General features: G+C 47.1%; 4 protein-coding genes and 1 pseudogene across 4 annotated transcripts; 3 read left to right on the top strand and 2 right to left on the bottom strand.

The window, feature by feature from the left end:
- The first annotated feature begins 8,763 nt into the window (after positions 1–8,763).
- Positions 8,764–9,567, top strand: LOC124707992 (phytosulfokine receptor 2-like). The gene is made up of 2 exons (XM_047239680.1): positions 8,764–9,093; positions 9,193–9,567. Exons 1-2 carry the CDS (start codon positions 8,764–8,766, stop codon positions 9,565–9,567), a joined length of 705 nt encoding a protein of 234 aa, XP_047095636.1.
- Positions 9,568–17,396: 7,829 nt separating this feature from the next.
- On the top strand, positions 17,397–18,518 carry LOC124707991 (phytosulfokine receptor 2-like). Its single transcript, XM_047239679.1, has one exon. The coding sequence runs from the start codon at positions 17,397–17,399 to the stop codon at positions 18,516–18,518; it is 1,122 nt and encodes a 373-aa protein (XP_047095635.1).
- Positions 18,519–39,626: 21,108 nt separating this feature from the next.
- Positions 39,627–44,185, top strand: LOC124649252 (tRNA pseudouridine synthase B-like). Its single transcript, XM_047188902.1, has 9 exons — positions 39,627–40,220; positions 40,816–40,871; positions 40,948–41,030; positions 41,244–41,322; positions 42,219–42,329; positions 42,888–42,997; positions 43,107–43,190; positions 43,689–43,726; positions 43,834–44,185. The coding sequence occupies exons 1-9, from the start codon at positions 39,686–39,688 to the stop codon at positions 43,902–43,904; spliced, it is 1,167 nt and encodes a 388-aa protein (XP_047044858.1). The 5' UTR covers positions 39,627–39,685; the 3' UTR covers positions 43,905–44,185.
- A 280-nt stretch (positions 44,186–44,465) lies between these two features.
- On the bottom strand, positions 44,466–46,195 carry LOC124707176 (annotated as a pseudogene).
- Positions 46,196–55,548: 9,353 nt separating this feature from the next.
- LOC124649168 (transcription initiation factor IIA subunit 2) lies at positions 55,549–59,167 on the bottom strand. The gene is made up of 4 exons (XM_047188834.1): positions 58,949–59,167; positions 58,191–58,329; positions 58,018–58,068; positions 55,549–55,985 (listed from the first exon to the last, which is right to left on the bottom strand). Exons 2-4 carry the CDS (start codon positions 58,317–58,319, stop codon positions 55,845–55,847), a joined length of 321 nt encoding a protein of 106 aa, XP_047044790.1. The 5' UTR covers positions 58,320–58,329; positions 58,949–59,167; the 3' UTR covers positions 55,549–55,844.
- Between the last annotated feature and the right edge of the window lie 10,046 nt (positions 59,168–69,213).

Below are 69,213 nucleotides of genomic sequence, written 5' to 3'. Positions count from 1 at the left end.
TTGTGTTACTACTGCTGCAATACTACCACCATCAACTACACGCCGACAAGCTATTTTTCGGCACCGTTGCTACTTGCTCATATATATTCATACCACTTGTATTTCACTATCTCTTCGCCGAACTAGTGCACCTATTTGGTGTGTTGGGGACACAAGAGACTTCTTGCTTTGTGGTTGCGGGGTTGCATGAGAGGGATATCTTTGACCTCTTCCTCCCTGAGTTCGATAAACCTTGGGTGATCCACTTAAGGGAAACTTGCTGCTGTTCTACAAACCTCTGCACTTGGAGGCCCAACACTGTCTACAGGAAAGGAGGGGGAACGTAGACATCAATCCTCCATCGAGGGGACCCGAAGCTGGGTACGTCGTGTGCTTAATCTCGTTCCCGGAATCTCCATCGTCGCTCTCTCTCGAAACCCTAATATACAATACGTAGGCATTGGCGAGGTGTTCCCTCGTCATATAGTGGCAAGCATAGGAAGACAAAACAAGTGTAGCTTCAAAAATTTCAGCACATAGAGAGGTGTTTTAGTAACATGAAAATTTCTACAACCATATTTTCCTCTCTCATAATAACTTTCAGTAGCATCATGAGCAAACTCAACAATATAACTATCACATAAAGCATTCTTATCATGAGTCTCATGCATATAATTATTACTCTCCACATAAACATAATCTATTTTATTAGTTGTAGCGGGAGCAAATTCAACAAAGTAGCTATCATTATTATTCTCATCATCAAATATAGGAGGCATATTGTAATCATAATCAAATTTATCCTCCATAACAGGTGGTACTAAAAGACTACTATCATTATAATCATCATAAATGGGAGGCATATCATAATCAACATAAACTTTCTCCTCAATACCCGGAGGGCTAAAGAGATCATTTTCATCAAAACCGACCTCCCCAAGCTTAGAATTTTCCATAGCATTAGCAACAATGGTGTTCAAAGCATTCATATTAATAACATTCCCATTAGCATGCATATAAAGTTCCATGGGTTTTTTAATTATCTCTTCAAACACATCATGTCCTAATTCAAGATAAAGTTCATAAAGATCTCTCATATTTTTGTTGTTTTCCATTATGCCTAACTAGTGTAAACAAGAAACCAAAAGATGCAATTGCAGGATCTAAAGGAAATAGCTTCGAGTACTTACAACGGCGCCAGAAAATAGCTTGATGTCTACGGGTGCTTCTGTTCTTGTAGACAGTGTTGGGCCTCCAAGAGCAGAGGTTTGTAGAACAGCAGCAAGTTTTCCCTTAAGTGGATCACCCAAGGTTTATCGAACTCGGGGAGGAAGAGGTCAAAGATATCCCTCTCAAGCAACCCTGCAATCACAAAGCAAGAAGTCTCTTGTGTCCCCAACACACCAAATACACTTGTCAGATGTATAGGTGCACTAGTTCGGCGAAGAGATAGTAAAACACAGGTGGTATAGATGGTGGTAATATTGCAGAAAGTAAAGATGCAGTAAAACAGTAAACAAGCGGCGCCAGAAAATAGCTTGCTAGCGTAGGAAGCAATTCTTTGTGGTGGAAACAAGGCCTAGGGATCATACTTTCACTAGTGGACACTCTCAACATTGATCACATAATAAATAAGTTCTCTTCCTTTGTGCTACATATACTCTTGTTGGATGATGAACACCACTAATTGTGTAGGATTACACGAACCCTCAATGCCGGAGTTAACAAGCGCCACAACATTCGATATTCATGTTTAAGTAACCTTAGAGTATAATAGATCTTTGCAAAATAGACCAAGTACTAACATAGCATGCACACTGTCACCATCACACTACGAAGGAGGCATAGATCACATCAATACTATCATAGCGATAATCAACTCCATAACCTACAAGAGATTATGATCATAATCTACGACAAGAACTACACGATGCACACACTATCACCATTACACCATGCAGGAGGAATAGACTACTTTAATAACATCACATGAGTAGCACATAGATAAACAGTGATACAAAACACATTGCAATCATAAAGGGATATAAATAAGCACTTCACTACGCCATTCATAACAGTGAATAAGTATTCTGTGAAATATAGCCTAAGAGACCCACACGGTGCACACACTGTCACCTTTACACACGTGGGACAAGGAGTCTCCGGAGATCACATAAGTAAAACCCACTTGACTAGCATAATGACATCTAGATTACAAGCATCATCATATGAATCTCAATCATGTAAGGCAGCTCATGAGATTATTGTATTGAAGTACATAGGAGAGAGATGAACCACATAGCTACCGGTACAGCCCCGAGCCTCGATGGAGAACTACTCCCTCCTCATGGGAGACGACGGCGGTGATGAAGATGGCGGTGGAGATGGCAGCGGTGTCGATGGAGGAGCCTTCCGGGGCACTTCCCCGTCCCGACGGCGTGCCGGAACGAGAGACTCCTGTCCCCAGATCTTGGCTTCGCGATGGCGGCGGCTCTGGAAGGTTTCGCGTACCGTGGCTTATTCGTCTCGGGGTTTTAGGTCAGGGACCTTATATAGGCGAAAGGGCAAGGTCAGAGGGGGTCTGGGGCCACCAGACACTAGGGCGGCGCGCCCCCCTCCTGGGCCGCGCCGCCACCATGTGTGGGCCCCCTGTGGCCCCTCTGACGGTTCTCGGGTGTTCTGGAAGCTCCCGGGGATTCTAAGATCTTCGGTGTTGATTTCGTCCGATTCCGAGAATATTTCCTTACTAGGATTTCTGAAACCAAAAACAGCAGAAAACAGGAACTGGCACTTCGGCATCTCGTCAATAGGTTAGTTCCGGAAAACGCATAAATATGACATAAAGTATGCATAAAACATGTAGATATCATCAATAAAGTAGCATGGAACATAAGAAATTATAGATACGTTGGAGACGTATCACCCTTCCGCCTACTTAAAGTCTTCGTCGCGAAACCCTCTGTACCGAGAGCCACGATACGGAAAACCTTCCAGAGATGCCGCCACCGCCAATCCCATCTCGGGGGATTCAGGAGATCGCATCCGGCACCCTGCCGGAGAGGGGAATCATCTCCCGGAGGACTCTTCATCGCCATGATCGCCTCCGGAGTGATGAGTGAGTAGTTCACCCCTGGACTATGGGTCCATAGCAGTAGCTAGATGGTCGTCTTCTCCTTATGTGCTTCATTGTTGGATCTTGTGAGCTGCCTAACATGATCAAAATCATCTATCTGTAATACTATATGTTGTGTTTGTCGGGATCCGATGGATAGAGAATACTATGTTATGGTGATTATCAATCTATTACTTATGTGTTGTTTATGATCTTGCATGCTCTCAGTTATTAGTAGAGGCTCTGGCCAAGTTTTTGCTCTTAACTCCAAGAGGGAGTATTTATGCTCGATAGTGGGTTCATGCCTCCACTAAATCTGGGACAGTGACAGAAAGTTCTAAGGTTGTGGATGTGCTGTTGCCACTAGGGATAAAACATTGATTCTATGTCTAAGGATGTAGTTGTTGATTACATTACGCACCATACTTAATGCAATTGTCTGTTGCTTGCAACTTAATACTGGAAGGGGTTCGGATGATAACCTGAAGGTGGACTTTTTAGGCATAGATGCATGCTGGATAGCGGTCTATGTACTTTGTCGTAATGCCCAATTAAATCTCACTATATTTATCATATCATGTATATGCATTGTTATGCCCTTTTCTATTTGTCAATTGCCCGACTGTAATTTGTTCACCCAACATGCTTTTATCTTATGGGAGAGACACCTCTAGTGAACTGTGGACCCCGGTCCTATTCTTTACATCGCATACAATCTATCGCAATACTTGTTTTACTGTTTTCTTCGCAAACAATCATCTTCCACACAATACGGTTAATCCTTTGTTACAGCAAGCCGGTGAGATTGACAACCTCACTGTTTCATTGGGGCAAAGTACTTTGGTTGTGTTGTGCAGGTTCCACGTTGGCGCCGGAATCCCTGGTGTTGCGCCGCATCACATTTCGCCACCATCAACCTTCAACGTGCTTCTTGACTCCTACTGGTCCGATTAAACCTTGGTTTCTTACTGAGGGAAACTTGCCACTGTGCGCATCATACCTTCCTCTTGGGGTTCCCAACGGACGTGTACATCTACGCGCATCAGTGCTACCTACCTTTCTGCCAATCCTATATTTCATGCCAGAACTAAACATATTGAAATAGATTTTCATTTTGTAAGAGAAAGCGTAGCAAACAAACATCTAGAGATTAGATTGATTCCATCTAGAGACCAGGTGGCAGATGGCTTCACCAAAGCATTACCAACTCGGCAGTTTGAACAATTCAAGTACAATCTCAACCTGAAGAGAGTTGTGATTGAGGAGGGGTGTTAGAGTTCAGTCTATCACGCAGAAATTTAGATGAACCTAGATAGAAGTTTAGTTAGAAGTAGATGGTAGTTCAGATATATTTGTTGTAGATCTGATCGAACTATAAGATCAAGATCTTCCGTGTTTATCTCTTTCTGTTGTAACCTACCATGTACTTATCTCTGCCGTGTTGGGCATATATAATGAACACGAAACCGATGGAAGTCCCCATCGTTCCCAAAACCTCTATCGGTCATAGTCCCAAGTGGTGACGTTTTTCCTAAACTAACAACCGGTGCCGCCTTTCTGTCGCCCAAATTTAACCTCCTCTCCAAGTATGGGGAAAAGGCAAAGTATTTTAACAGTAGGAAAAATAAACTGCGTGAAGAAACTGCCGACTAAGTAGGTAGGCTGCGGAACACTCACATGCATGCAAAAGAGACCATTGTTCAAGCAAACCGGCAAGACCCAGACAAATGAACCCAGAAAAAGAAGAACCATCATACATCAATAATAAATTGCGAATGACTTCACTGGCATGGCAGGAGCAACGATCAACGGCAACCACGCAAGCATGAACGCCATAACTGAAACTCTGAAACAAAATAAATGAGTACTAAACCATATTTGTAAATTATGGTGAGGGAAGCCATATCTTTCATATTGATGGATTTAAGAAGCGGCCCAATGCCAATGGAACAACACCTAAATTAGGAAAATAAAACCACCTTCTGCAGTGGTAAAGAATCTCACTTTATCAAGGTCAGCCCATGCTTTCCATTTCGCTTCATAAAAAAGTTGGGACATTCAATTCATGCACGAAATTTTTTCATAGCGCGAAAATAATAATATATCCTCACACATAGCGAGAAACAACTACAACATGTAACTTCAATACGTACCAAGTCTCTTGAGTCTTCACAAAGCTAATCCATTTTCCAGCATGTCTACTTGCCAAATTTAGTAGCCACCGTTGGTTCCGACAATGTGTTTTAGACCTGCCAGACATGTTGTAGTGTCAATGCAAGAGTAACAGATGGACATAGGCGTCGAAGCTTTGACAAATTGCGCATATGGGCACTCTTCTTAGCTCTAATTTTCCTTTTGATCCTTCACATGCTAGCAAAAATGGGCTATCATTTTAAAATGATACTGCAAATACATCTGTCTGATATAGCAAGAAGTGGGTTAGCAACATAATTGACCTAAATCAATTAGTAATAAAAAGAAGGTAATCACTTGCGTACATATGAGTTTAGAATACACTGAAGCGACACATGAAAGCTGGTTATTTGATATGTCCCAGAGTTTCACCTGCGATTATAGACGTGCTAGTGCAATGCAAAGTTCGCGCCATTTTATCAGTTCCACTTGTTGAAATAAAGTGCAGAAAAAGTAGAACATCATTAAAAAACAACGATGTCACTTACTAGAAAGCAGTGTTCATTGTGTGAATCACATGCTAAGCTTTCAACCTCTGCTTTTGATAGAGAATTTATGATAAGTTCGTCCATTATCTCTTACATCACTCTTCAACAGGAATTTCAAATTAGCACCGATCTGCATCTCAAAATATTTACAGGAATACAACAAATTAGCACTGAACTGCTATAGTAACGCAATCCGGAGATGACAAAATTAACATTGAACCAGATCTTGACCGCACAAGAAGAGAAACCAAGGCTCTCAATACGAACTCCCAGAACCAAAGGAGAAGGTAATAAGCAAGTTCGCACATAATTTGTATGATCACCTTTAATTAATGGCTACACAAAGCGGATGCGACTTGATACTTCACTTCAACAATGAATCGATTGGTTTCCCCATAGTGGCATCATGAGTGGCGATGTTTATAATATTCACTACACCTGAAATACGAAAATAAACTCTATATGAAATCACAATACATCAAAATCAGGGAAGTAGAATTGAAGAGGAATCATAAGATAGGCCCCAGATTTTGCTTCTTTGGTGTCTACAAGTAGTACAACATCACCTAGGTGCATGCTGCCGAACACTAACCTGATGGTCGTTTAATTGTAGGATTAGCACCTGATACATCAGTAAGTAATACAATGATTTTCTCAAGTACGAACAAAATAGAAAGTGTCATAATTATGAACATAATATTGAATTAGGCAAAAAATTCATAGAATCCAAGAAGTCCAAACAGATACTTCTAATTTTCAGATAAAATTTCTGGAGAGAACATGCATATTTTGAGCAGTACGAGTACTTGTGTTCAAAATTTGCACATATATATGCTTGCACTCACGTCGTATATATGGAGGCCTCACACCGTTGCTTTGTTTGTCACAGCAAACTAGCCCCTTCTAAAGCCAACTTAGTTTTTGCAAAGAAAAAAAAAGCCAACTTAGTTAAGACCCCTCAACGAAAAAGTAAATAACAACAATGGCCAAAACAATTACACAAAGGATCTCTAAAGTACAAGAGAAAAAGGCGATCAACTCCCCTAAAATATATATACTACCTTTATCATAAAGCTTAAGGTTTATATTTTTTGAAAAGTTAAACCAAATAAAATTTGTTGGAACAAACACACCCTTAGTTTTCCGACACATAGCCTATACCTTATCTAGTGACTAGTAGGTACACCTCATGCACTTCACCTCGACAGCTCACGGGAGCCTTTTTTTTCTAGATAGTACCGACATGTAGTGAACATTAGCTATTAGCTTGTAGGTTGACAAGACGTCTTCCCACATGGATTCCTGATGTGCTTGGTATTTTGGTCCCGCGAGAGAGATTCTTCAGTTTGCGGCACGGATCAAGTATCTGCTCTTTCTTGCCGACATGTAGAAATCAACAGGATTGGTTATCAAGTACAGTAGAGTTTCTGTCTTAGGCTGTCGTAGACAGTATAGTACTGGGGCGGGCAGATAGTGCATTTCATTTCTACGATAATTGCTACAGGTTGTGGGAGTGCATAAAATAGAACACGAGAGGAGCCCAATAAGAGCTGAATATCCTGTCTCAATCCTATTACTATGTCTAGGCATGGGCGACACGACCCGTCTCTCTGCCGCATACGGCCGACCGGCAGTCTCTTCTCACGGGAGGGATTTCTGAATTCACAGCAGCTTGAATGCATGCATGCCACCCACGAATTTCTGTCTATTGATGATAACAAAATCCAAATTTGAGTCACGGACTAGTACTGCCTAGGGCATCTCCAACGGGGAGAATTGTGCGGTCGAAAAATGCGTCTTACACTTAGCTCCAGCGGACCGGGTTGTTCATAAAGATGCAATTGCGGTCCAAATATGTGTTTCGGATGCGTCTCTCCGGGTGATGTGTGGTCGCGCCGAGTGTACTCGTAATCTAACCTGGTCCCATAGGTCAGAGACAGCGAAATCGACCGCGCGAATTTCCTTTCTGTTTCTCTTCTTTGCTGCTCTAGTGCGACGGCGCCACCCCAACCCCACACTGCTGCACAACCGTTGTACACGCCATTTGTTCGGACCTCGCCGCGCCAGAGAACAGGATCGGAGTCGGGTAGGTTATTGGCCGCATCTGTCGGCTCTTTGGGAGCCAAACATCTGCTGGTTGTGCCGGCCACCCTCGCCACGCATACCTGTTCGCTCAATTGCGATGGTAGGTTTCTAATTTATTTTTTGGGCATTATTATGGGCGACCATTGATCCGCAGTTGCTACCCACGTAGATGGACATGTGGAAGTTACTTGAAAAGTTTCATTGTGAGGTCGTTGGCTGGCCATGAAGACATCGCGTGGTCATCAATATCATCTCATTTTCATGCATGCTTTCAAAAAATAAATATAATAACTAAGTACTTTGAATTTTTTATTTTGCTGTTTAAACATCCAAATTCATCCGCATGCCAAATGCGTCGAACGGAGTCGAAAGCCTTCCTAATATCAAGCTTGAAAAGCAAAGCCGCGGTATTTATTTTGTGGAATCTTGTGGCTAGGTTCTTGACATGTAGGAAATTGTCGTGAATACTCCTTTTCTTGATGAATGCACTTTGCGCATTGGAGACAAGCTCATCCATGAGTGGTAATAACTAAGTACTTTGAATTTGTTTATTTTGTTGTTTAAACATCCAAATTCATCCGCATGCCAAATGCATCGGCCCGTTGGAGGCACCCCAAACGTAAACGGACGCATGGTTCAAAACGATAAATTTTGTGTCCGTAATTTAACGTAAACGAACACGTTCGATTATTTTATACGTCCGAAATGCATCGCCTTGTTGAAGATGCCCTTGCAAACACACGCAATAGTGTGAGCCAGAGTACTGCACCACGGATTCTCTAGTACTCGGCCACTATAAGATAGGACGCACCACCCATGCAGTTTTCATCAACAACACTTGCATTTCAGAACAACAGGGCTGTTGCTGAGCTGTAGCATACCACAGCTAGCTGAATCCATCGATCCATGGCCACGTACTGTTGCCTGCCGCTGCTCTTCCTGGCGTTCTTCTTGCCGGCTGCGAGCAGCGAGACGACGCCGTGCCACCCCGACGACCTCCACGCGCTGCGGGCCTTCGCTGGGAACCTCACCGGCGGTGGCGCCCCCCTCCGCGCCGCGTGGTCCGGCGCCTCGTGCTGCGGCTGGGAAGGTGTGGGCTGCGACGCCGCGAGCGGCCGCGTCACGGCACTGCGGCTCCCCGGCCGCGGCCTTGCGGGGCTCATCCCAGGAGCATCCTTGGCGGAGCTCGACCACCTTTCCTTCCTAGATCTCTCCGGTAACTCGTTGGCTGGCGAGGTACCCAAGAGTCTGCAGACGCGACTCATCAAGGGCCTCGCCACCGCCGCTCCCTCACTCGGTACGCCTTTCACTGACATGCCATTGTTTGTGGGGGAGCGTAACCGCAGAACCCTCGACGAAGAACCAAACACAATAACCGGCACCAACAACACCGTCGTATCCGGAAACACCAACGTTCTCTCCGGGAACGACAACGTTGTCATGTGCGGGAGCAACAACACCGTGTCCGGAAGCAACAACACCGTCGTAAGAGGGTGCGACAATGTTGTGGCCGGGAGCAACCAAATCGTACGTGGGAGCAACCATGTCGTGTCCGAGAACAACAATATCGTCTCCGGGGACGACAACAATGTGTCCGGGAGCTTCTGTACCGTGTCCGGGAACCACAATACGGTATCTGGGAGCAACAATACCGTCTCTGGGAGCTACCATACCGTATCTGGGAGCAACAAGGTCGTCACAGGGGGTTAATCGTCTGTAAGTGTATTGTTCCCATCGGAGCTCAGCTCATCCGGCCCCCTTGTCCTAGTTAATTCGGTGAACCTCACAAGCACTAGGTGGGGTCAATATTCTGTGTCCTCTCTATGAGGTTAATGGTCTAGTATAAGTGTATTATCGTTCCTTCTTCTGTAACGGAGCTTAGCTCCTTGTCTAAGTTTAGTGTAGCCCACAATCGCTAGCTTGGTGGGGTCAATCGATCGTGTTATGTAACCTCATGGATGTAGCATCCTAGCTTTTCCTACTCTGAACTAATAAAATTTCCCTTCAGTATCTTACATACACATGTCGATCGTCCTGAAAATGTCTACCACGGTTTGCAGATGATGTAGACCAAGTGTGCTTGCTTTTGTAGAAATCTGAATCGTGAATGTATGTCTACTTTGGTGATTAGTTCATGTCTTCTATTCTCTGTCATGTGTGATCGATGCTTAACTTATTGTGCTGATTGGGCTATGTTCACATGGTGAATTATAGCTTCTTAATGTCAGCTAGCTAAATGGTTGCAGAAAGTTTGGTTGATGTCACCGCTGTCGTTGAAGAGACCCTTTGTCCAATGGTGGCTGATGATAGCTAAGTTGCAAAGACTAGATAGCTCTCACAATATTGGTAGGAGGGAATATATTCATCGATATATGCGTGCATGGACTCAGGTCGTATGGAGGGCTCACAGCATGGTCGTTTTGTTTGTTTGTTACTAGGGAACTGATGATGCCCTTTCAGGGAGTGCACTGGGACGTTTCAAACGAGAAGCTACCACTAGCTCTTTCCTGCACAGCTCATAGATTATCTCACTTCTCTCACACCCAACTTCCCTTGTCTAGTGACTAATACACCTCGTGTACTTTATCTCCACAGCTCACAAGAAAAACTGCAGCTTCCATCCTTCTAACTTGTATATGTAAGAGTAAAGTTTGAAAAAAACCTTGAAGTTGTAGACGATGTTGGAATCAAACCTTGAACTACTAATCCTGGAAATCAGCACCCCATACTTAGAAATCTCAGTCATTTCATACCCTGAACCAGTTAGGACCATAGGGGGCGTCAGCAGTTGGGCTTCTCGCTAATACATGGCGAGATAAATAGACAACTCGGGGAGCACATCTCCGGTGAGGTGGGATGAGAGCCAAGTGCCGGTGTAGTCCTAGATTTGAGGTTGGGTATGGAATAGTAGAGATGGAAGATCGAAATGATGAATCTGACGTGTTGACCAGGGACATTAGTGAGAGGACTGAGTGACTCCCACCGGGATCGCTTGCTTCCTGATGCACCAGACGGGTGCAAGGTTTAGATTGACCAGGATCAGTATATTCAGGGTGCTCATTTGCAGGATTTGGAGTTCGAGGTTTGATTCCAACACCGTCTACAACTTCGAGGTTTTTTTCCAGACTTTATGTAAATGCTAACTAGTAGTTATGTCAACAATAAATTTAAATATTTTCATGGTGACAAAAACCCTGAAATTAGTTTTACATACTGTACTGCTAAAGTTATGCTACCAATAATTAAGCTTCTACCTATTCTATGTTGACAATAATAACACTAAAAGTATGCCCAAAAACGCCAAAAGTATGTACAACATGTTTTACCTCCCAAAAACATATGCTCCCGGAGTCCCGCGATGAACTGTAAAATCATAAAACATGCTTAAACGAAGGAAAATATGATTTTTTTCACAAAATACATGTTTGTGTCGAGCATGTGCACGTACTTCATGAATAGGCATGTTGCCTGCATGACGTTGCCGCATAGTGTGTGGCCATCATGACACACTCACAAGCGCTTTGATTTGTGGCACAAATTGGTGTAATAGGGTACGTGTTTTTAGTGTCATTGTCCGTGACGATACTCCAGTCCTTCTCAAGCTGTCGAGCCTTCTCCATCTTCTCAAGCTTCTCACCCAGAGCGATGTGGACGACCGACTGAAGAATAAAAATGATTTCATTGTCCTCTTGTTAAAGCGTAAGAAATAGTTTCAATTGAAAATGATTCAATAATATCCCACATATTATAGTAATCAGATGATTTTAGAGCTCATGCATATCTAACCGCTCCATATTGTTAATGATAAAGGGCTGAATTGCATTCTACAATTATCATAATGATCGATAGGGTCCTAAAGATTCTACTCGCAGAACAGCTAACTTGAAAAAGTTAACAAATATAGTTTTTATTAATTAGATATATAAAAAATCGTGTATTTTCCCATGATTGCGGCCTATTTCCATCATGGGACATGCCTTAGTTTCGGGGTGAAGTCAAACACAAAGAATATCACGAAAGTGGGGAGTTGAAGACTAGCAATAGATGTTTGAGTCCTAGGAGTGTAGCCGTGTAGGGATTCTGACTTGGTGATTTGTGACTTCGAGCAGCAGAATTGGTAAGTGGGAGCGACAACATAGGAGGCTCAATATCTAAACCTGCAGGGTGAAAATCCAAGGTCTGACCTTAATTGATTGGAAATGCTCTTGTTGAAAGAATTGTTTTGTGAGTGCGTACTTTCTTCGGGGTGAAAACAATACACCTCTTTGATTAGGGTGATGATGGTGCTTGTGCATTGTTCCCTTGAGGGAGGCATCGTTTTTGGAGTTGATAGATTTATGGTGTTGTTTTGGTGGTGTTTGGTCCGCTCTTAGAAGGAACTGGTCATTGTAGCGAGAAATTTCTTTTATGTAATTTTTATTTCTTTTTTTGGATGTGTGTATTTGTATTGTCATTAGGGCACTACGTTGTTGCAGAGACTATGTATAATTGGTATCATCATGATATTATTATTCCCTTTATAAAAAAAACTTCCCATGATTGCACCTACAAACCTTGGAAACTATAACATAGAAATGGTTTGTAGCAATGGACGAAAGAAACATATCATGAATGGTGTAGAGAAAATTGACAGTTGCGCACTCTCGGTGATCAAGGAAGTAATCTAGACTTGTTGGTAGAACTTTTTTTCGAGAATACACTATAGGAAGTGTATCAATCATATAGAAGAAAGGCTAAGATGACGGATACAATTCCAAGAAGGCTACAACTCCACACTCGCCACGATATAAGGTCAAGGAGGCTACCACTCCGTACCAACACCACGATACATTGCCGAGCGGCAAACAACACACCTCTACAAACTCAATGGTAAATGACCCGCTTTGCCCAACATCCAGCCACAAGTGGTGAGGAGAAGAAGCACATTGTTTCCGGGCCGCATCACGAACCAAGCAAGACACCACCGAAGCCTGACCTCCACTCCAAGGCCAACAGCACCAACGTACCTCCCTCCATGCGCTTGTGACATCCTGGCCCAGGACTCAATAGGGTTGATAGGATACTCATATCAACAAGTTGCAACTTCTTTTTCAGAAGCTCATCAACAAAGAACTCTGAGGTTAAGCGTGCTTGGCCCGGAGTAATTTTAGGATGGGTGACCGACCGGGAAGTAGTTTCCGGGTGCGCACGAGTGAGAACAAACTGCGTAGGAAAGATATGTGTTGTTTTGTGGAGCTAGTCTAGAGGTCCTAGTGAGCTGTCGGGTAACAGGCCCAGCCGAGGGGTAGTCGGGGTGTTACATTTGGTATCAGAGCCGACCTTCACGGTTACAAGGGCGTGTGCGGCTCAGGGGTTTGGGCATGTGGCGCATGGCTGGTGTGGCCCGTAGTGGCACACGACATGGCACATGTGCTGGTACTGGACGCACAGACGTGTGCCAAGAGGGGATGTTCCTCGCCTGGTGCTGATCGACGAGGGCGTCGATCTTCTAAGGAGGGATGAGTGTGACATCCTGGCCCAGGGCTCAATAGGATTGATAGGATACTCATATCAACAATTTGCAACTTCTTTTCCTCAAGCTCATCAGCAAAGAACTCCGAGGTTAAGTGTGCTTGGCCCGGAGTAATTTTCAGGATGGGTGACCGACCGGGAAGTAGTTCCCGGGTGCACACGAGTGAGGACAAAGTGCGCAGGAAAGACATGTGTTGGTTTGTGGGGCTAGTCTAGAGGTCCTAGTGAGTTGTCAGGAGTAAGAAGACAGAGAGAAGAAGGCAGGGTCTCGACGCAAGCCTCAGGCAGTGGCCAGCGTCGGTAGCACAACACGTCGCCTCGAGACTCCAAATGTTGCATCGTCCTCCCTCAAGATGGCCAAGACGACATCTTCAAGAAGATAACGACACCATGGCGCCGCCGCCTAGTCTGGAGAACCGGACCTAGGGTTTCTCCCGACATCCGAGGGGAGCGAAGGCATGGTGAGGGCCATGAGCACGCCTCCAAGAAGGTAACAGCGCTTGCAGGCGTCACCGTGGTTAGCATCGGTCGCCACCGAGCAGGGTTTTCACTCCAGCCAAACACAGTGATCCCAATTTGTCAGAGCTGGACTGGAGAAGGGGAACATGGCCGAAAGCCTTCGTGTTGAGCCACCACCATCGAGAAGAGAGGAACATTGATGAAGGAGAGGGGTGTCAGCCACCACCAGCTTCGCCACGGCCACGTGAGACCATCGATCCACCATCACCGGTCGGACTGGAAGGTGGAGGTCTAGGTCGTCGTCGCCGCTTGGACGGTCACCTGCACCACTGTTAGGGCAATATGCTTGTTGTATTACAGGGGGCCAAAGGCCACAATATATAGTACATGTACAGGTGGAAATATGCAGGAAACTCCCTAACATATGGGGAAACTACAATATACAGATAGATACATCTAACACCCCCCCTCAAACTCATGGTGGATCCACAACACTGAGTTTGGATAGTAAGAAATCATGCTGCGCTCGAGTCTGCGCCTTCGTAAAGAAATCCGCCAACTGCAAATCTGAAGGCACATAATGAACCGCAACAACATCATCCCGCACCCGAGCACGTGTGTAAAAAGCATCAACACCAATATGCTTGGTCAGCTCATGCTTGACCGGATCACGTGCAATACCGATAGCACCTGTACTCGTCGGACAAAAGTGGAGTGGGTGTAGTAACAGAGACCCCAAAATCTGCAAGCAACCACCGTAACCAAGTCACCTCAGCAATCAACAAAGCCATAGCCCGCAACTCAGCCTCAACACTCGAACGGGAAACTGCGACCTGTTTCTTCGTCTTCCAAGCAACAAGCGAACCACCAAGAAACACACAGTAAGCAGAAAGTGAACGACGATCCGTAGGATCACTCGCCCACGTAGCATCCGAATAGCACTGGAGCTGGAGAGAGCTGGAACGGGGAAAGAAAAGGCGACGAGTGATCGTGCCACGAAGGTAACGGAGAACACGGAGGAGATGACTATAGTGAACAGTGGTAGGAGCTGAGACAAACTGACTCAGAATATGAATGATACGTCTCCAACGTATCGATAATTTCTTATGTTCCATGCTACTTTATTGATGATACCTACATGTTTTATGCACATTATATGTCATATTTATGCATTTTCTGGAACTAACCTATTAACAAGATGCCGAAGAGCCAGTTGTTGTTTTCTGCTGTTTTTGGTTTCAGAAATCCTAGTAAGAAAATATTCTCGGAATTGGACGAAATCACCGCCCAGGGTCCTATTTTTGCACGAAGCTTCCAGAAGACCGAAGGGATAACGAAGTGGGGCGACGAGGCGCCGCCACCATAGGGCCGCGCGTCCAGAGGGGGGCCCGCGCCGCCCTATGGTGTGGGCCCCTCGTCAGCCCCCCTGACCTACCCTTACGCATACTTAAAGTCTCCGTCGCGAAAACCCCAGTACCGAGAGCCACGATACGGAAAACCTTCCAGAGACGCCGCCGCCGCGAATCCCATCTCGGGGGATTCAGGAGATCGCCTCCGGCACCCTGCCGGAGAGGGGATTCATCTCCCGGAGGACTCTTCATCGCCATGATCGCCTACGGAGTGATGAGTGAGTAGTTCACCCCTGGACCATGGGTCCATAGAAGTAGCTAGATGGTCGTCTTCTCCTAATTGTGCTTCATTGTTGGATCTTATGAGCTGCCTAACATGATCAAGATCATCTATCTGTAATACTATATGTTGTGTTTGTCGGGATCCGATGGATAGAGAATACTATGTTATGGTGATTATCAATCTATTGTTTATGTGTTGTTTATAATCCTGCATGCTCTCCGTTATTAGTAGAGGCTCTGGCCAAGTTTGTACTCTTAACTCCAAGAGGGAGTATTTATGCTCGATAGTGGGTTCATGCCTTCATTGACACCTGGGACGGTGACGTAAAGTTCTAAGGTTGTGATGTGCTGTTGCCACTAGGGATAAAACATTGATTCTATGTCTAAGGATGTAGTTGTCGATTACATTACGCACCATACTTAATGCAATTGTCCGTTGCTTAGCAACTTAATACCGAATGGGGTTCGGATGATAACCTGAAGGTGGACTTTTTAGGCATAGATGCAGTTGGATGGCGGTCTATGTACTTTGTCGTAATGCCCAATTAAATCTGACTATATTTATCATATCATGTACATGCATTGTTATGCCTTTCTCTATTTGTCAATTGCCCGACTGTAATTTGTTCACCCAACATGCTTTTATCTTATGGGAGAGACACCTCTAGTGAACTGTGGACCCCGGTCCTATTCTTTACATGGCATACAATCTACTGCAATTGTGTTTTACTATTTTCTTGCAAACAATCATCTTCCACTCGATACGTTTAATCCTTTGTTACAGCAAGCCGGTGAGATTGACAACCTCACTGTTTCGTTGGGACAAAGTACTTTGGTTTTGTTGTGCAGATTCCACGTTGGTGCCGGAATCCCTGTTGTTGCGCCGCATCACATTTCGCCACCATCAACCTTCAACGTGCTTCTTGGCTCCTACTGGTTCGATTAAACCTTGGTTTCTTTCTGAGGGAAAACTTGCTACTGTGCGCATCATACCTTCCTCTTGGGGTTCCCAACGAACGTGTGAGTTACACGCCATCAATGAATAGGATAAGAAATATCAGGACGAGTGACAGCAAGATAAACAAGCTCCCAACAAGATGGCGATAACGGGTGGGATCAGGAAGAGGATCACCATCAGTAGGACGAAGCTTAACATTAAGCTCCATAGGAGTATCGACCGTGCGCTCATCCCCAAGAGCAGCACGAGCAAGAAGATCCTGAATGTACTTTTCCTGAGAGATAGAAAAGCCATCAGAAGTGGAGGAAACCTCAATGCCAAGAAAATAGCGAAGAGGACCAAGATCAGTCATAAGAAACTGATCACGAAGACGAGCCTTGACGAAGGCAATATACTCAGGATCATCACCAGTAATGATCATATCATCAACATAAAGAAGAAGAAGAGTACGTCCACGAGGAGAAGTGTGAACGAAAAGTGCTGGATCATGAAGACTAGGAGAGAAACCAGCAGCAGTCACCACAGAGGCGAAGCGCTCAAACCAGGTACGAGGGGCCTGTTTGAGACCATAGAGAGAACGTCGAAGACGACAAACCATCCCATCGGGAACAGAATACCCAGGAGGAGGCTGCATGTAAAACTCCTCACTCAACTCGCCATTAAGAAAAGCATTCTGAACATCAAGCTGGGAGACAGACCAGCGGCGAACAGAAGCAACAGCAAGAAGGGTACGCACAGTAGTCATATAAGCCACAGGGGCAAAAGTTTCATCATAGTCACGCCCGTGCTCCTGCTGAAAGCCACGAGCCACAAGACGCGCTTTATAGCGCTCAAGAGATCCATCAGAGCTCTAGTACTCGGCCACTATAAGATCGGATGCACCACCCATGCAGTTTTCAACAACACTTGCGAGTTGCGAACTACTTGCATTCCAAAACAAAAGGGCTCTTGCTGAGCTGTAGCGTACCACAGCTGCATCCATGGCGAAGTGCTGCCTGCTGCTGCTCTTCCTGGCGTTCCTCCTGCCGGCGGCGAGCAGCGAGACACCGTGCCACCCCGATGACCTCGACGCGCTGCGGGCCTTCGTCGGGAACCTCAGCGACGGGGGCGTCCTCCTCCGCGCCGCGTGGTCCGGCGCCTCGTGCTGCCGCTGGGAAGGAGTAGGCTGCGACGCCGCAAGCGGCCGCGTCACGGCGCTGTGGCTCCCCGAGCGCGGCCTTGCGGGGCTCATCCCAGGAGCATCCTTGGCGGAACTCGCGCAGCTCGAGGAGCTCTTCCTCGACTCCAACTCTTTCGTGGGAGCTGTCCCCAACGCACTCTTCGGCCTCGCGAGGCTACGTAAGCTCTCCCTCGCATCCAACGAGCTCGACGGCGAGCTGAGCCCACGCGTCCGTGAGCTCAGACACCTCGCCTTGTTGGATTTGTCCGGCAACCGCTTTTCCGGCAGCCTCCCGGACGTGTTCACCGACCTCACCTCGCTGGAGCATTTCGCCGCGCACTCCAACGGTTTCTCGGGGCCATTGCCACCTTCCCTCTCATCACTGTCATCTCTCCGTGAGCTCAACCTCCGCAACAACAGGCTGGTCGGCACCATCCCGTCCTGGATCGGCGAGCTTGACCACCTTTCCTTCTTGGACCTCTCCCATAATTCCTTGGTTGGCGAGGTACCCAAGAGTTTGCAGATACGACTCGAGGGCCTCTCCACCGCCCCTTTCACTAACATGCCATTGTTCCGAAGAACACTCGACGAAGAACCAAACACAATAACCGGCACCAACAACACCGTCGTGTCCGGAAACACCAACGTTCTCTCCGGGAACGACAACGTTGTCATGTGCGGGAGCAACAACACCATGTCCGGGAGCAACAACACCGTCGTGAGAGGGTGCGACAATGTCGTGGCCGGGAGCAACCAGGTCGTACGTGGGAGCAACCATGTCGTCTCCGAGAACAACAATATCGTCTCCGGGGACGACAACAATGTGTCCGGGAGCTTCTGTACCGTGTCCGGGAACCACAATACGGTATCTGGGAGCAACAATACCGTCTCTGGGAGCTACCATACCGTATCTGGGAGCAACAAGGTCGTCACAGGGGGCTGATTGTCTGTAAGTGTATTGTTCCCATGGGAGCTCAGCTCACCCGGCCCCCTTGTCCTAGTTAATTCGGTGAACCTCACAAGCACTAGGTGGGGTCAATCTTCTGTGTCCTCTATGAGGTTAATGGTCTAGTATAAGTGTATTATCGTTTCCTTCTTCTGTAACGGAGCTTAGCTCCTTGTCTAAGTTTAGTGTAGCCCACAATCGCTAGATTGGTGGGGTCAATCGATCGTGTTATGTAACCTCATCGATGTAGCATCCTAGCTTTTCCTACTCTGAATTAATAAAATTTCCCTTCAGTATCTTACATACATGTCGTCCTGAAAATGTCTACCACGGTTTGCAGATGATGTAGACCAAGTGTACGTGCTTGCTTTTGTAGAAATCTGAATCGTGAATGTATGTCTACTTTGGTGATTAGGTCATGTCTTCTATTCTCTGTCATGTGTGATCGATGCTTAATTTATTGTGCTGATTGGGCTGTGTTCACATGGTGAATTATAGCTTCTTAATGTCAGCTAGCTAAATGGTTGCAGAAAGTTTGGTTGATCTCACCGGTGACGTTGAAGAGACCCTTTGTCCAATGGTGGCTGATGATAGCTAAGTTGCAAAGACTAGATAGCTCTCTCACAATATTGGTAGGAGGGAATATACACTAGTGGAAAACAGGGCTTCCGTGGGAGCCTTTTGTCGCGGGCGCGCCTGCACCCGCGACAAATGGCCTGGCCACGTCGCCCCGAAACCATGTGGAGCCGTCAGGGCCTTTTGTCGCGGCCTTTTGTCGCGGGCCGTATTACGACCCGCGACAAAAGGGGTCTGCTCCTGTCGGCACCCCTTTTGTCGCGGGTCGTAATACGGCCCGCGACAAAAGCGCCATGCATATATATAGAAGCAGCCAGCCCACCCCACCTCATATTTTCCTTGGTGGTGGTGAAGGTGGAGGTGTATGCTAGCTCATTTTTTCTACATGTGCACAAGAGGTGTTTGATGGAATGCTTGTGAGAGGGATGCCACTTGGTTTTATTTGATAAGATTTCTCCTCTTTTTGATCCTAAAAGGTTAGCAACTATTTTCTCGACTATATATATATGCATAGTCCGTACAATACTAATTTTAGCAAGGTGATTGCATCTGATACATATATATATAATTGTACTTATGATGCAGATGAGTCATCCATGGATGTACGGTAACCGATGTGCTCCCGCTTTCAGAGAGGGCGTGAATTCTTTCCTGCTTGTGGCTGAGGCCAACAAGTCGAAGCAAGGTTTTATGTGCTGTCCATGTCTAAAATGTAAGAACGAGAAGGATTACTCTTGCTCAAGAGACATTAAGAGCCACCTGCTTCGGTTTGGATTCATGTTTCACCCCTGTGCACCGCCGCCGTGCCACTCGTGTCGCCACCGCTGACACGTGCCTCGCCCCGCCGACGCCGGCGTGCGACGTGTAGCCACCGCTGACACGTGCCTCGCCACCGCCTCCGCTCATTCATCTCCGGGATGCCTCCATGTCGTCGAGGGGCGTCCGGTTTCCGTGGCGTTCGAGTGCGTCCGAGCGGTAGGTTCACCGGGGTGTTAGGCCAACATATATATAGTGGAAAAATGGCGGGAATGCGGGAAGAAAATAGGCGGGAACGAAGTGGCGCGCGAAACTTTCATCCCGGGTGGAGGCTCAAACCGGGACAAAAGACTGGGGGAGGCTTATCTAGGAGGGCCTTATCTGGGGGATGATGTGCAGGTAACCTTTTGTCACGGTTGGTGGCTGCAACCGGGACTAAAGCTGTCGGCAGGATAAGGATGCGTCGGTAACCTTTTGTCACGGTTGGTGGCTGCAACCGGGACTAAAGCTGTCGGCAGGATAAGGATGCGTCGGTGGACGCACTACTCGATGAGATAAAGCATGTAGCGCACGACGCCCTGTCGAAGGAACAAGACAAAGTAGAAGCGGTGCCGTGCCTATAAAAGGAGCATCAATACGCCTTGCCCCTGTGCATGCATGGACTCAAGTCGCTCACAGCATGGTCGTTTTGTTTGTTTGTTACTAGGGAACTGATGATGCCCTTTCAGAGAGTGCACTGGGACGTTTCAAACTAGAAGCTACCACTAGCTCTTTCCTGCACAGCTCATAGATTATCTCACTTCTCTCACACCCAACTTCCCTTGTGTAGTGACTAATACACCTCGTGTATTTTATGTCCACAACTCACAAGAGAAACTGCAGCTTCCATCATTCTAACTTGTATTATATGTAAGAGTAAAGTCTGAAAAAAAAACCTTGAAGTTGTAGACGGTGTTGGAATCAAACCTTGAACTACTAATCCTGGAAATCAGCACCCCATACTTAGAAATCCCAGTCATTTCATACCCTGAACCAGTTAGGACCATAGGGGGCGTCAGCACTTGGGCTCCTCGCTAATACACGGCGAGAGCAATTGACAACTCGGGGAGCACATCTCCGGTGAGGTGGGATGAGAGCCAAGTGCCGGTCACTACGGGAAAATCAGGCGCTGCCGTGCAGCCAAACTTTGCCGTGAGCTGCCGCACGGCAAAGATTTCTTTGCCGTGCGCAGCAAGAAGAGCGCACGGCAACGAAAAAATGCACGGCAAAGTATGAGCGCAGCGCACGGCAAAGAAACATATCACGGCAAAGAAAGATATGGCGCACGGCAAAGAAATTTCTCACGGCAAAGAATGGGAGCAGCGCACGGCAAAGATTTTGGGACGGCAAAGTCCCTGCAAGCCGCACGGCAAAGAAAGAGCGCACGGCAAAGGCCTGGCACTGCCGTGCAGCCAAACTTTGCCGTGCGGACAGACAAGTTGCACGGCAAAAGGTCCTTTGCCGTGCGCTTCTCCCTTTGCCGTGCGCCAATATACATTTTTTTTGTTTTTCTAACTATTTTATTTCATCTACTACTTATATTTATTTTGTTAATTAGTTTTTCTTTTTGATGACTATTTATTACACTATGTGAAATACAAAATTAGTCTCCATGCTCATCCCCCACATATATCAGGGTTCCGGTGCTCCGGCGGTCGTTATCCCCCTCCTCCCCCCAAAACAGCGGAACGTGTGCCCCGGCGGGTCTACCCCGCTAGATTTCTCCGCGCGAGGGTGCACCAATGTAACTTTTCATAGGTTTAGGTTTGTTTAGTCCATGGACATATGGAAAACCATGTGTGGCACCCTTTGGCACAGTCTAGCCCCCGATATACCCGCGGCGGGACACTTCACGCCGTACACGTCCAGGAATCTGTTAAGTGTTATCGCCCGAAGGTGAGGAATGTCAGACCGGGGATCCATGCCATGCACCATTTTGTGAATCACACCTTGCATCACACTTTGACACATAGAATAGGTCCACATGCAAGGTTTGGTGGGGTTCCGGTGCTCCGGCGGTCGTTATCCCCCTCCTCCCCCCAAAACAGCGGAACGTGTGCCCCGGCGGGTCTACCCCCTAGATTTCTCCGCGCGAGGGTGCACCAATGTAACTTTTCATTCCTTTATGTTTGTTTAGTACATATACACATGGAGAACCAAAGATTGGGACCCTTTGGCACATATACCAGCAGCTAGAGCCATTATCACACGATCGACGGTGTGCCTGGTCTACTGGTTAGGGTTAGGTGTAGGGTTAGGGCTAGGGTTTGGGGGCTAGGGCTAGGGTTTAGGTTAAAGGGTAAGTATTTATTGTTAGGTTTAGGTTTAGGGTTTAGGGTTAGGGTTAGGGTTTATGATGCATGGTTCTGCAGCCTCCGGCGTCGTGGTTTAGGGATTTAGAGGGGTTTAGGGCTCGAAGCCTCCCGAGCTTAGGGTTTAGGGTTTAGGGGAGCTACTTTTGCACCATTAGACCTTGCACCACACTTTGACACATATCATAGGTCCACATGCAAGGTTTGGTGGGGTTCCGGTGCTCCGGCGGTCGTTATCCCCCTCCTCCCCCCAAAACAGCGGAACGTGTGCCCCGGCGGGTCTACCCCGCTAGATTTCTCCGCGCGAGGGTGCACCAATGTAACTTTTCATAGGTTTAGGTTTGTTTAGTCCATGGACATATGGAAAACCATGTGTGGCACCCTTTGGCACAGTCTAGCCCCCGATATACCCGCGGCGGGACACTTCAGCCGTACACGTCCGAGAATCTGCTAAGTGTTATCGCCCGAAGGTGAGGAATGTCGACCGGGGATCCATGCCATGCACCATTTTGTGAATCACACCTTGCATCACACTTTGACACATAGAATAGGTCCACATGCAAGGTTTGGTGGGGTTCCGGTGCTCCGGCGGTCGTTATCCCCCTCCTCCCCCAAAACAACGGAACGTGTGCCCCGGCGGGTCTACCCCCTAGATTTCTCCGCGCGAGGGTGCACCAATGTAACTTTTCATTCCTTTATGTTTGTTTAGTACATATACACATGGAGAACCAAAGATTGGGACCCTTTGGCACATATACCAGCAGCTAGAGCCATTATCACACGATCGACGGTGTGCTCGGTCTCATCGGTTAGGGTTAGGTGTAGGGTTAGGGCTAGGGTTTGGGGGCTAGGGCTAGGGTTTAGGTTAAAGGGTAAGTATTTATTGTTAGGTTTAGGTTTAGGGTTTAGGGTTAGGGTTAGGGTTTATGATGCATGGTTCTGCAGCTCCGGCGTCGTGGTTTAGGGATTTAGAGGGGTTTAGGGCTCGAAGCCTCCCCAGCTTAGGGTTTAGGGTTTAGGGGAGCTACTTTTGCACCATTAGACCTTGCACCACACTTTGACACATATCATAGGTCCACATGCAAGGTTTGGTGGGGTTCCGGTGCTCCGGCGGTCGTTATCCCCCTCCTCCCCCAAAACAGCGGAACGTGTGCCCCGGCGGGTCTACCCCGCTAGATTTCTCCGCGCGAGGGTGCACCAATGTAACTTTTCATAGGTTTAGGTTTGTTTAGTCCATGGACATATGGAAAACCATGTGTGGCACCCTTTGGCACAGTCTAGCCCCCGATATACCCGCGGCGGGACACTTCAGCGTACACGTCCGGGAATCGTTAAGTGTTATCGCCCGAAGGTGAGGAATGTCGGACCGGGGATCCATGCCATGCACCATTTTGTGAATCACACCTTGCATCACACTTTGACACATAGAATAGTTCCACATGCAAGGTTTGGTGGGGTTCCGGTGCTCCGGCGGTCGTTATCCCCCTCCTCCCCCCAAAACAGCGGAACGTGTGCCCCAGCGGGTCTACCCCCTAGATTTCTCCGCGCGAGGGTGCACCAATGTAACTTTTCATTCCTTTATGTTTGTTTAGTACATATACACATGGAGAACCAAAGATTGGGACCCTTTGGCACATATACCAGCAGCTAGAGCCATTATCACACGATCGACGGTGTGCTCGGTCTCATCGGTTAGGGTTAGGTGTAGGGTTAGGGCTAGGGTTTGGGGGCTAGGGCTAGGGTTTAGGTTAAAGGGTAAGTATTTATTGTTAGGTTTAGGTTTAGGGTTTAGGGTTAGGGTTAGGGTTTATGATGCATGGTTCTGCAGCTCCGGCGTCGTGGTTTAGGGATTTAGAGGGGTTTAGGGCTCGAAGCCTCCCCAGCTTTAGGGTTTAGGGTTTAGGGGAGCTACTTTTGCACCATTAGACCTTGCACCACACTTTGACACATATCATAGGTCCACATGCAAGGTTTGGTGGGGTTCCGGTGCTCCGGCGGTCGTTATCCCCCTCCTCCCCCAAAACAACGGAACGTGTGCCCCGGCGGGTCTACCCCGCTAGATTTCTCCGCGCGAGGGTGCACCAATGTAACTTTTCATAGGTTTAGGTTTGTTTAGTCCATGGACATATGGAAAACCATGTGTGGCACCCTTTGGCACAGTCTAGCCCCCGATATACCCGCGGCGGGACACTTCGACGTACACGTCCAGGAATCGTTAAGTGTTATCGCCCGAAGGTGAGGAATGTCGACCGGGGATCCATGCCATGCACCATTTTGTGAATCACACCTTGCATCACACTTTGACACATAGAATAGGTCCACATGCAAGGTTTGGTGGGGTTCCGGTGCTCCGGCGGTCGTTATCCCCCTCCTCCCCCAAAACAACGGAACGTGTGCCCCAGCCGGGTCTACCCCCCTAGATTTCTCCGCGAGGGTGCACCAATGTAACTTTTCATTCCTTTATGTTTGTTTAGTACATATACACATGGAGAACCAAAGATTGGGACCCTTTGGCACATATACCAGCAGCTAGAGCCATTATCACACGATCGACGGTGTGCTCGGTCTACTCGGTTAGGGTTAGGTGTAGGGTTAGGGCTAGGGTTTGGGGGCTAGGGCTAGGGTTTAGGTTAAAGGGTAAGTATTTATTGTTAGGTTTAGGTTTAGGGTTTAGGGTTAGGGTTAGGGTTTATGATGCATGGTTCTCGCAGCTCCGGCGTCGTGGTTTAGGGATTTAGAGGGGTTTAGGGCTCGAAGCCTCCCGAGCTTAGGGTTTAGGGTTTAGGGGAGCTACTTTTGCACCATTAGACCTTGCACCACACTTTGACACATATCATAGGTCCACATGCAAGGTTTGGTGGGGTTCCGGTGCTCCGGCGGTCGTTATCCCCCTCCTCCCCCCAAAACAAGTGGAACGTGTGCCCCGGCGGGTCTACCCCCCTAGATTTCTCCGCGCGAGGGTGCACCAATGTAACTTTTCATAGGTTTAGGTTTGTTTAGTACATATACACATGGAGAACCAAAGATTTAGGTTAAAGGGTAAGTATTTATGGTTAGGTATAGGTTTAGGGTTTAGCGGGGTTAGAGTTAGGGTTTATGATGCATGGTTAAGTATTAATGTGTTAGGATTTATGGTTAAGTATTAATGTGTTAGGATTTAGGGTTAGGGTTTAGGGTTAGGGTTATGATTTAGGGTTATATGATTTAGGGTTATATGATTTAGGGTTAGGGTTATGATTAATGTGGCTAGATCAATGGGTTAGGATTTAGGGTTAGGGTTAGGGTTATGGTTAATCACACATTTCTTGAAAAACATGAAACATATAGTATTAAATAATACACATTTTGAAAAACAAGTTTAATATAATTTACAAATAAAACTTAATGTTATTGATAATTTACAATTAAAATTCTTAGTGTTATAGAAGTGGTAAAAATAAAAAAAATGCTTTGCCGTGCGCGAGCGCACGGCAAAGAATCCCGCCGCACGGCAAAGGCACTGCTGCGCACGGCAAAGCTTCCCCGCACGGCAAAGGTTCTTTACCGCACGGCAAAGAAGGCCGCACGGCAAAGAATGCGGATAAGGCGCGGTCGGGACGTCCTGAGCCAGAGAAATTTCTCCCGCCCCACCTCCACGCATCCGCATCGACCTCCCCACACGCCGCCGCCGCCGCCGCCGCCACCTCGACCACGCCGCCGCCGCTGCCTCCTGCTGCTCCTCCCAGGCGCCGCGCCGCCACCTCGACCACGCCGCCGCCGCTGCCTCCTGCTGCTCCTCCCAGGCGCCGCGCCGCCGTTGGCCCCCACGACGCCGCGTCGCCGCCACCTCCTCGCTCCTCCCAGCCCGCCGCTGCCCGGCCCACGACCACGCCGCCGCAGCCCCTTCCCCCGGTCACAGGTCCCAGGTCAGGCCCCCCTCCCCCTCCTCCTTCCCATTCGTACAGCAGCACCACCACGACGGGGCCGGGAGGCCGGCCAGCGCGGCGGGGAGCGGGCCGACGAAGGAGTTGATGCGGCAGAGCGACGCGGGGAACGGGCCGGCGAGGTTGGTGTTAGCGAGGGAGAGCGCGGTGACGGCGCCGGCGGCGTCGCAGGTGACGCCCGTCCAGGCGCAGGGCGTGGCGGCGGTCGGGTTCCAGTCGGTGAGCGTGCCGTCGGGCACGGTGAGCGCGCGCTTGGCGTCGAGCAGGTGGAGGCCGTCCTGGGTCAGGGCTTGCGACGGCGTGGCCAGCAGGCCGGCATTGGCCGCGACGGCGAGCAGCAGGAGGGGGAGGAAGGCGCCCATGGCGGCGGCGGGAGGGTTCTTTGTCTGCGCGCGCGCGAGGCGTGTCAGGTCAGGGTCAGGCGCAGGACGGCGACATGGTCGTCGGCATTGGGAGCGGCACAAAGGCCGGGACCCAACGGCAAGGAGCACAAGGAGCTCCATTGTAGTAGTGGGTTTAGCTAGGGCAGTGTTTGTTTACGGTTCCGTGCCACCGTGCGTGTCTTTATGTAGAGATGACGGCCTAGCTAGCTTTACTGGCATCCCGGTATGCACATATGGCGAGCAAGTGACTGAAAGTTCTGCCACGGATCAAAAATGGTTCAAAGTCTTGTAAAATATAAGCAGTTGGTGCATAGCAGAGCGTCTAGTAAGCCAGAAGATGGAGCATGTTAAGACAAATGCTCCGAGCCCTCGCTGTCCTCTTCTTAGATGTAACATTGCATTACCTCATTCACAAAGCAGCAAAAGTAACATTGGCTTTCTACTGCTCCATATACTCTATATACGCGCATACATGGTAATTATTAATAGCCCCTAATTGGTTTTTTTTTGTTATGCAGAGCGATGCTTCGAGGTGGACACGATGGGCGGCGTCGCGGGGGTGTTTGACGGGGCGTTTCGGATCTTCTTCGACGATTCTCTCAGAGGGTCGTTGGTCTTCTTCGCCGGCTGTCGGTCACGCTTCGAGGGTGAGAATCCGTTCACCTCTCTTGTACCTAGGTTTTTTCTTTATGTCTAGATCACCAAGTCTGTCGCGATACCTAGGCGTCTCTTCCCGACCGTAAGGGTTACACGGATAAATATGCATTAGTGGTCTCGCATATTATGAACCGTAACTCTTACGGCATTTATCGGGACAGCCGGCGGATGCGTAGTTGGGTACGTTCTCCGTGCTCTACCCCGATCCGAGACAGGATTTCGGTAGCGCCTCCCCGTTGTTCTCCGGATGCACACCCCTCTCGGCTTTTTGCCGAGACGTGTATCGGGAGAGCAGCGGGGAGGTGCCGCCGAAATTCCGTCTCGGATCGGGGTAGAGCTGGGAGAACGTACTCAATCTACGGATCCGGCGGCTGCTAGGAGCCCACCTAGTAGAGTTTCGGGTTGATGCACGCGTAAAATAAATAAATATATGATGCATTTATTTCCTATTTGATATATAAATACTATGTTCGTCTGTTTTGTTGCCGATTAGAGGATGGATAATCGTGGCTGGATGTACGATGGCAGAATCGGTCGGTGGAACTATACCGATGAATGGGGAGAAAAGACCGAGCAGTTTGTGGATAGGGCGTTTGCCATCCCTAGCGGACCTATAAGTGTTTGGTGCCCTTGTAGTAAGTGCGCTAACCGAAAGGCACAGGACAAGGAAACTATGAGTATGCACCCGATCAAGTTTGGGTTCACACCGTCCTACAGGATTTGGACTTACCATGGAGAAAAGGCAAAGAAACGTGCTAGGAAGGAGGTGCGGCAGATTCAACCTAGGGGGGAATATGACACTGGTTTTGATAGGTGCTTACAAAACTTGGCTAATGGTAATGTGCCTGAAAGCTCTCATGTAGAGGTGGAGACACCTCAGGATGCGGAGACAAGTGAGGACCCGGAGGAAAACACAAAGGAGTACTATGAGGCTCTGTTTGCTTCGCGTAAACCCCTACATGAAAATACGAGAGGTTACCCAACTAGATGCCATCGCTCGCCTTATGGCCTTGAAGTGCCATAGGAACTTGTGCAGAGATGGGTTCGATGAACTTCGGTCATCGTAGGCAGCCTTCGCCGAAAGGGCACCTCTTGCCGCAAAACTTCTACTATTCGACCAAATTGCTCGGTGACCTTAAGATGTCATCTCAGCGAGATACACGCTTGTCCAAAGGGATGCATGCTATTCGGAGAGGAGCACGCTGACACAAATTATTGCATCAAATGCAATTCCTCTAGGTACTTTGAGGTAGACCGCAATGGTGATGGTCGAAGAGGCAGACCACGGTTGCCAAGAATATCCTCCGCTATCTTCCGGCTTCTACCGAGGATCCAGCGGCTCTTCATGACCGAGGATACCGCCCAGCGGATGAGGTGGGCCGTGGAAGGAAACAGATACACCGACAAGATGATACATCCGTCGGATGGTACCGCATGGAAGAACTTTGTGAAGAAATTTCCACCGAAAGCAGGTGACCCGAGGAGCGTAGCAGATTGCGATATCAACCGATGGGTTCAATCCATATGGTATGTCGGCTGCAGTATACGGTTGTTGGCCGGTGTTTGTTATTCCCATGAACCTCCCCCTAGCGTCCGCATGAGATCGAGAGAACATGTTTGCGTCGATGATAATCCCGGGGCCCAAATACCCGGGCAAGAACATGAATGTGTACCCGGAACCGCCGGTGGATGACTTGGTTCGTGGCTGGGAAGGTCGCGGGATCCGAACATATGACGCATCAAAGAAGGAGTACTTCGATATGTATGTGTGGTACCACACGTCCCCGCATGACCTGCCAGCACGTGCTTTGTTCTGCGGGTGGTGTACACATGGGAAGTGGCCTTGCCCACAGCGTGCGACAGGCCGTGACTTTCTTCTCGGCTAAACAAGGGAGGCAAGTATTCATGCTTTGATGAAGCGCGACAGCTCCTTGAGCGGAGGCATGCATACAGGAGTGATGTAAAGAGTTTCAAGAAAGGCCGTGTTGTCCGTGGCCCGAAGCCAATTCCGAAGACCGGAACGGAAATCAAGGCCGAGTTAGATGCTCTTCAGCCTAGCCCTGATGGGAATGGTTTCTTAGGATATGGGGAGACACACCAATGGACTCACAAGCCGTGCTTATGGAAGCTCCTTACTTTGAGTTTCTCGAGCTCCCGCATAACATTGATGTAATGCACACCGAGAAGAATATCAGTGAAGCCATTTGGAGCACGATTGTGGACACTGAGAAGACGAAGGATAACATAAAGGCTCGAATTGATCAAGAAATGTGGTGCGATAGGCCGGAGTTGAACATGCAGCCACCTAATGGTGCCAAAAAACTTGGACTAAGCCACACGCTCCGTTCTGCCTCACAAAGGCCCAAAAAAGGGAGGTCTTCCAATGGATGAAGGACTCCTTGTTTTTCCCCGATGGGTTCGCAGCTCAACTGGATGAGGGGCCTGAACATTGAAACGCTGCGAGTACAAGGACTGAAGAGTCATGACTACCACATATGGCTTGAGCGGATAATGCCGGTGATGATTCGAGGCTATGTCCCTGAGACGACTTGGCGAGTGCTAGCGAGGTTGAGTTTTTTCTTCCGCCAGATTTGTGCTAGGGAGTTAGACACTAAAGTGATTGAGAAGCTGGATGAAGAGGCACCCGTGTTGCTTTGCGATCTGGAGAAGATCTTTCCTCCAGGGTTTTTTAATCCGATGCAACACATGATCCCGCACCTCGCGGAGGAGTGCTTAAAGGGGGCCCAAATTGGGGCCGTTGGCAGTTTGGTCCCGAGAGAGAAACACAAAAGCTTCGTCAAATGACCGGCAATAAATGCAAGATCGAAGCATCCATAGCCGAGGCAGTCCCGAACGTGGAGGTGGCAAACTTCACCACTAAGCACTATGATCCCAACATTCCCACAAAGCACAACCCGGTCCTCCGTTACAATGCCGCCAACAATGAAGAAGTACCCAAGCTTAGCATCTTCGTGGGGCTTGGTGGCAAGTCAAGTGGCTCGAAGCCGTACGAACGGACCTACATGAGCGGACCTTGATCCACTCGTATGTCTTAAACACCATGGTCGAAGTGAAGCCGTACATCGAGTAAGTGCGAACCATTTAATTATTCGCAAACATTCACTCGTATGTTCGTGGCTAACTCTTCCTCTTTTCATCGGTATAGGAAATTCAAGGCTATACATTGGAAGAATACCCACAGGGAGCCTACCCCGGAAGAATCCAAGCAAATTTTCGATAAGGGAGGCGGTTTCGGTTTCAGTAGCTGGTTTTGTAATTTGGTACTTTTCTATCCCAAATTAGCTAGCACTTCCGACATTTACCGGTCATTTCTCGTTCTAAACTTCTCGTGCTAAACTTGTAGGCAAGAACTGACAAAGAGATGAAGTCAGAGCTAAGAAAAATTGCTAGGGGCTTTGACCATTCCGTCGAAGCGTTCAACTCCTATGACGTGAACGGGTATCGCTTCCAGACCCATAAATACACAACAAGCCGGCCCAACGCGAAGACAATAAATAGCGGGGTGGTATGTCAAGGTGACGATGGGCTCCATTACTATGGAAGAGTCGAGGGTATATACGAGCTGAATTACGGGTTTCGAAAGGGCTAAATCCCGTCGTCTTCAAATGTCATTGGTTTGACCCACGTCGGGTGAGACGGGATCCTGAAATTGGGTTGGTCGAAGTTGAAAGGAACTCTGTTTATAAGGGAGAGGATGTGTACATCTTGGCTACCCAGTGCCTTTCAAGTATTCTATCTCCCGTACGCGTGCGAAAACCCGACAAAACGTCTACATGGATGGGATGTTGTGATGACGGTGCCTTCACGCAATAGGCCGCCCCGCCAAACAAGGACGATTACCGCCGCGTAGACCCCTCAGCAAAGAGTGTCGAGTTCTATCAGGAAGAAGGGCTCCCCGGGCATTTCACAATCGCCTTGCCGACTATCGATGACATGGTCGTAGACGATGAACAAGAAGATGCGGGCATGGATGGGGACAATGCAGAAGATGAAGCTGAGGATGTCTGTGCCCCGGAAGACCTGAGTTTGCTCGAGGCGTTCAGAGCAGGGATTGACCTCGATGCAGATGGACCACCTCCAGGTTTCATTGATGATTATTGGTTCGCCGAGCCTGATGACGATGATGAGACACGCGGTCCAATCACGGACGGCGACACAGAGCTACCGATCTTTGTAGTAGTAATTGTGAGGCTAGCTAGGTTATTTGTAATAACTCCGTGTAATAGAGATTGTCTAGCTAGGTTATTTGTAATAACTCCGTGTAATAGAGAACTCTATGCTTGCTATTTGTTGCTTCCACTAATTAATGTTCATCCTTTTGCATTATTGTTGCTTTCATTAATGTTCATCTACTTATATTTCTGTTGCTTTCACTAATATTTATCTCTTTACAATATTGCGTACTAATAAACCACTCTCTTCATTTGTGTTTGCAGGTGATTGAAGCATGCCGCCAAAAAAAAGGGGCGGCGGTCTTAAAAAGAAGCTCAAGGACTTGGTAGGTGTAGGGACTTCGAGGCGGGGCCGACCTAGTACCCCCCCTAGCCCCCTCCCGTCGCTACCACAACGCGGCCGCGTAGGAAGAATGCGACGCGGGTACTCACTCCTAGTCCTAGCCCCCCTCCCGCAGCCGATGATGATGACGAGGAGGAGGACCAGGAGCACCACGGGGGTGGGGAGGACCAGGAGCACCACGGGGGTGGGGAGGACCAGGAGGAGGAGGTGGGTGGGGAGGACCAGGAGGAGGAGGTGGGTGGGGAGGACCAGGAGGAGGAGGGGGACGAGGAGGACCTCTTGGAGGATGAGGGGTGGGCGGGGAACTTAGTGTTCGATCCTGATCAAAGCCTAGATTGGGTAGAGCCGCCGGGTTACCAGTACGTTCCAGCTGTGGAGAGGCTGAGGCCACGTGATAGGAAGCCATATCGGCGTGGGATAACACAGCTCCCCTCGCTGAAGTCCTGGCAGTACAGGCACGTTGTTCTAGTGCCCTATGGAAGGAGGTACATGTTAATTTTTGGCATTTCGTTATCGCAATTTTGTCATTATCAAAATTATTATCACATACATATTGATGTTGTCTTCATGGTGCAGCTCGTTCACGTATGAAGACCCGTCGCGAGACCGCCACGTGGGTACTCGAACATCCTTGGGGGCCTACTTAGATGGTATTTCCCCGGGATAGTCAATTTCCCTACTGGTGGCTGCGACGTAGCTTGGAGGTGGGCGCACTACAGCCTCGCGGAAGATCCTATGGGCCGCGGCACCGCGGCGGATTTGGTTGTTGCCAAATTCTGGGTACGTGACTTTTGACTTCTTACCATTCATACACTCTCCTTGGTTCACAATAATTGCACTAATGCCCCTTGTTTTACCTATGTGCATGGTTGTTGCAGAAATACTTCAAGAGGGCCGAGGGCAAGGAGCGTGCGTGCGATGATGTCCTACACCAGCTTGCTAGGAAGAGGGTGACTGGCATGCACTACGAGGCACGTATTCAATGCGTCCGCGACTGGCACGCCGACCGCTTCGTCCACATGACTAAGGAGGACGCTCGCGACACGCTCATGCGGCCGTGGCGATACATGCGGTATTTGCATTTATGTGTTATTGATTTGCTTTAGCGCCATGTAGTTTATTTTACCATAATGGGTTTATCTTGTGCATGTAGAACCCTCCTCGGTACGTCGGCAAGGACGATAGGTGCTTTCTTGCGATGGTCATGTGGTGGACATGCCCCAGTACCTCAAGAAGCACGAGGAGGGCAAGAAGAAGCGGGCAGAGATGCGAGGTGGATCGCATATCCAGGGCAGCATCCCCCTCTCTCTTCACCTGCAGAACGAGGTGAGCAAATTAATGGTTCCATCATTCTTTGAATTCATGTTATATATTTGTTAACTCCGCAAGGGTGTGCCACTTCACTTGATTACATGTTCTCTTTTGCAGGAACTCAGGACAGGCGCGAAGCCTAACGTCTTTGCCGTGCTAAAGAAGATGAAGCAAAGGAAGACGCCCGATCCCGAGACGGGGTCCGTGTGGCTTAACCCGCAAGGCGAGACCCGGTGCACGTCGTATGTCTCCAAGTTCAAGCGGAAGTACGGCGAGGAGGCCAACCCGGAGGCCGAGGACTTTGACCCCGAGGTCGCGGTGCTTGCGGGAGAAGGCTTGAAGCATGGCCGCCTATGGTTAGGTGACGGGTGCGTCGACCCGGCGAAGGTTCCCTCTCTCCGCCGGATCCGTCGTGGTCGTAAGAGCGGCCAGCCCGAGGTAGAGCCCCGGCCACGGGCTTCGGATCTAGCTGTCGAGCGGTTACGGGTATGTTCTTCCTCGAGCCTCTACATTTCCTTTACATGCTTTCCATTGAAATGTTAATGACATCGCGGCAACACAACGTAGGAGGAGATGGCAGCGAAGGAGCAGGCGGCCCAGGAGCAAAGGGCGCACATGGAGCAGACAGATTCCGGAGTACCGAGCAGCAGCAGATACGGATGATGCAGACAGATGCAACAAGACAGCAGCAGATGATGCAAGCGCAGCAGGCACGGATGAGCCGGCTGATGAGCCGGACGGTTCTATCTAGTCCACCGGGGAGTATTGCTGCTCCTCCACCTTACACCACGCCGTGGATGCCGCCACCGCCCACTCAGACCCCGGGGACACCTATCACCGTCAACAACTTGAACATCATCCGGAGCATGAACCGCGGTGAGTCCTCTGGTGCCCAACCCGCTACTTGTTCAAGTGTTCAATATGCAAATGCAAATGTTTATTCCATCAACATGCTTATAGATTATATGTCACAAGGCAATGACGATGAGGCCGGCGGAAGCGGAGGAGGACAAGGTTGATGGCATGGTCTTCGTGCACTCGTCGTCGTTGTAATGCATTGTTCGCACTTGTTATGGATGTTCGCACTTGTTATGGATTGTAATAATGGACATTGCACTTTGTTATGCATGAACTATGTGTGCTCGATGTATTTGTGGTGTTTTTGATGTGTTTGGTGATGCTATGGTGAATATATATGTTGTATAAGTTATATATATGTGAAATGCAATTTTGAAATGCAGGGATTAAAGAAAAACAGAAAAAAAGAAAAAAAACCAGGGGCCTTTGCCGTGTGCATGCACACGGCAAAGGACTTTTGGTCACTTTGCCGTGTGCATGCGCACGGCAAAGGCGCCACGCGTCGCCAGCCTGTGCTCCTGGCATGTTGCTGGGTGTGCCTGGAGGAGGCTTTGCCGTGCGGGCTGGGGTGTTGCCGCACGGCAAAGGGAGGTCGCCCGGCAGAGTGGGGCGCACGGCAACGAGGAGCACGCACGGCAACGAGTCGCACGCACGGTAACGAGGCCGCGCACGGCAACGAGGCGGACGCACGGCAACGACGACCCGCACGGCAAAGTGGCTGCCTCACGGCAACGTAACGCGCGCACGGCAAAGGCCTTTGCCGTGCATGTTATTCATGCGCACGGCAATGTCTTCTTTGCCGTCGCAATATATGCCGTGCATACGTTGCCGTTCGTCGACGCACGGCAAAGCCATTGCCGTGCAAAATAGGCTCTTTGCCGTGCGATCGGTCGCACGGCAACGAGGAATTCTCCCGTAGTGGGTGTAGTCCTAGATTTGAGGTTGGGTATGGAATAGTAGAGATGGAAGATCGAAATGATGAATCTGACGTGTTGACCAGGGACATTAGTGAGAGGACTGAGTGACTCCCACCGGGATCGCTTGCTTCCTGATGCACCAAACGGGTGCAAGGTTTCGATTGACCAGGATCAGTATATTCAGGGTGCTCATTTGCAGGATTTGGAGTTCGAGCTTTGATTCCAACATCGTCTACAACTTCGAGGTTTTTTTCCAGACTTTATGTAAATGCTAACTAGTAGTTATGTTAACAATAAATTTAAATATTTTCATGGTGACAAAAACCCTGAAATTAGTTTTACATACTGTACTACGAAAGTTATGCTACCAATAATTAAGCTTCTACCTATTCTATGTTGACAATAATAACACTAAAAGTATGCCTAAAAACGCCAAAAGTATGTACAGCATGTTTTACCTCCCAAAAACATATGCTCCCGGAGTCCTGCGATGAACTGTAAAATCATAAAACATGCTTAAACGAAGGAAAATATGATTTTTTTTCACAAAATACATGTTTGTGTCGAGCATGTGCACGTACTTCATGAATAGGCATGCTGCCTGCATGACGTTGCCGCATAGTGTGTGGCCATCATGACACACTCACAAGCGCTTTGATTTGTGGCACAAATTGGTGTAATAGGGTACGTGTTTTTAGTGTCATTGTCCGTGACGATATTCCAGTCCTTCTCTAGCTGTCGAGCCTTCTCCATCTTCTCAAGCTTCTCACCAAGAGCGATCTGGACGACCGACTGAAGAATAAAAATGATTTCATTGTCCTCTTGTTAAAGCGTAAGAAATAGTGTCAATTGAAATGATTCAATAATATCCCACATATTATAGTAATCAGATGATTTTAGAGCTCATGCATATCTAACCGCTCCATATTGTTAATGATAAAGGGATGAATTGCATTCTACAATTATCATAATGATCGATAGGGTCCTAAAGATTCTACTCGCAGAACAGCTAACTTGAAAAAATCTACAAATTTTTTATTATTAAATTATATATATTGCCATCATGAGACATGCCTTAGTTTCGAGGTGAAGTCAAACACAAAGAATAGCATGAAAGTCGGGAGTTGAAGACTAGCAATGGACGTTTGAGTCCTAGGAGTGTAGCCGTGTAGGGATTCTGACTTGGTGATTTGTGACTTCGAGCAGCAGAATTGTTTTCACCCCGGAGAAAGTACGCACTCACAAAACAATGCTTTCAACAAGATCACCAAGTCAGAATCACCGCGAATGTCGTGTGCCACTCTGAGGTTAAGTGTGCTTGGCCCGGAGAAATTTCAGGATGGGTGACCGACCGAGAAGTAGTTCCCGGGTGCGCACGAGTGAGGACAAAGTGTGTAGGAAAGATATGTGTTGGTTTGTGGAGCTAGTCTAGAGGTTCTAGTGAGCTGTCAGGGGTAACAGGCCCGACCGAGGGGTGGTCGGGGTGTTACATTTGGTATCAGAGCATACCTTCGCGGTTACACGGGCGTGTGCGGGTTAGGGGTTTGGGCATGTGGCGCATGGCTGGTGTGGCCCGTAGTGGCACACGACATGGCACATGTGCTGGCACTATACGCACAGACGTGTGCCAAGAGGGGATGTTCCTCGCCTGGGGCTGATCGACGAGGGTGTCGATCTTCTAATGGGGGATGAGTGTGACATCCTGGCCCAGGGCTCAATAGAATTGATAGGATACTCATATCAACAAGTTGCAACTTCTTTTCCTGAAGCTCATCAGCAAAGAACTCCGAGGTTAAGCGTGCTTGGCCCGGAGTAATTTTAGGATGGGTGACCGACCGGGAAGTAGTTCCCGGGTCCGCACGAGTGAGGACAAAGTGAGCAGGAAAGACATGTGTTGGTTTGTGAGGCTAGTCTAGAGGTCCTAGTGAGTTGTCAGGGGTAAGAAGAGACAGAGAGAAGAAGGCAGGGTCTCGACGGACTCGAGAAAGACGTCGACCAAGATGCGTCCACCATGTCGTACAAAGCGCCCTAGAAGCCCAAGCCTCAGGCAGTGGCCAGCGTCGGTAGCACAACACGTCGCCTCGAGACTCCAAATGTTGCATCGTCCTCCCTCAAGATGGCCAAGACGACATCTTCAAGAAGATAACGACACCATGGCGCCGCCGCCTAGTCTGGAGAACCGGACCTAGGGTTTCTCCTGACATCCGAGGGGAGCGAAGGCACGGTGAGGGCCATGCGCACACCTCTAAGAAGGTAACGGCGCTCGCAGGCGTCGCCGTGGTTAGCATCGGTCGCCACCGAGCAGGGTTTTCACCCCAGCCAAACAAAGTGATCCCAATTTGTCGGAGCTAGACTGGAGAAGGGGAACATGGCTGAAAGCCTTCGTGTTGAGACACCATCGTCGAGAAGAGAGGAACATTGATGAAGGAGAGGGGTGTCGGCCACCACCAGCTTCGCCACGGCCACGTGAGACCATCGATCCACCATCACCGGACGGACTGGAAGGTGGAGGTCTAGCCCGTCGTCGCCGCTTGGCCGGTCGCCTGCACCACCACAGTGCCAGGCGCCGCCACGCCCCTACCGCCGAGGACTCGGCCGACCAGGCCCAACTAAACTCGGAGGGGCCATGAGCAAGCGTAGAGCCGCCGTCCGCCCTAGCAAGGGCACCACCCTAAACCAGGGGTCGAGCCCCTCATCTCCATCATCGTCTAGCCGCCAGCCAGAGGCGCACCGCCGCCGCCCGGGGGGGGGGGGGAGATGCCCCGTTACCGCCGTCCCCAACCGGGCTTTGGCTGACAGAGGTAAACCTAGGGTTTCAGCAAATCGGGGGATACAAGTTAGTCACACATTCTGAAAGCTCGCATACGAAAATAGATATTGCTGGTAGAACTACATGTATGTAACCCGAGAAGGTGCCTGAACCACATGTCAAAGTCGCAGTCCTCTCCAATCTTCTGTCCCTTTGATGTTGTCCTCACCATCTCTCTATCCACCACCGGCCCCACTGTTTCTCTCCCTACGGCCCGCTGACAAGTCATGTAGTTAAGGGGGAAAGAGCTACTTGCGGGCCCTTATGTACACCTGGTAGAAGCGCTTTCTCCTCCCTCTCGCAAGGCCGATTGACTGGTAGTTCTATCTATAGAAGTGAGAGCATGACCCTAAACACTTCGACGTCATCATATGTATTTCTAAGACACCAAATCATTGACGGTCGTGTCGGTGATCCCACATATCAATGTTGTGGCGCTCACTGGAGGGCAAGGCGACATTGTCATGTGGTCTGTGACTACCAACAATAACAATGGCGCCGGTGGCGCTGCTTCTTCAGTTCTCTGTCGTTGTCATTTTGAGTTGCATGGAGCAACCAAGGGATAATAGGCGCGGTTAGTGATCGGGCCATGATCTAGACATAGGAGTGGGGGGAGAGACGATGGTCGTAGGTGGAATCTCATATAACAAGATATAAGTCCATAATAAAATGGCGCATCAACATAACAGTATAAATAAGAGTTGGTATCCATGTCTCCCTGAAATCAGCACGCCGTCCAATGGCAAGCCTAAGAGGACGCAGATCCATCACTAAGGATCCCCATATCCCGACCCCAGTCCCACGGCGTGTCGTGTTGCGAGATTCCCACGTGTTTGCTCACTCACACGTGTGTGTGTTGCCCTGTGTTGCGGGACGGTATAGCCTTGCGCGCTAGCGTCAGCAAAGTATACAAGATCGGACTGAGTAGCCATCCAAATCATTAGGTTTTTAGATACTTATTCGTCTTCTTGCTTTACTTTCAACCCTCTTTTTTTTTTTCTTTGGCCCTTTTTTGCTTGTTGTTTCTCTCTTTTCTCTTGTTGCTCTTTATGCCTCGTTGTTTTCTTTCTTCCGTTGTTTGTTCCTTGATGTTTCTTTTGTTTTTTCCATTTCTCATGATTTGTTTTGGTTATCGGTTTTCGTCTAATCTTTTGTTGTTTCTGGTTCTCACACTTTCTTTTGTTTCTCGGTTCATTAATTTGGGCCAAAAGATTGCTTATCTTTTCTTTTTAGGGTTTCTTTTGATTCATAGGATTCGTATAGGAATTGTGTAGGATTTAGATTATATAGAAATTTTTTCTACACTAGCTTTTGATTCATAGGAATATATCCTATAGGAACTAATCATGTAGAAATCTTATAGTGCAAATCCTATAGGAATAAAACGTTAGATCATACCTCATGGAAAATTTACTTTGACACGATCAAACACATCTCATCTTCTACAGGATTCAACTAGCCATGCCATCTTAATCATATTTTTGTCCTATTTCTTTGATATTCCTATCCTACGAATCAAAGAAGCCCTTATTAAATTTCCTTTGATTTGATTTTTTTTTGGTTGGTTGAGTATTTGATTTGAAGGCAGCACTCCAGCTGATTTGTCGAAGAAAACAAATAGTTTTGCAGCTCGTGCCATAGCGTCCATCTGGACCGTCCATCGCAGATCGAACGGTGCAGCTCAGAGCTACTCGCCCATCGGCGATAACGCCGTCGCGCAACCGCACGACAGGAGCTACGGCGAGATGCTTCGATTCGCCCGACCGGTCGCCACGGCGGCGGCGGCGGCGCTGCTTCTCTCGCCGGCGCCGCCGCTCCGCCTCCCCCGCCGCTTCCTCTCCCTCACCGCGACCCCCTACCCACTCTACTACGACCTCCTCGTCCACCGCCCCGCCAAAACCGCCAAATCCACCCCCTCCGACGCCGATGCCGCCGTCCCCCGCCCACCGCCGCCCTCCGCCGAGGACGCCGAGGACCAACCTCCCGCCCTCGACCGCGCGCAGCGGCGGTACCTCCGGAAGCGCCGCAGCCGGCAGCTCCCGGACCCGGACGCCACCACGGGCACCAAGCCCACCACCACGTCGGAGATGGTGGAGCTGCGGCCGGAGGTGGTCGACTTCCCGCGCCTGCACGCGCGCGAGGAGGCGCTCTACTTCCACGACGCCTTCGCCATGCCCTGGGAGAAAGACAAGCACTACCGCATGCTCTACCGCCTCGAGAAGAAGTACTTCCCGGACCAGTCCCTCGACAAAGCCTTCGTCGCCGCCGATGCCGCCGCGCCGCCCTCCGGCGCCGCCGACCACGACAAGGGGCTCGTCTTCTTCGAGGAAGAGAACGTGGAGGTCGGCAAGAAGGAAGGGGGAGGGGACAAGGGGGAGGTGCTGGAGAGGAAGGTGGAGGAGTTCTTCAAGTCCTTGAAGAAAGGACCTGCGGCTGGAGAGGCCGACGCTTCGACGGCCAAGAAGAAGACCACGGGGTCAGGCGGCGAGCCGAGGCAGGTGAGGCGAAATGCAGGAGGGGAAGACGACTGGCCGCGGCCACACCTCGCGAGCAGGAGGACGGAGCTGCCGCCTCGATGGGACGGACCAACCGGGACTGTCGTGCTCGTCGACAAGCCCAAAGGTGCTGTTTTTTTCCTTACACTTTGAATAATGGTCTCATGGGAAGGCATTTCGGTAATACTTATATCAGTACTAGATTGTAGTATGTGGGCTAGCGCTGGCAATTTTGTTAGGTGTGTGATATGCTAAAGAAGACACTAATTATCAGCGCAAACCACCATGCCAAATTTTATACCTGCATCAGTACTAGATTGTAGTATATGGGATAGCAGTGGCAATGTTGTTAGGTGTGTGATATGCTAAAGAAGAAACTAATTATCAGTGCAATTATGCATACCACCATGCCAAAATTTCTGCATTGCGTGCTCTAATGCTTGCTTGGGAACTTTCTTCGAATTGGTGGCTATAGTGCAGAATGGGTCGATTTTGGTGGATTTGGTGTATTTGAATTCAGATGTAGATGTGCCACTGCAGCTTCATGAACAGTTCCGAAATGCCGTTCTAATCCGGAGATCTACAGTTCATGCTTTCTGTAGTTTAGCCTTTAGATTTGGCATTTTGAGTTAGGAAATCTGAATACCTTACACATGGTTGGTATCATAACCACACCTTTTCTGGTAATGATGTAAGCTGAACTTGTCTTTCTACTAACTCAGGTTGGACTTCATTTACTGTTTGTGGAAAACTGCGGCGATTAGTGAAAGTGCAAAAGGTGACTCTTATAGTCTTCATGGTGCATTAATGTGGTTTTTGCTCCACAGATGAGTTTAAGGTACCTATGGTTGCAGGTTGGGCATGCGGGTACTCTGGATCCTATGGCAACAGGATTGTTGATTGTTTGTGTGGGCAAAGCAACCAAAGTTGTTGATAGGTACTGCTTTATCTTCTCATTTCGGGGAAATTGTGATGGTTACTGGAACATTGTTCCTTTCAATTACCCTATGTCAGTTTCATGTCGTTCTAGATTATTATGACTTGGAATAATATCATCCACATTCTGAAAGACATTGCAGTCGTCTCTCCTGCACTAGCATTTGTCAACTTATAGCCTATTTCCTGACCGAATATTTTCATGATTTTGAAGATACCAAGGAATGGTTAAAGGCTATAGTGGTGTTTTCCGACTTGGAGAAGCGACATCTACCTGGGATGCAGATTCACCAGTATATATCTTATCTTTTCAATGATGTACAGAACATTCTTCTAATCAAGGATCTGTCAAATGGATCTACTTTTGAATTATTTTATATGTGGAAGCATAATAGGATACCTACCTGTTAGATGCATAATTAGTTATTCAACTGAAGGATCATTTAATGTTACCACCAATATGAAATGTGCATGAAATTTTCTGAAAAAAAATCTGATTACCTTATTGACTGATATGATAAATGTCTCATTCAATGGCTGTAGGTTAACTCTATTCGAATTTATGTATCCTCTGAATTGTGCTCATTTGGTATATACGATGTCTGAGAAATCACACTGTGTTTATAAGACCAAGTTACAACAAATATGAGGTTTAAGGTGCAAACCACCATTTGGTGTAATCATGGAACTCGGTTAGTTGAGGCACCAAATCAACATGAGTAATTCCATAAAAATATACATCTACTTCTCAACTTACTCTACATGTAAATCTTTGGGTGCAAATTCATATCGTGTTCGTACCATAACTGTGAAAATTGTGACAGATGGCCAATCAAACAGAAAAGGCAGTGAGCATATCTTTCTTTTGTTTATTTTAATATATCGTGAGTTTGGTGTATATTTTAATATAAATTGTTTTCATTTGATTTTATTTGGTGCTGAATGAAGCCCGGTTATAATATTTCTCCCTAAAGGTTTGCACCTGATATGTTGTAATTAAGATCTTAATAAATGTTGAATATCTCGCTAGATCACTTTTTATTTGGGGATATCTATTTGTTTTTTGTCTCTCAATCCTAGCTACCTACTGAAAACTGTTTATGTGCACATCGACTTGATTAAATCACATTTGTTTTAGTTTATATGTGGCAATTATGCCTAACCGTAGAAATATACAATTTATGACCAGGTTATTCAGAGGGAATCATGGGAACACATCAAAGATGAAGATATTAGAAAGGCAGCAGCATCATTCATGGGTGAAATATGGCAAGTTCCTCCGATGTTTTCTGCCATTAAGGTACATGGTATACTTGTATATGCTGAAGCCATTGTCTATTCCTTGTAGTTTATGTGATACTGTTGCTAGTTTTGGACTTCCTAACTTTCTATTATGTACGGATGAATATCTTCAAACCTAGGATGATCTGGACAACATGCCACACTTCTCTCTAGCTAAAAGTCTAGACGGATATAATTCTATTTTTATAAAAAAGAAGGAAGGGTATCGAAATATGGGATGCCTCTTTTTTCCCTAGCCAGCCTATCATTCCGTGGCTACAGCAAATAATGACATGAAGTTGTACTTGGATATGGTTTCTGACCCTTGGCTAGCCATTTGCACACTTGTGATTGCATTATCATGTCACGGAAATATAGAACTGTCAATATATTCCATACTCTAGGCCTGGAAAGAGGATGCTGAATAATCATTTAATATTTTGTAAAATAATAGAAAGCTATGTTCCTAAACAAAATTACTTGAGATTCGTCTCTCTTCAATGTGAGTTTTTCCTACCAACCATAATATAATAGGCTCATAGCTTGTGTTTTTGTTGCAATTGATCATCGGTGTCAGGTTGGTGGTGAAAAAATGTATGACAAAGCAAGGAGAGGTGAAACGGTAGAGCTTTCACCTAGACGTATATCCATATATAAATTTGATATTGAGCGCAGTCTAGAAGACAGGTATTCTTCCTTCCTCTACCAAGAACTCCAAGGATAATACAGATCCATATCAGTGTCTCATACCATGTTTGACTTCCCTTAAAAATCAATTTTTTTTGCATATCTACAGGCAAAATTTGATATTTCGAGTTACTTGCTCGAAAGGAACATACATTCGGTCCCTCTGTGCAGACTTGGGAAAAGCGCTTCGAAGGTCTGAGTCATTATTCTTGTAGTAGGTTATTTTTGCATGTGCACATCTTCCTTTTTTGCATAACACGATTTAACCGAATAAAAGGGTCTGTCATATTTGCCTCTTGATTTCCTTAGAAAGAAGAATGTGTTATTAGATGTGTTTTCTTAAATACCCTGGTATCATCTTACTAGGTTAGCATATGAGGATAGAATTTCATGTGCTACTAGTTTTTGCAGTTCTGCTTCTGCATGTCATTGGTCTGGGTGAAAAAGTTCTGAAGTTAGCTACTGTAGTTGACTAGTGTCTGGCACTGTTTCAACTTTGCGGTGATATCCTGAAGGTCTATTTCGTTGTGTTTTTTCCTAAATGCAGTCAATGATTCACTTTATCTTTCAAATGAGATTTGGAGTAATCGCAATTTCTGTTTGGCATTAGATTTACAGTCCTTGAATATCTCCATTTCTTTTCTGCTGATACACTGCAATGACTAAATCCAATATATGCATTTGCCTGCAGCTGTGCTCATTTAACTGCGCTGCGGAGAGACTCGATTGGTAAGCTACTGTCCTGTGATGGTCAATTGGATCTACTCCAAAGTTTCCATAGTTGTTGATCAATTATATATGAGGATTATGTCACTGTTTTCATGCTTGCTCAACAGGTGACTATTCGGTCAATGACGCTTGGAACTTCGATGAACTAGAGGAACAAATTACCAAGGGATATTTATGAGAATCAGACAGTTAGCCATGCCATTTTGAAGACTGCAATCAAGACCCACCGTTTCCAGCCATGTGGTTGGCTGAGCCCTAAGGCGCGGATACAATGGTACAACCTGCATGAACCTGTGTGATCTGGGATTTTGGACGTCTGATGTCTCCATGGAATCAAGAGATTCATTTGCTAACCCTGAACGCTGTAGGCTGTCACGGTTCAGTGTTTTGCACAATTATAAGGAACACTATATCCTGCCTGTGGCAAATTTTGATATTGAATTTACGTCACAATTTTTTGATCGAATTGAGTTTATTATACTTGCATTTTATTGTTTTATGAACTTGTTCGATACTTCTTTTCTGTTGAGACATGACATCATATGTTCTTGTATTGACATCATATGTGTCAATTACCACCAACGCTTAGCTTAAATGATCAAGATTGGTCAGTCAGATATCAAGATTGTAGTTGTACATGTGCCAAAGGTGAGGTTTAACGAAAATGACACAATAACTCTACATTCCAAAATCCCAAACAGTCCTAGTCAAGTGCTGAAATCAACCCCGGAGAATAGTATCATTCTTGAGCTATCGTTGTCATCAGCATCTGCTTCACGAACTCGACTCTTTGCAGCCTTTCCTCGAGATCCTGCCTTGATGCATCATCCATCACAACCGGATCCACCCTTAAAGCAGGAAGGAAACAGCATTGGGAGCAGTTAGTCATCATTGTTCATATTCAGGAGCATCTACCTTGCCCTCAAGCTCCAGCAATATCTGCACGATTCTCACCTTTGATCATTAAAGGAAGGTGGTGCATGATCCTTCTCCTTGGCATTGCCGGGCTCCGAATCGACAGGAGGTGGCGCGACAGTGCAGATGAACTGAGAGAGCAGAGGGTCAGGGGAATGGTCAGGGACTGGATTGCCCATGATGTACGAGGTTGTCTCGAAGTCATCGTCCTCTTCACATATCTCCTTGTCAGCGGCAGCTGCTCCTCTTGCCTTGGAAGAAGGCTTCCTCCTCTGTGCCAAATGCCAATGCCAATGAGCTGCAATGTGGTTTCCAAATTGCAATGTATGTTCATGACATTGATGGAAATCATCGTACCTTGAGTAGCTGTGTGTGCTGATCCCTGAAATGCTGGGCTGTGTCGGTCCCAAGGTTGTCGGCACAGATCGGGCACACCTGAGGAACAGCAGTTCTATCATCAAAGTGGAATAAAATGAACCAGAATCAAACCGATCATAGCCAACTTTCAGAACTGAAGATGTTGCTGAATGTTTTTCCTTACAGCATTTTTCATGTCAAAGCAGTGCTCCTCATGGAGGTGGTCACAGAGGAACGGAACCTCCACCTCAATGTAGCAGTAGGGGCAAGGGAAGTACTCCCACCACTCATCGTCTCCTGGATTTTTGTTTACAAAAGATATATGGATCAGTACCTCTGACAGGAAGAAATCAGTAAGTTCACAGCTGCATCTTTTTCAAACTGCATTTTGAATGGTATCTGAACTTTCAGGGTTTTTTTTTTTTTTTTTTTTTTTTTTGCTTTGTGAAGAAAGAAGGAAAGTCAGCCACAAAAGCTGTGAGCCAACTGGACAGGCAATATGCAGATAAGAGATTTTCCACACCAAATCTCTCTCTCTCTCTCAGTCATGTGATTCACACTGCAAACCTCAGTTGTCCCCCGAAAATCAAAAGGCTAATAATCTTCAGAAATAAATTTTGTTGAGTAATTTTTCCCTTCTGCGGAACTGATCTGGCGGAGTACACCACAAGATAGCATATGATGTATTCCTGAAAACACGAAAACACTGCCTTTGTTGCTCCTGCTTCTAATGGAAGCCAGAAAAAAGAATCCACCATAAACCTCCTACACAGTTCTTGACCCTATTAGCAATAGATCGAAATGCAAGCCGGTCCTGAGAACCCAATAACAAGGGCAGACATTAAAAGAAGGAATCAAAGCTTGACAGCAGAGAACACCCCAAGAACCAAAACAGAGTTTTTCGAAGATCCAACCAAACAGAGCTAACATTGGCCGGCCAAGGATTAAAACTTCTTTTGAAACATTCTCGAAAAAAAAAACTTCTTTTGAAACGGCATAGAACATAGGAAAAGATCACTGGGCAAGAAAAGCAAAAGTAGCAAGAAACTATCAACAGGGAAGCAAGAGGTGAAAAGAACAGAATGGCAAGAGTTCTTGCAGCAGAAACCTACCTGCGGGGGGCTGGTGGCGAGGGTGGCCATGGAGCCGGTGCTGCCTCCCTGTCGGCAGGAAGCCATTGTGAGCCTGCACCTCCATCTCCTCTTTCTCGCTCTAAGCCACTTCTCGGTACTCTCTTTCTCTCTCTAAACCGTCCTCCTGTTCACCTCAAGTCTTCAACAGCAGAAGAGAGAGAGGGGAGGTGGGCAGGTCAGTCTTCCACTCTTCCTTGATGGTCTCTCTGATGTATAAAGGTTGCCAGTAGCCTCCTCGCAACATTTATTTATGTGTAAAGTTTGCCAATGGCCTCCTTGCCTTTTTGGCCTGAGGAATATTCCTCGGAAGATGTCTTGGAGAAAAAAAGTTGATTAAAAAGGCACTTATAGTTATGGGGCGCCTGGTGAGAATGTTTAGTTTTCCGCAGGAAAACATGAACAAGTTGTGTATATCTGCAATCATCCTAATGAATTTGTCTTTGATATGATCCAACCTGTCCTAAATCCGTCTTTACTACTATATTATATTATATTTTATTCAAAGAAATGGCTCCATGTGCTTTGGAAATTTTATTGTATAATAGTATTGATCTCATGTACCTTGCTCTTATCCTGATGTTTCTGAAGTTTGGATTAGGCAAAACACTTTCACGAGGTTAATTTTTTGGCATTTGTCAGCACCTGCAGCAGCAGCACGTTGCCATGTACGGAACTCTGGCACAAAAAGATTATGGACAGAATATTTAATCGGGAAGTTGTTATGGATTAGCCATGCTTGATGTTCTCGTTGACCGATTATTGTACTCTTATTTAGTCGTTAAAATTCTCCTTTCTGTTTGCCTTTTTCTTTCTGCCTTTTGGACAATTATACCTTTTTTGGAAAACTTGGGAGCCAAGGACTTTCTTGGAAAACTTGGGAGCCAAGAACTTGCCAAGTCCAGCCGGAAAAGTGGCAAGAAAGAAAATCCAATGTGCATGCAGTGCTAGGACCAGAGAGCTTAGCCATTAAGGTTATTAAGTGGCAACAAGCCAACAAGTAAAAAACAATGTGAACACACTCATTTTGCAACAATAACAGCGAAAAAAATCCTATTTGACACTAACTTAAAATAAGCTTCCCTATTTGGCCATAGGAAAAAAATCTTCCTAGGTTGACATCTAAATTTGATTTCTTTCCTCCAGTGATGTTACCGTCCATGGCGTGACGTTTTCCGTGAGTCATATTTTTTGTGTGGACCAAAATACCTCCAACTCGACCGGTGAAACCACCCCTAATCAAACTCTACAGAATTCTTCTCTCTTGTCCCTTTCTCGAGCTCCACTTACACTAAACCCTAGGGGCGGCGTGGGCTTGGAGTGTCGATGGCAGGGTCAGGTAAGGGCGATGGACCGGGCCGATGCAGGTGGCAGCTCAGGCACGATCGTGACGGGCGGCGCAGGCACTGCGTTAGGTAATATAGGTTTACTCTTGTAGTATTTTTATTTTGTAACGAACTATACATGTTTGCTACTATTCCTATTGCTCATGTAGAAAACCACCAAAGAAAAAGATAAAGACCACAAAAGCAAATGAGTCAACCATCATGCATTATATGGATGAAGCGCCAACAAGGATGTGTTTTCCACCAAGGTTAGAAATTATAAATTTATACTCATGACTACATGAAAACTGACTTTGAATTCTAAGTAGCTTTTTTCTCACCTGAGCCAAAGCTTAGAAACTACTACGGAAAAAGGAAAACATGTAAACTCTAGTGTTGGATCATTAAAAAGTTAATTACAACAACTTCTTATTTTTAGATTATATTGAATTGAAACTTGTTTTGTATTCTAATTGCTTTCTTGTTGAACAATATCCAAAGCTTGGAAAATCGAATTGCAAAAAAGGGAAAAGGGAACAACTCTCGATGTGGAGGATCAAAGAGGTATTGTTTCCATTTTGTAGTTCACATGGTATGCATTGCCGCATTGGTTTCTCTTGTTTCAATTTATAATTGATGCTGCCATACATGCATGAGTGCAGATCAAGAGCTCAAGTCAACCTAAGCCTATTTGCATCGAGCTTCATGTGCCTAGTTAAAAAAAAAAACTAATGTTCATGTGAGGGTAAGAACAAAGAAGAAGAAGAAGAAAAGAGGTTGCTGAAATGATTCCTATGGCTCCATCTCCCCTCCCTCTCCCTCTCCATCTCCCTCTCCCCTCTAGTTGAGAGTCCTCTGTGAGAGCCGGGCCGCCCCCGAGCCCTCTCCAGCGGCGTCGCCGGTAGATTGGAGTAGGGCACGAGATCGATTGGACCATATATGCATCCTCAGAAGGTGGCTCTTCCTCCTCGAGCTCCGGCGGCCGGAGACGGTGAGCTCCCCCACCTCAGGGATCTCCGCTAATAATAAGGAACAACTTAGCTCCCGCTGCTTCGAGATTCGAGTTGCTCTGCTGCTCTGTTTTGCTCCTCTGGCCGGCCATGGAGTTGAGGGGATGAGGGGGCGGATGCTAGCTCGACGGAATCTGGAGACAGATGGGTGTCGTCTTCTACCCTGGCACTTCGACGCGGCGCTAGGCAATCATCGCTGGGGATCTTCCCTATGCTCCTGAGGTGGGAGACGGTGAAGATCTCCGGAGCTGCGAGGCCCCCCTTCAATAAGCGTCTCTGCCTCTTCTGCAATGGAGGCCAACCAACTCCGCTGCTCCTCTCTGCCGGCCCCGATGGCGAGGGATGGGAGCGTGTGTGTGCTGGTCTGGTGGCCATGCGGAGGTGGCGCCCTTGGAGTTTTCCTTGCACGGAAGTGGAACACACGGCGGCCGTCGTAATCGCTGTGATCTTCGGCCGTAATGGCGGCCCGTTCTCAACCTCCTGTGCGGAGGCCCCTTGGATCCGTCGTCGGAGCTCGCCACACTCAGGAAGCCAAGTGGTGTGTCCCCGGTGCGCTAGGTGTAGCCGGCGGCTGGATCCTCTCGCCGGAGAAGAGCATGCGAGAAACCTCCTATTTGATCTCGACCAAAAAGCCTGGAGGTATGGTGGTGGAGCGCCCACCGTCCTTGATTGCGTTTTCCTATCTTCTTTCAGGGTGTTTTTTACAAAAAAAAGAGGCCTTATCTTCAAATATTAGGTTCATTAGAGCAAGTGATGTAAAGGGCCTCTTTGTAAATTTGTACCTGCCACGTGTTCGAATATAACTCCTCTAGGGTCTTCCAGACCCCTCTACTGTTAAAAAAATGATTCCTATGTTGCCACTCATACCCAGCAATGGGCACAAGAAGCAAAAAAAATAACCTGCTAGCCCTACAATAAACACGACTGCACAAGAAGGCTCGGCTTCTGAATCTCATGCCTTCTCTCCATGTCGTGGGTATGTACTTTTGGAAAATCCTCTTTGGCTAATAGGTGTAGATGGACCTGTTATATAATTTTTTTTTTAAAATATCCAAAAATTCTGAAAAAAATTTATAGGTGTACATATTGACATTATATGTTCCCATAGTAAGTTTGGCAAAGAAATAACATTTTCTATGGGCTCTGCTAAAAAGACAATTTTCAATGATCTAAAATAGCTTTTCATGTGACATGTTTTTATCTTTTTTACATAGATCACCCAAAATGTATTTTTTCCACAAACCTTTGTGAGTGAACATAGAATATCCAGATGAACACCGAAGACTTCTTTCAGAACTTTTTGAAATTTGATTAAACTTAAAATACATTATTTCATAATAGGTGCATTTAGACCTATGAGTCAAAACACCATGCTCCATACTTTTGTTCTATGTTCATGTGATGTATGTGGACCTGACCATATGAATATGAACCCGTATGTGTTGAATATTGACTAGTAATGATGTATGTAGTGAATGTGAACTTTTATGTGGTGTGTGTGTGTGAACCTGCAGCTTATTGCACCTGTAGATGCTATGTTATGCACTCTCTATGTATATTTGAACTGTGTGTAGGGATATGGCATCAAATTACATGGAGGTTCTTCCCATTTTTTAAAATTTTAACATACAAATCTGGTTATAGTTTTTGAATGAAGTGGTTGCATGTGATTACATAGGCATGGAACATAATTCCATAACCAAAAGCTTCATGCTGGACTTGTATTACATACATGTGAGCAGGAGGCATGAAAAGCAAGCTCAATTGTAAGACATGAGTTGTCATACTGTTTTCAGGTATATCTGAGCTCACTGATACGGTCCCCATTTTATCAAATGTGTTACAACTTACAACACTAATAGATAAATTTTGTGTCACATTATTTATTAGGGGCAAAAGAGTCTTTTCAACTTTTATTTAACACTGATAGTCCGCAAAATGAACTAGAATATCATATAAGGAAATAAATTTAGAAAAAGTGTCAAGATGGAAAGAAATTTTTACCAGAGCCAAACAGAGAGGGTGATTTTAAGGTAGTATCAAATAAAAGAAATGTCACAAACTAATTAGCAGGATAGTAAGTAGTAGTATGCATTTGGAGTGTGGCGTTTTGAAAGCTGAGCTATATGTAGCTCTTTATTTTTAAATACTCAATTAAAAAATCTGAAACTAAATTCTAGAGGTAACCAATGATGTATGCTACAATGCTACAATGGTGCAAAATCTCAATGCAAACTGATTTGTATTCTAGGCTACACAAAATTGACAGAATCTGGAAAACAAATTATAGTCTTAAAATGTGATAGAATTTCTATCTCCTATTCTATAAGGATCATCTAGAAAGCAGAGAGCTTTTGGTTCCATTCAAATAGAAAAGCTGACATAGATGTTAAGTGGTGGGAATATCCATAAAGGAGCCGAATGAAATAAAAATTTCATGTTCGGTTTTGAATTAGAGACGTTAAAAATAATAAATCAACGTCGACTATAACCCCTAGCCTTCCAAGCTAACGATGCGGGTTCGATTCCCACTACCCGCTCCATTCTCTATAAAAGGAGTATTCCTTTTGTCTAGACATGGTAAAGGCCCGTATTCAACCTTTTTTGTACTATTCGCTATCAAATTTGTCAGAATTTGCTATTTTTGTGTAGCCTAGAATATAAAGTAGTTTGTACTGAGAAATTTACACCATTGTAGTATACATCATTGACTGTCTAAAAAAATTTAATTTGAATTTTTTAAATTTTAGAATATAAATTATAATTATTTAAAAATAAAGGGCTACGTATAGTTCGCCTCCGTTTAAAGTTTTTCCTATGAACTTGCCACGAATGGACCAAGACTTGTGACGTAAAAAAAGAATCAGGCCTATTTGATTAAAAGATATATCGTGTGTGCTGTCTGATTTGTACGATTGAGTCATGTCGAATCATACAAGATTAAACTTGAACTTGTGCAGAATGAGTTCATTCAATTTGAGCATTGAAGAGGGCTTCGACTGCTCTGAGTGGTGATCTTCCAACACTGTTCGAGGTCAAGACAAGAAACCCGTACAGGCTCCCTCTTCCTCCCAGATTCTTCTGTGGAGTGAAACAGTGGGCAAGGGAGTGTGCTGCAGTATCTTTCATGGTCAGCAGAGATCAGACCTGCTGAAAGCGTTTGTGTGGAAACCACCTCGTGGCCACCATTCATCCTCTCTCTCTCTCTCTGGCTCTGCACATTGCACAGAAAAGCAGAGTAGTTCTGGTCTCTGCCTCTTGTCACCGGTTACTCGGGGCCAGTGGAGTGATGCTCATCCATGTGCTCAGCTTTGATTCTCTTGGCAGCGTGCTGTGATGTGGGCTTCCCATTGAATCAGAGGTTTCGATCTCTCTTCTTCTCCATCTTTTCCGATGGAAACTTTTTTTAAAGTCTCTTCTTCTACACCTTTTAACAATCTGTTTGACAACCTTTTCTTTTTGTCCACCTTTTTTTAAAAGACTAGCCTAGCTGGTTGCCATGTCACTTCTTCACGAAACATGTAACCATTTTTGATAAACTGCTAAGCTAGTCGTTTCCGTTTTTCTTGTACCCCTCCGTCTCATGAGACATATCGAAGATTTGTCAAGATTTAAATATATCTATTATTATTTAGTGTCTACATACATTCAAATTTTGACATACCTTCAACATGTTTCGTGGAACGGAGGGAGTATCTCCGTCCGTGGTCGCTCCTCTCTCTCCCTCTTCCCCCTCCCTCCCCACCCCCCACTCAAGTTCCCCATCGAATCGCTATACATTGGTTGCGTTTCTTTGTGGACTTCGAATCCGCTGCCTTTCATGTCGGGGCCCTTATACACCTGAACCCACTGTCTTAAGCTATATGAAGGACGGTACTGAAGATACTCTAAGATGTCAAATATCTTGCGAACCTTGCTTACAAATAGGGCATTGGGCTGAGACCTTAGAGCATCTCCACTCGTCCCCCCGAACAGGCCCCCGGCGAGCATTTTTTACATTCGGACGGCGTAAATCGGCCCAGTCGCGCCCCCGGTTCCTCGTTTTCGTCCGGATTTGGCCCTTCATCCATCCGGCGAGCCCACGCCATCCCCGGTCCCCCGGGGCGCGCTCGGGGACTCCGGATGAAACTTTTTGGCGCGAAACGCCGTGTGGACCCGCGTAGTCGGCGACAGGAAAACCAAATCCTGTCGATTTTCCCTCCATTCCCTCCAATTTGCTTGCATATCCCCATTCTCTCCCGCCGAATTTCTCCATTCCCCTCGTCTTCCAGTTCCAGTTCCGGCGAGCGTCTTCTCCTCCACCACCGCTCTCCTCCTCATCTTCTCGTCCACCACAATGCCGCCGAAGGGGACGACGAGGAAGCCGCGGGCGAAGAAGGAGCGGCCGCCGGGCATGTCGAACGCAGAGTGGGCGGCGGACGAGAAACGGCGCGAGGTGGAAACAAGCTGCAGGGCGGAGAGGGTGAAAAAAGCCGCCGCTAAGAGGGCGGCGGCGGCCCAGGAGGAGCAAGCGAGGAAGATGAGCATCGCCTTCAGCGGCGGCGGCGGCTCCATGTTCCCCGGCCAATGGCCGACGCAAGGTACAAGCAGTTCCCCGTCGTCCTTCTCCCCTACGATGTACTCGCCGTCGCCGACTGCCATGTTCCAAGAGGGCGCCTACGTCCAACCGTCCAGGTTCACGCCGTCGCCGCCCGAGCTTGACAACGGCGGCAGCGGCGGCCAGTTCGAGGGCAGCTCGCCGGTCATGCGACGAGGGCCGCTCCCGTTCGGTGCGACGGCGGCGCCGAACGAAGAGGCGATCCACGAGATGATCACCTCCGGCTCCATGGCCGCTGCTGCGAGCCCGAGGTTCTTCATGGACGCCGCCGCGAGCCCGGGGTTCTTCACGCAAGAGGAGGCGGGCGACGGCAGGCGTGGCAGCCGCGCAAGGATCATGTGGAGGATGTTGCCGACGGAAGCCAAGCCGTCGAAGAACAAGAAGACGAAGAAGAAGGAGAGACAACTCAAGCCGCCGTCAACCTGTCGAAGGGGAAGAAGAAGAGGAAGAAGGAGTCGCCGCTCGCCGAACCGCGTATCAAATGGACGCCGAAGGAAGAGGAGTGCCTCGCCGAAGCTTGGATGGCCGTGTCCATGAACGGCATAATCGGAGCCAATCAGTCGTTCGACACGTATTGGCTTCGAGTGAAGCAGGCGTACGAGGAACGCAAACTCGTCGATCCCTACTTCAACAAGACGAACATGAACGTGTACCGGGGAGACAAGGCAATGGCCACCCATTGGGGGATCATGCAGACGGCGTGCAGCAAATGGCACGGCATACAGGAGGAGATCGAGAAAGTGCCGATCAACGGCCATGACTTGGAGCAAAAGGTATGCTCCGTCGACCACCGCATCACCGAGGTACATCGTCGTTAGCTGACCCGTTTCGCCGTGCTCTTTTTTCCCGGCTGCGCCGAGCTTTGGACATGTACACGGACGACACCGGCCTGCAGTTCAAGTTCCTCAACGTCTACGCCCGCCTCGAGAACTGCGAGAAGTGGAAGGAAACTCGTACGACCCTCTCGAAGAGCAAGACCGAGCAGTACAACCCCGACGCGCCGGCGGCTTGCGCGTCGGAAGGGCGCCCTGAACTCGGCCAGAAGAAGCTGAAAGAGCTCAAACGGACGGACAGTCCCGCCGACAGGATGCAGGCATCGATCGACAAGTGCTGGGCCGACTTGAGGTCGCACGCCGACGGGAGGAACGACAAGTTCGACGGTAGGTGGCGGGAGATGCTCGCCAACCAAGGCGTCCGGATCGCCCTGTCGAAGACGACGGCGGCGGCGAAGAAGAGGAACACAGACTTGGCGTTCCTGATGGGCGGCGGCGACATGGAACTGATGGACGAGGAGACGAGGAATTGGTACTAGGGCCACCGCAACGACATCCTCCGAGCCCCTCCGGCCAGTCCTTCGTCGTCTCCACCGGCTCCTACCTCGTCTACCTCACCATCTACCTCGTCGACAGCGTCTGCTTCGACGTCCACTGCCGTTGTTTCCACGTCGGCCGCCGCAGCTCGCTTCGCCACGCGTGTGAGGAACCTGGTCCGTCGGACACCGCCGTGCAGGCCGGGACTGCCGGACGAGCTCGTCTCCGTGTAATTTCCCTCCGATCACCGATCTGTGGCTGATCCTTTTGCTCCTTTTGCCGATCAACTGGACGTACTTGTAGCGCGGGACGGCGATTTGTTTGAATTTAAACTCTATCCGCCGAACTCCGGGTGGACGACTGGAAATACGGTACTCCCCACGACTTAATTTCGTCCAATCCGGCGGTTGTTTCGTCCGGATTTGGGCGTGGGGAGCGCCAACGAGTGAGGATGCTCTTAGGCCTAAGGCCTCGCTTGGTTCCATGTTTATTGGCCGGAAATAGACATAATAAATACGGACCGAGAGAGGTCACAATAAATTTCAGGGTGTAGGTTCGGAACGTCATTCCAAGCATGCCCTTAAGCCATCTCCACAGGAGAGGAGCATTTCGGCCATTAAAACTATCCGTTTTGGTTCGTATGCGGTAGCCGCGCGGATAAAAACGAAAGTTATTTTTGAAGTTGTTGAAATTTTTTTGAAAAACATATTAGCATGTAGCCAACGGTGTACACTACTACCTTATAATTTACAATGCAAAATTATTTATATTTTAAGTGTAGCAAAAATGACAAAATCACACTACTTTAAACAAATTTTTGTGGCCCACTTCCCCGTGTGGACGTTCACACTACATGCCACATGCCGTTGGATTGAACAATTGTAGGCTTAAGATGATCTCTTCGATGGATTTGAGCACTCGCAATAAAATTTAGGTATAATTTGAAAATCCCTCATCATAAAAGCACCGACAGTGGTGTTGGATGTGGCTTTTTTTAGCAACTAGCAGTGTTAGATGTGGCTTTTTTTTAGCAACTAGCAGTGTTAGATGTGGCTTATTTTTTTGGATCTGGTTGATTTATATTTACCTGATTTCTTAAAGTAACCTGTTTATCGTTGAGATATACAGTGACCAGAAAGTAACCAAAGACAAAAGCTACGGAAACAAACACAGGAATATAAGTCTGATGAACAAGTCACACAGAGGGTGATTTCCGATAAAAGTTTCTACTACTACTCATTTTAGTCTTCAGGATTGTCGCATTATCAACACAGCGAGTTCTGAAAAACATTACAGGAGCGCCACGAAAAAGAATCTGAACGAGTTTGCGGCTCAGGTGTCACTGGAGATTCTACTGAGTATGAAAACAGCAATGTGGTGGTGGCGCGGTTCTTCAGGCAGAGGCGGATCTAGCAGGGGCCGCGGGGAACAAATCCCCGCCACGGGCAGGCCCCCTGGCTACTACGCGAGCTGTTTATTGGGTGAGAAGCTTGGAGTCACAGGCCACGATCTTCACCTTGCCGACCTGCTCCGTGGTCTCCTCGTTCTTGAAGGACGCATCCGTCAGGATGAACGTCCACACGTTGTCGCAGAACCTGTAGGTGTGCAGATGGCCCTGGGGCAGAGAAATAAAAAATCAGATATGAGTAACAAGGTGAATTATCACTGTAATGCAGATGCAAACAACCATGTCAATGAGAAGAAGCACACAAGTCTGGAACTAGAGCTGAATTTGTAGTGACTGTATTCTAAAAGCGGGAAATTTAGATCACCATATCTCCTCCTGTACCAGTTCACATGCTACATAAAAGAGATCCGCTAGACAATGGCTTATCAGGTGACTTGAGTCTAACATGACTGGAGGTTTCCTAGAATGGTGAAAAGTAGCTGGGTTTACTGAAAAAATGCACAACTCGTTACATTTTCAGCAAGTTCACAGTAAACACTGATCAATGCCAGGTTCCATCACTTAAGTTGCAACAAGAATCCAGGTTAACGTCAAATTACGTGCTCTTTGGAAGCAGAGTTATTAGAAGAGGGGTATCTCGAATAGCCAAATCCATACACGACACTACAAAAGGAGCAACAGTAAGCCAGGAATCATCCATGCTTGTTATCAACTAAGTCCGTCAACGTACAAAAAATTGGTAATTAATTCCTTTAGGTCTTTCGAAAGTAGAAAAACAGGCTACAAGTAGCAAGCACACAAAAGTATAAGATTCAGTTAGCAAGGATGACATTTCGTTCTCCCAGCTCCACTAACAAAGACCTTAAATGCGGCTGGGCACAAATGTCAACTCACAATGCTTGATGTAGCGGAGGTATGCTCGAACAAGAGCATGCCTGCTCTGAGTGATGTAACTTTTGGATTGCATTGATCTAGTTTTCCATACTTGTTACTCACAATCTTAGGGTCTTTTACAGACATTAACGAACACAAACACTTTATCAAGAGTTTAATGATAGAACAGGGCAGAGGTGGGTAGGCGTGTCTAATGATAAGGGCAGGCTTTGGACTGCTGGCGAGCCTTGGCTCGGTCAGCGGTGACACCAGGGAGGCTTGCACAGAGAGGTAACGGAAGTGAGAGGAGAGAATAGGATTTGGTCTGCTCACTGGGGACCAAAAACATACCCAGATGTTGCCTAGTATGCTCACTTTTTTACAATTTGAAGTTAATGGTAATATGCCGCTTACCTCAAAAACTGTGTATAAGGTGATTTTCAGGTCTGACAGTCTAGAGACGGTTGTTGCCTGAGTTATGCCTATGTTTTTGTTTTACGCCATAGGTGGCATTTATTCAACAGGTGTTGCATCTCAATTACTTTTGGTTCCTATAGAACGCCAGGGGGCTCCTTTCTCAGAAAAAAAAGGTGACCCTGTTGGAACAATTAATTGGCCAATGCATGTTTTTATGATTATCCAAGATTCCGTATTCTGACATCTGTTCTCTGGAGGTTGAAATACAATAAGAACACGAGGAAACAAAGAAATCCTTAATCCCGCCTGCTATGGTAAACCTTCATATCCGGCATTAAAAGGCATTTGACACTACTGTTGATAATTTCATTCATTTTGTTGAAGATGAATTAGCCAAGGGAAAAATGCCAACGCATGCCACTGCAAGTCATTTGCACCAATAAAAGGACCACATCCCATGGTAATGCTTTGGATATTCAGAAAATCCAGCAGTATTTGACTTCATGCAAATTGAGGTAACTGAAACTACGCTCAGAAAAGCAAAATAAGAGGTGGCAGCTTCAGAAGCTATTTTTAGTTGAGCATATACATTATGTCTAAAGGCTTTGTTTTGTATAGAAGAATCCGTGAGTATGTGCTGGAATTGCGAGCACGGAGGCTCGAACCCAGGCGGGCAGGCACGCATCAGCCGGTGCCTACCATCCCGGCTACGCCACGGTTCTCACGCAATTGGCGCAACTCAAGTACATAACTATAAGACAGAAGATTTAAAATTTGATTGCCTAGAAAAGTAAACATATTTATGATGCCCCGAAAATGTCATGCCTTCAGTACCAGACAAATTAAACTGCAGTTGCACATGGCAAACAATAATGAGCCCGCCAAACCGGCAAAACCGATCTGACCCAGATAATTATAGCATGGCCATGCTTTCTAAAAAAGTTCATACCTTGACGGTAACCTTGCTCTTCACTTGGTTTTCCAGCGCCTCCGTCATAGACTGCGCGGGAAACACAGACAGGTAAATCAGCCGAATCACTCAGAGAGTAACGAATTCCATTCCGACGCAGAACACACTGCCATAGTAAGTCATAACTGAAGAAGGGATGGATGTTGCCGCACCTTATCAAACTGGACGAGCACCTGGATGGCGAGCTCGGGGCTGAGGGTGCCGCTGGAGACCATCTCGTCGAGCGTCTCGGTGAGGCACATGCCGATGGTGGACCGCCTGTACAGCTCGAAGGTGGCCATCGCGTTCCACCTGCGCCAAACAAACAAACTTTAAATTCCAAAGCTATTACTAATAGCCATGGTGGATCCATTCAATGCCGCGCGCGCAGACAGAGTAGCTCTAGCAGCAACAAAAGATGTGCCATGTGAGGCGTCTCTGAATTCTGAACGAAAGATAAAAGATCTCCCCGCATTTGATTGTTGGATAGGAACAAGTACTGGTGCTACGCATCCACTGAAATGAACTAATCTCCCTAAAAAAAACTAAAATTGAATAATCAATGTGCACTGTACTTCACGTTCCCCAGTCGTTTTGCTCTGTTCCTCCTGTGGATCAGCCATCCAACGCCAGGAGAAACGAAACACACACACAAAAAAAACAGTTTTTTTTCCAGCGCAATTCCATTCCACCGCCTCCCTGTCGCACCGAATCCATCATCCGACAGGGGACGAAAGGTCGCGAGTTCCTCCACGAATCTCCCCCTGCTCAGCGAACCCTGGAACTAAGACCTCCTCTGTTCCTTTGTCCCAGCCAAACCCCACGGGGAAGCCGACCAAAACCCAGAGGCAGGCAGAACAAGGCATGCAGCGCGCGGGCAAGCTGCAAATTCAGCACAGGAAATCGAAAGGGGCGGATGGAGGCGAATCACCTGCGGATCGATTCTTCGGGGCGGCGGTCGGATCTGGGGCCTGCCGGAGGGATCCTGGAGCGCGGTGGGGAGGTGGGAATTGGTTCGAATCCGGAGGAGAGAGGGAGCTGGGGGAGCGAGGAGGTTCGAAATCTGGAGGCTTTATATGTTTTGGGAGCGGAGTTGGGCGAGGGATTTGGGGGATTATATAGGAGATGGAGAAGGCAGAGCAAGAAAATCTTGGCTCTCTTTCTCTGCCCCCACTGTGGCGTGTGGCCTGTGGGTGGGCGGTGGCTGTGTGCGAAATGACGGGATTGCCCCTGGGCCACGGGCCACCACAGGGCTGGGCCAACCGGTGCATGTGTTCATTGGGCCGTGCGCAGCAAAGGCTGAGGCCCATATGTTTCTTCTCTCTATAAAGAGGGAAGAAAGTTATTATTGTCTTATCAGGTTTTTTTTTGAGGGACTTCCTATCAGGGTTTATCAGGGAATTTATATGAATTATTTATTTTTTGAAGTGTAATGTCTTGAGGTTATTCAAATTTGACCGAATTCTCGGTCGAGAGTACATCTTCTCGCCCCATAACAGAAAATCTTTTATCTCGTGAAATTCGCATACCACTGTTTTGATGAAATTTTGAAACCAAAATATACCGCTTCCTACCCTGTATCAATATGCTTTGCAAGGAGAAGGTATCCCGGTGCACATTGGAATGTCTACAGTTAGCTAAAATTTATGAAAGGAGAAATCACAACACTCATATTGCACGCATCTATTATGCCACAAATTTCAAGTCCAAAACTCGATGCGTAGCTAGAGGGAAAAAAAGGAAGACTTTGACCACTAGAGATAGATTTGTCTTCTTTCAATACCGTTTAGAGAGTAGTATATTTATCTTTTTCTACACCCATCTGTCCTAGTAGAATGTAAGACCACTTTATTTTTCTGTCTAAGATGCACGCACTTTGATCACTAGTATACACCAGATTATATGAATTATGGATATATAAATTGTATTTTTGCATTAATATTACAAAATTCTTTCATTTTGTACTATATCTTTATATTAATTTTTGGGACATATTATAAGTATAAATTATAGTTAGATTTGGTGATCAATGAACATCAAAAGCGCATTATATTATAGAATGATTCACTTTAAAATGTCCAGTGGTAGCTATGATTTATGGAGAAATAAATCACAACACTCATGATACACACATTTATTCTGGCACAAATATCAAGTCCAAACTCAATGTGTAACTAGCAAGTCGGGGATTCCAACTGTTGGTAGTGTCGGCTGGCCAACTTGGTGGCCCAGCTTGCTAATGTCCAAGACGAAGGCCCAGTTAGCTCCATGGAGGCCCAACGTGAAGTATATCTGAAGCCCAAGGGTGTACCTGATTGGAGTACAAGACGCCACTAAGTCGGATAGATCTAGAACTTTGTTGACTTGCTGGCTAAGACTCACCCTGTAAACCCTAGTCCCGGCTAAAGCTGGCCTGCAGACAACCTTAGGGCTAAGACTCGTCATGTCTGTAAATATGCATGTACTACGTCATGTAGTGATTTATAGCAGGAGGTAGGGCTCCTCCACCATGGGGACCTGAACATGGGTAAATGTGTGTGTGTTCTTGTTCTTGGATCAGCGCCGCTTTACGCCTCTCTCTTCCCTCACCGTGAGACACCACTAATGGCTCCTTCGGTGACATCATCATAACATATATGTAATAGTCTTGATAACCCACAAGCAGTATAGGGGATCGCAACAGTCTTCGAGGGAAGTAAAACCCAAATTTATTGATTCGACACAAGGGGAGGTAAAGAATACTTATAAGCCTTAACAACTGAGTTGTCAATTCAGCTGCACCTGGAAAAGCACTAGTAGCAGGGTGATGTGAAAGCAACAAGAATATGAGAGCGAGTAGTAACAGTAACACAGCAGACAGTAAGCGGTAATATGAGAGCAATGGCACCGTAAAATAGTTGATACTACTTCCAATGACATGTAGAACGAGTACAGGATGATGCGAGATGAACCGGGGTTCCCAGCTATCTACACTAGTGGTAACTCTCCAATAACAAGTGTTGGGTGAACAAATTACAGTTGGGCAATTGATAGGATTTAAATAGCATTAAGACAGAACATCAAGATTATTAATCATGTAGGCATGTTTTCCATATATAGTCATACGTGCTCGCAATGAGAAACTTGTACAACATCTTTTGTCCTACCAGCCGGTGGCAGCCTGAGCCTCAAGGGAAACTATCGGTAATTAAGGTACTCCTTTTAATAGAGCACCGGAGCAAAGCATTAACACTTGGTGAAAACATGTGATCCTCACACCTACGCCTTCCCCTCCGGTTGTCCCAATTTCTGTCACTTTGGGGCCTCGGGTTCCGGACATAGACATGTGCAAATAACTTGTAGATACAATCTAAGCAATAAGTATAGAGCTTAAATCTAAGATCATACCACTCGGACCCTAGTGACAAGCATTAAACACAACAAGATTGCAAAGAACAATAACTTCACAAACTTATATAGATAGACTAATCATAATGTAACAATCCATCGGATCCCAACAAACACAACACCGATTACATCAGATGAATCTCAATCATGTAAGGCAGCTCATGAGATCATTGTATTGAAGTAGATGGGGGAGAGAATACCAACTAGCTACAGCTAGAACCCGTAGTCCATGGGGGGACTACTCTTGGAGCAGGATGGAGGGGGTGGCGTTGATGGAGATGACTTCCGGGGGCACTTCCCCATCCCGGCGGCGTGCCGGAACAGAGATTCTGTCCCCCGAATTGGAGTTTCGCGATGGCGGCGGCGCCCTTGGAGTCTTTCTGGAGTTTCGTCAATCGGTCCCGCGTTTTTAGGTCGAAAGGGGTCTTATAGGCGAAGAGGCGACGCAGGAGGGCACCTGGGGCCTCCTCACCATAGGCTGGCGCGGCCAGGCCTGGGGCCGCGCCGCCTTATGGTCTGGTGGCCCTCTGGCCCGCCACCGACTCTCCTTCGGTGTTCTGGGGTCTTCCGGGAAAAATAAGATGTTGGTACTTCGTTTTGTCGAATTCCGAGAATATTGCCCGAACAGCCTTTCTGGAACCAAAAACAACGTAAAACAGAACCGGCACCGTGGCATCTTGTTAATAGGTTAGTTCCGGAAAACGCATAAAAACATTATAAAGTGTGAGCAAAACATGTAGGTATTGTCATAAAACAAGCATGGAACATCAGAAATTATGGATACGTTGGAGACGTATCAAGCATCCCCAAGCTTAGTTCCTACTCGTCCTCGAGTAGGTAAACGATAAAAAGAATAATTTCTGAAGTGACATGCTACCAACATAATCTTAATCATACTATTGCAAAGCATATGAGATGAACGAAGTGACTCAAGGCAATGATCTATATTTGCTAACAAATAGATAACATATAGCAAAACTTCTCATGAATAGTACTTTCAAGACAAGCATCAAAAGTCTTGCATAAGAGTTAACTCATAAAGCAATAAATTCAAAGTAAAGGCATTGAAGCAACACAGAGGAAGATTTAAGTTTCAGCGGTTGCTTTCAACTTTCAACATACATATCTCATGGATAATTGTCAACACAAAGTAATATGATGAATGCAAATAAGCAAGTATGTAAGAATCAATGCACTGTTGACACAAGTGTTTGCTTCTAAGATGGAAGGAAGTAGGTAGACTGACTCAACATAAAAGTAAAAGAATGGCCCTTCGCAGAGGGAAGCAGGGATAAAATCATGTGCTAGAGCTTTTCAAGTTTTGAAATCATATAGAGAGCATAAAAGTAAAATTTTGAGAGGTGTTTGTTGTTGTCAACGAATGGTAGCGGGTACTCTAACTACCTCATCAACCAGACTTTCAAGAGCGGCTCCCATGAAGGACGTTATCTCTACCAGCAAGGTAGATCATCCCTCTTCTCTTTTGTTTACACATGTATTTTAGTTTTATTATTGATGGATGACACTCCTCCCAACCTTTTGCTTACACAAGCCATGGCTAACCGAATCTTCGGGTGCCTTCCAACATTCACATACCATGGAGGAGTGTCTATTTGCAAAATTAAGTTGCTTACTGATAGATCAGGGCAAAACACGTGAAGAGAATTATTAATGAAAGTTAATTAATTGGGGCTGGGAACCCCGTTGCCAGCCTCTTTTTGCAAAATTATTGGATAAGCGGATGAGCCACTAGTCCATTGTGAAAGTCTCGTCGAAGTAAATGACAAGATCGAAAGATAAAACACCACATACTTCCTCATGAGCAATAAAACATTGACACAAATAAGAGATGATAGCTTTTGAATTGTTTAAAGGTAGCACATGAAGTATTTACTTGGAATGGCAGGAAATACCACATAGTAGGTAGATATGGTGGACACAAATGGCATAGGTTTTGGCTCAAGGTTTTGGATGCACGAGAAGCATTTCCTCTCAGTACAAGGCTTTGGGTTAGCAAGGTTGTTTGAAGCAAACACAAGTATGAACCGGTACAGCAAAACTTACATAAGAACAAATTGCAAGCATTATAAAACTCTGCACTGTCTTCCTTGTTGCTCAAACACTTCTACTAGAAAATATCTAGACCTTAGAGAGACCAATCATGCAAACCAATTTCAACAAGCTCTACGATATTTCTCCACTAATAGGTTTAAGGGATTTCTATTTTCGTGCCCCTGGTTCGTTAGTTGTACTCAGTTTTCCCCAGCCCCTTAGTTTTTCCTCAGTTTTCCCCTCCCTCTAGTTTGAAACCCGTCGCAGACGCTCAGACGGGAGGGTTGCCGTCTGGTCGGAGGCCTTCACCGTTACCGGTGACGGCTAGGGAGCCGCGTTGGTGTTGAATTGACCGTTTCTTTCGAACTATGTTGATCGTTGACTCGAGGAGCTCACCCAAAGCTTTCCACTCCGCCCCGATCATCGGAGGAGCTCACACACCGCCCCTCCGCCGCCACGCCGTCCCGCCCTCCTACCTTATGGCGTCGTCCGCCGCCGAGCCGCCCCCGCCCCCACCACCACCCCGGGAGGCGGAGAGGGATCCGCCTCCACCAGATCTAGATCTACCCCTGTCGCGGTAGAGTTTGTATATCCGTCCGGTGTACCGCCTCTTCCGTCGGCCCGCGGAGAAGATTGGGAATCGGAGGGATCTAACGCATGGATTCCATCCGGGTAAGCATCGTCCGCCTATGTGAATTAACGATAGGCAGTTTTTGAGCGCCAATCGTTGTTGCTCAACTAAGCTGCGTTGCTTTTCGAATAGGATTGATCCAGCGACGGCTTTTCGGCTGGTGGTTAGGCTGGATTCTAGCTTTACGCGTGATTCTAAACGCCAAATGAATGGGTTTTACTTCCTGCGGTGGTTGCAACCACCATCTCGTTGAGGGATTTGAAAGCTAACATCTTTGATAAGTACTCCTGGAGCCCTCGCGATGCAGTTCATTTCGAATATTTCAACAGCACGGAGCGAAGATTGGTTCCACTAATTTCCGACGATGATCTGGGAATTCTTTTTGCTTTGAATGCTTCTTGCCATTTCGGTAAAATTCGTGTCCATGTGGACAGGGGCCAGGCATCATCTGGTGTTGGGGCATCATCAGGTGGTCGGGCATCATGTCTCTCTACTGCTGCTGCCTCTGCTAATAGTGTGCGCCGCGGCGATCCTTGTAGGTCCACAGCAGCACCATCTGTCCCCAGTGCGAGTGGTAGCCAGATCGTTCCTGTGGTCAATGTGGAGGACGATGCGGAGATTGGGGATCGGTCTCCGAAGATGATGAGGATGAGTTAATGTTTCCTGAATTGGTAGATCGATGCGATAAGCGAGGCAATGGAGGATCAATACATGGAAGATATTGCTTTTGGTGCCGGATTTGATGAGACCGATGATGAAGAGAAGAATGAGAACGATGACAGCCTCGTTTTAGCCGATTACGAAGGTGAAGACTTGCCAACAATTGAGTGGAACGAGGAGGATCCTCGGCTTGCAAAAGGCACCGTGTTTCAAACGATGATGGACTGCCGTAATGCAATTACTACATATCACATTCTCACTAAGAATAATTATGAGGTTATTAAAAGTGAGCCGGGTAGGTTCACAATTAAATGCCCATACCCAAGGTGTAGGTTTAGGCTGCATGCATCCACAATGCGCGAAGCGGCTTGGTTCAGGTACTACGCCAACCAGCTTGTGTATTTAGATCACGGTGTAAAATTTGTTATCTATTACTGACATCCCTTATCATTATGTTTCGGATAAAGAATAATAAGGAGATCCATAGGTGTCCACCTCTAGGGGAGAGCCGGACTCGAAAACAAAGCTAGCGAAGACTAGGTGGTTGGCGAGATATAATCCTAGATTGGCTGAGAGAAACTCCTTCACTTGGTCCAACGGCACTCCGGAAAAAGGTGGCTGAGAAGTATAAAGGGATGAAAGTACCTTACATGAGGATGTTCTATGCAAAGGAAATGGCTCTTGACAAGATCAATGGTCCATGGAATGAAAGCTTTCGGTTGCTTTACACTTTCAAAGTCGAAGTGGAGATGGCTAGTCCAGGCAGTGTTGTAGCAATAGACAAGCATACAGTTCCCTACAAATTGAAAAGCGGGAAGGTAATGCACAAGGAATGTTTTAGAAGGGCTTTTGTTTGTTTCAAAGCTTGCTGGAAAGGCTTTTTGGACGGTTGCGAGGCCTTATTTGGCCGTGGATGCATCAGCTCTTCATGGTAGGTTTAAAGGACAGCTAGTTGTCTGCTATCTGCAGTTGATGGACATAATTGGATGTTCCCTGTTGCTTATGGAGTTTTGGAGGTTGAGTCGGAGGAAAGTTGGACTTGGTTTCGCAGAACTTGCGCGACCTTATAGGTCATCCACCAGGACTTGTTATCCACACGAGACGCTTGCAAAGGTTTGGAGAGTGCGGTAGAAGCAAGTATTCCCTGGAGTGGAGCATAGGGAATGTATGCGACACTTGGTACAGAATTTTACAAAGAAATTCAAGGGTAAAGTTTTTACCGACAACCTATGGCCGACTTCATACACATGCAGCTCTAGGAAGCATATGTTTCATTTGGATGTGTTGTATAAACAAAAACCTGGGGTGAAGGAGTACTTGGATGAACATCATGGTAGGGTGTGGTCAAGAAGCCAATTCAATGAAATTTGCAAGGTAGACTATGTAACAAGTAACCTTGCGGAGAGTTTCAACTCAAAGGTCAAGTCATTGAAAGGGCTTATGCTATGGCAAATATTTGATAAGATTAGGCAGATGATCATGATAAAGATCGATCTGCGTCAAAGAATTGCATCCACAAATTATGTTGGCCATCTCATGCTCCCATCTTTGATTAAGTCTTTGCATGAGAGGGCAAAACAATTGAGGATGCAATGCGTCAGAAAAGGAATGGAGGCTGAGGTAACCTACAGCGACGGTAAAAACATGCGAGTGGAGGTATCCAAGTGAGTTTGGTTGATAGGACATGCCATTGTAGGGGATGGCAGATCCGTGGGATACCCCGCATACACGCATTGTTTTTCATGAGTGTTATAGGGGGTGAAGATGGTGAAGTTGATCGAGTATGTGTCGAGTATTTCTCTGTTGCAAAATTTAGGGCTGCATATGCTATGAATGTTCCTACCTTGTTGGGAAAAGACCAATGGATGAAAGTCGATCCGGGCTTCAAACTCGTACTCTCCGAGTATTGACTAGACCGGCAGGTAGGCCGAGGAAGAATAGGATCGAGCTAGTGCGAGAGGGTGGTGCACCGATTCGAAAACGTAAGTGCAAACGTTGTGGAATCCTCGGACACATTGCTAGGCTTTGTAAAAATGGAGTTGATCCGGCTTTTGGAATGGAAGATCGAGCGGGAGCGAGAAAATGCGAGAGGAGAATGAAGCAAGCAATTTAACTTGAGATTGAAGCGAGCGGTTCAACATGAGGAGATTGAAGCGAGCAAATGCGAGAGGAGATTGAAGCGACGAGTTCAACATGAGGAGATTGAACCGATGGATCGAGAGCAGAGGGAACAGATGGATGTAGAAAGGCTTCAACCGATGAGTCCAGAGGAGAGGGAACAGTATTATCGAGATTGCCTCGATAGTTGTAAGGCCATGTTTGATGCTAACTTCGAGGAGCTCATGGCAGAAGAAAAAGCAGAAGCTTCGCAGAAGAAGAAGAACAAGAAAGAGGGCAAAAGGAAGGTAGACACCGGTAATATCCCTGGTAGGGTTACCCGGAGTAAGGTGGTGGCCCCGGCGAGTCACACCGGGAGCAAGAGAAAGATTTTATTCTGAACAACTAATTTGAATTTGTATGAACAATTTGTATTGGGGTTCCCTTTGTATTGGGGATCCCTTTGTGTTGAACAATTTGTATTGGGGTTCCCTTTGTATTGGGGATGCCTTTGTGTTGAACAATTTGAATTTGTATGAACAATTTGTATTGTGGTTCCCTTTGTATTGGGGATCCCTTTGTGTTGAACAATTTGAATTTGTATGAACAATTTGTATGCCACATTTAAGCCACATTTATCATTTTAGGGTTTTAGGGTTTTAGGGTTTTAGGGTTTTAACATTTTAGGGTTCAATTCAAAATAATTCAAAACATGGTGGAACCTTCCCATGGAGCCTTGTTATGTTACCTACAACCTAGAGAAATAATAATGGAAAAGGAAATATAGAGATATGAAGTTTTTATGCCAAAAGCTTCAAAACCACTTCCTAGTCCATGAGCTACTAGATATGAAGATGCAGGGCTTTCTCGCTCAATACACCTCCCAAATACCCACTATGCTTACAAACTTTGTCCAAATGAGTCCAAATTCGTCACACTTGTGTATCTTTGAGTTGCAAACAATATCTAGTCGGCCAAAATGTAATATATTGTTCAAATAACACAATTTTACAATTTTTATGCCAAAAGCTTCAATTTCCCTTAGTCCGTTTATTATTTGGGTGCCCCTGTTTTACTTAGTGTTACTCAGTTTTCCCCTCCGGGCCCACTTGTTTTACTCGGTCATACTCGGTTTTGCCCTTCCGATAAACATTTCCTCACTTTTCCCCCTCTCGGTTCTACTCAGTTTTCCTAACTTGTACTCACCTGGCTGATCTCCGATTGGTCGAGATGTATGTCACACGGATCTTGGTTGGATGAAAGCTCAACGAACGCTTGCACCGTTCGATCATTTATGATCGGACGGCCCAGTATCTATGGACCACGATGGACGCATACGGAGACAAGAGCAGAGCACATACCTACCAACCCTGGCATTCGCATATTCCAGTCGCATCCTCCTCTCTCTAACCGTGCGTGCGGCGGCGCAGATCTAACCGTGCGTGCGGCGGCGCGGATCTAACCGTGCTTGCGGTGGCGTGCGGCGGCGCGGATCTAACCGTGCGTGCGGCGGCGCGGATCTAACCGTGCTTGCGGTGGCGTGCGGCGGCGCGGATCTAACCGTGCGTGCGGCGGCGCGGATCTCACCGTGCGTGCGGCGGCGTGCGGCGGCGCGGATCTCACCGTGCGTGCGGCGGCGTGCGGCGGCGCAGATCTAACCGTGCGTGCGGCGGCGTGCGGCGGCGCGGATCTAACCGTGCGTGCGGCGGCGTGCATCTAACCGTGCGTGCGCCGTGGATCTAAGAGTGCCGGTGAGGATCTAACCGTCGAAATAGTTGAAATGTCTCTCTCTGTCTCACTTTCGATTCTATTCTCAGATCCGTTGAATGATGAAGAACACCAAGACGGCGGCCGTGCCGGCAGGTGGTCATCGATGCCACGAACATTGAAGCCATCGCCTACAACATCGCTTCGACGGCGCAGACCCAGCCTCGTTGATGTCTCACTTCCGGTGCCGAGAGTGCGAATCGATGCCAAGACGATTGAAGCCATCGTCTACAACCGCGGCTGCAAAGCCGCCGATCCAGCCCTCCGCAGATCCGTCGGCCGATGAAGTACACCAAGACAGCGGCGGTTCCGACATCGCTCATCGATGCCACGAACATTGAAGCCATCGCCGATAACATCGCTTCAACGTTTGATGGCGCGGATGACCACCCCTCAGCCGCCCGTCGTCCCGGCCTTTCTTGCCCATCGCTGCGCGGCCGTGTTCGACGCCGCAAATTGGGATAAATTATTATAAATTTGTATTTTTCAATTTCCAAATGGGATAAAATTGTTCAAAAAAAGCTTCTTCACGTTCTTGATGTGTCCATGTACATCCGTATGTATGATTTGAATTCTATCCCAACTTGATAACAATTCTATAC

This window comes from Lolium rigidum, chromosome 4 (assembly GCF_022539505.1).
Source record: "Lolium rigidum isolate FL_2022 chromosome 4, APGP_CSIRO_Lrig_0.1, whole genome shotgun sequence".
Taxonomy (NCBI): domain Eukaryota; kingdom Viridiplantae; phylum Streptophyta; class Magnoliopsida; order Poales; family Poaceae; genus Lolium; species Lolium rigidum.
Note: the sequence above shows the minus strand (reverse complement) of the source record. Positions and strands in the feature narration are given on the sequence as shown.

Excerpts from the sequence above, each read along its gene's own strand:
- LOC124707992 (XM_047239680.1), top strand. The coding sequence starts at position 8,764 with ATGGCCACGTACTGTTGCCTGCCGCTGCTCTTCCTGGCGTTCTTCTTG. Across the intron at positions 9,094-9,192 it reads GTAACTCGTTGGCTGGCGAG|CGTAACCGCAGAACCCTCGA; the intron begins GTACCCAAGAGT and ends TTTGTGGGGGAG.
- LOC124649252 (XM_047188902.1), top strand. The coding sequence starts at position 39,686 with ATGGTGGAGCTGCGGCCGGAGGTGGTCGACTTCCCGCGCCTGCACGCG. Across the intron at positions 40,872-40,947 it reads GATTAGTGAAAGTGCAAAAG|GTTGGGCATGCGGGTACTCT; the intron begins GTGACTCTTATA and ends CTATGGTTGCAG. Across the intron at positions 43,727-43,833 it reads GCTGCGGAGAGACTCGATTG|GTGACTATTCGGTCAATGAC; the intron begins GTAAGCTACTGT and ends CTTGCTCAACAG.
- LOC124649168 (XM_047188834.1), bottom strand. The coding sequence starts at position 58,319 with ATGGCCACCTTCGAGCTGTACAGGCGGTCCACCATCGGCATGTGCCTC. Across the intron at positions 58,069-58,190 it reads TGCTCGTCCAGTTTGATAAG|TCTATGACGGAGGCGCTGGA; the intron begins GTGCGGCAACAT and ends TTTCCCGCGCAG. Across the intron at positions 55,986-58,017 it reads AGAGCAAGGTTACCGTCAAG|GGCCATCTGCACACCTACAG; the intron begins GTATGAACTTTT and ends TCTCTGCCCCAG.
- LOC124707991 (XM_047239679.1), top strand. The coding sequence starts at position 17,397 with ATGGCGAAGTGCTGCCTGCTGCTGCTCTTCCTGGCGTTCCTCCTGCCG.